We start from the raw sequence: 71,767 nt of genomic DNA on the forward strand, positions 1-71,767 counted from the left end.
TGTATGATCACCAAACAGTAAAAACAAACTGCATGACATGACATTTACACATTGTTGCTATCGTGAATGAGCTACAATGGGATTGGCCTGATGCCTGGTGTAGTAGAAATAATGCTCCGCTAGATGTCCCTCCAGACCTTTCTGTCTGTTGTGTTGGCCTGCCTGCCATTCACAGGCAAGATGAACAACCTGCAGGCTGATCACAGGCTCAGACTACTCACCCTGGATCACAGGACCCGGTCTGTTCCTGCCCTTAAATACTAAATATTTCTTTCAACAGGTGCAAAAGGACTGACATATATTATATTGGTAAATAGCAGATCAGCACATGCAGATGTGATTACGGGCATGTCTGCTTTCATTAGTGTCTGTGGAGAGAGATCTTTAAAACAGAACCATGTGTCACACTGCTTCATACTGTAAATGTGTCTCCAACATGTGCCTTTATTACATATACAGAACTTTCATCTTAAGCTGTCTCGGAGTATTATGCATCAAGGCCCTGCTGCCAGATGTACTTCAACTTTATTATTATCATGAAGGCTTACAGTCAGATCATTAAATCACAGAATGACCAATCAACAAACAATTGAATAGGCCCATGCTAAATATAAAAAGCCAAATGAAGCACAGAGCAAAGTAAATCAAAGTGCACTTGTTCATGCGGACCATGACATCCTGTCAGTGGATTCAAGAATATGAGAGAGTGAGGCCTCTTTATGGAGGGTCTAATCAGGACCTAGTGTGCTGAAGCAGCTTGCTGCACCAGCTGAGCTTTTGTTTGTCAGACTCAAACCAAGCTGCACATCACGTTTATGTTTTATAACAGAAATGTTTTGGACAATACATGACATAAACCATGCAAAATTAACAAGATTTAACTTTCCACAGCTTTGACTGAATTATGACTGAAATTGTGACTTTGGGAAATGAGGTGCATTATCAAGTGGATGTCTTGTCTGCTCATTGAGTTTACATTGCATGTGTTCTGAACTATTTGCAATAACAACAAGTGACATAAAAGCTGTTACATTTACACTGCACTCAAGACAAGAACATATATAGAGACAATACCTCAGGATTGTAGCAGGATCAATTCACTTTTGGCCGATCACCTACACCCACAGAGTCCTGATGAAGAGTGTTTGATGTGAAACTCTCTCATGAAAAACACGCAAAGATCTTTTGTTTTTTCATTCATTTATTGATTGCATTCTGAATATCCTCTCTGCGTTAATGTTAAATTCATTTTTCACACCATACCATCATGGTGATAGTAAGAGAGAGAGGAAGAGAGAAATCCATCACAAACACCACGCCATCCTCTAACTTTACTAGTACAGTAATGTTTGGACAAAACTTCAAAGAGCATAACAGCAAAGACTCAGCAGGAGATAATACTTCACAGCACCCGCAGTCCTTAGCACAGCCCCCCCCAAACCTGTCCAGTGTCACTGGTACCAAGACACTGGTACAAGGATTGGGAGTGACCAGACCAAGAAAGGCATGAAAGAGGGTAGCACACTAGAAGTATGAGATTACACTAAAACAAGTCATCAAGTCAGTTTCTGAATCCTAAAAATATCTTACTTGTTAAAACTAGTGAAAAAATAGCAAGTTACTTTCAAAATATTTTGGAACTCAGTAATAGGCAAAAGGACTGGTTAACATATTTGTTTTTAATGAAGAATTACATTAAACACAAGATAAATAAAAAAGGAAAACCAATGAGTATACATTTAGTTTATTCCTCTGTTGCGTTGTTGTTTTCATACTTACCTCCTCCAACACAAAGCCATTTCCTCTTTGCAGTGAAGCTCTCTCCAGCTCTCATTCATCTCTTTGGAGCTTTCTCTGCACTCATCGCCAGACTTCTGTCCTCAGCCCCCTCTTGTGCCTGTCTCCCTCCTCCTGCTCCCTCTTTCTATCCTTCTGTGCTGCCCCGTCCCCTCCTCACTCTCTCGCCCCCCAAAATCACTGTTCATCTGGAGCCAATAGGGAGCCAGGCGGCAGGGTGAGGCACTTCCTCTGTGACAGGAAACTAACAACAAACACCCAGAAACTACGGGGAGATAAAGAGATGCAGATGTTTAATTCTAGAGGTCAGGATAAGGTGAATACTTAACATCTGTTATGTTTATTGATCTTAAAAACGAGAACTCACTTTAATTAGCCATATTTACGTCACTGTACTGTATGATTAGTGTCAAGTCTCACTGATACATCATTTAGTTTGTCAGTCAGTGTGTGGAACTGGTTACTGATAAGCACTCACATCTCTTGTATTGAGGACCATGCTCCATTCTGTCCTCAGGTATTAGTTCATCTTACAGGTTAACAGATCACATATCAGGCAAAGGCTGACGAGCAAACTCCCTGCTGCCAACTCTGTATTAAAGGATGAGTTCACTTTTTTTTTGTCTGTTTTAAATCCATTTATACTTTACGCATGTAAAGTATAAATGGACTTAGTCAGCGTGACTTAAATGTTGCCATCCTGGAGATCAGAAATGTTGTCTCCCCCTCTGGCAGTGAGAGTAATAACACGGACAATGACGGGTGCCTTCATAAGAGCCCCCTCTGTCTTCAAGCTTTCCTGTGTGATTTTCTTTCGTCTTCACTCCAGAACCTTTTCGAAGAAAAGTTGTCTGAGTATTTTCCACCATAGCTTCTGCCATCCTCTCAGCTGCTGCACTGTCGCTAGTCTCTCATCCCTTCCTGTCCCGGTTACTCTGGCTGGTGGACGGAAAATGCATCACTTTTGATGTGCCAGCGCGGGAAAAGTTGCCGCAGACACCATAACTCAGACGTACTGCAAAATACTGTATGCTTCGTCATCATTGTGTGAACTAATGTGACAAGGGCTTGGATGTGATGGATGTACATTTGTATGGTAAAGTTCTGCATTGCAGCTTTAATAACAATATTCACCATGCGAATGGAACATGTTAGGAGAGGGGGCTGCGCAGCATGTGAGCACACTAGCTGATGTGTGCAGGCAGTATTCATGTTAAAGAGCAATGTACAAGAAAAGGTCAGAAATTTAGTTAAAAACATTAAAAAAGTGAATTCACAGAATCAACAGAAGATGAAGAGGTTACAGTGTTGACATTATATTAAAGATGACTATGTATTGTGCTGCAGAGATATCTGCTGAAATGAGCATGCTAACCAGCTAGCCCTAGCCGTCTTCTACTACTACTTGTTCCTCGAGAGGCGATAGTGAGTCACTGCAGCATCCGGTCTGTCCTCAGTCTAACATGAGGACAAAGTGGCAGAAATGAGAAAGACCCGTATTTCAGTTCTGTCCTTCACTGGGAGGAGGGCAGGAAGATGGACCTTCATTTAGCGGTTAGCTGTAGCAACTCAGATTCTCTGCAGCCAACGCATCCCCAGCGCCTGGGGTCTGATCCAGGGGGACCGACTTGACTTCCATTCGGATCAGCAAACTTTTTGTTGCTGCTGTTCACCTTATACCCAGCGCTCCACCGGCCCCCTGTGACCCGGTGCTGGGGATGCTGTTTCTACAGCTGACTGCTAATTGAAGGTCCATCCACCTGAGCTGCTGCACACCCCTCCAGGCAAATTAGTCTCCTGGCGCCACAGAGGACAAAATGAAAATACAAGTCGCTTTCACGTTTCTTCTTCTTTGGATTGTATTCAATAAACAAGTATCAAGATGTACACAGACCGTACAGGCCCCTGGTGTCACAAAGAAAGACTACAGGCTACATACACTCTCTAGGCAAACACCACATGTAAAGGTTATTAGATGGTGTTATTTTGACCAACTCTTTCAGCTGTTTGGTTGAGTGTTGCTATTCTTGCCCTGCTGCTACTTAATAGTTGGCTTCTCTATATGATTATATGCCCCCTATTTGTTTGGACCATGTGGCCAGAAATACACATTGCCCCTTTAAGCATAAACAACTGACAACTTGCATGGAACTAATATTACAGCAGGCTAACTAATGATCCATATAATCAAAAATATTTAAATATGCAAACAAAAACATAGGATACGCGTAGAACGATAAGGAGACTGTAATGAGGAGACTTCCTCAAATTGATCCATGAAAGAAAAATGACATATTTACATCAGGTTCTCTACTTCCCCCCCACCATTTGGTGCTTGACTGATACTTTTTCTATCTCGTTATGATGACGACGATGGCACCAGCCTGCACTTACTGCTTATCTCAATGAACCAAATCCTAATAATCATATAACAGTCATGACAGCGTCACAGAATTACGCATACATTCACATTTTCTTTTGCAGATTTTCTAAAAATGTGGAAAAATGTGTGCTATCCCTGATCTGTTCTTGATTAGTTGGTGCCAATAAAGCTGATTTGTGTTGAACGCAGAAAGAATGTGCAGCAGGCGTCAGGATGGGAAGTGATGGCGAGCTAGTGGGCTGGGTGCTGATGGAGCGATAGAGACCGGCTCATGTTCAAAGAGTGCAGATTGAGAGAATTGCTCCTGATAACTGCTGGGCGGGCTGTCTATGGGGGATAGTTGTTTATGGAGGCGGTCTAGCCCCACGTATTATCTGCTATAGCATCCTTTACCACCCTCACCACATCATTAACTCTGGACTTTATGAACTGTGCCACCATAGCAACCCAACAACCTGAATCTGACCTTGTATGGTCTGTACTGGAACTGCTGCTATGATAACTGCAGGGTCAACAGGGACTTCATATACTTTGTTTATCTGTGCAAGAAGATGGGGCTCTTTCCTGATTATGTTTGTCAAGAGTCTAGTTTTTCTGATAATTTGTTTGTTCTTATTCATTTTGTTGACAAAACACAAATTCATGCTTCTGAAATGTATTAATGTTGTTTGGTTCCTTTCCACTGTAGGAGACTGATGAACCAAGGCAAGCACTCACGTGCCTTGAACCAGTCTATCTTTTGTAAAAGTGTATGCAGGTCAACAGTCATTTCCACATGAATGATATCTACAAGCAGCAACATGCACTGTTAGGCCAGCAGCAGTTAGTTGGAGCTGTATATGCAGTGGGTGTAGTGGTCTGCTCACAGGAAATCCACAGTCACATAGGCAGGAAATGCTGCTGTTCAGACGCAGAAATAAACAGTACTTGTACGGGAAACACAGGCCCTGCTAACAGCACTGCTACTTTTCTCACCAGCAACCTGAAGGTTGATCATTTACTGATTGATGTCCCTGATGCACATACACAAAAGGGTCCAAACATAGATGTCACGCTCAACTTTGAGAAAAGGTTTTCAAATGACACATGGCAGCTTGAATATTTGTATTTAATATCATAAAAATAAAAAACAGCCAGCCATTCAAAATATGTTGTCTTAAGTCTGAATGGTTTGCTGTTACTTTGTGAGCACCACAACAGTACAGAACAGAGTATGTTATAGTGTCATACATTTAAGGACTTTTTGGAGGATCAAGAGTTTGAGGGTTAAAAATTGATAATTCAATTTTCCATTTCAAAAGGTAACTCTCCTATTATCATTACCCATTGAGTAATGGGTAGTGGTAATCCTTGAATTTAAATGTTGGGAACGTAGAGGAGCGTGTTTGGGTTATCAGCATCTAAGAAACTGAATTCTTGACATCAATAGAATTATTAATGTATGTAACAATTATTAATGATTATTAATAACAACGGGGCACCACCCTGCGAACAGGGACCAATAACCAAACGATAAAACTAAGTCTCATAATTAGTGGTCACTCATAATGTCAATAGTCTGCGTATGACTATACATTCTGTGACAGTGAAGGTTTTAAGTTCGAGCACAGGCTACTACATACAGGTTCATCAAATACATATGCACAAGTAATCACAGACGACTGCTCCTTAAAGTATAACAGAGTTTATTAAATCAAAATAATAAATGATCAGATCAAAACACCATCATACAATTGTATGTGTCTAATACCTAAAGTCAAATGAATAAAATGGGATAAGGTATATAGGTGTGGATGTATGTATGTAAGTATGTGTGTGTGTGAGGATCTATGTGTGTGAAACGAGGGGGTGTAACCTATTCCATCAGTGATGAAAAGAGGAGGAGGCCCATTTAGAACTACAAACCAAGATTGCGGACAATGGCGGCCGATGGCGGATGGCTGAGGGGTGGCTGCTGCGTGTGACCACGTGTGGCGGTGCAGCACGTGTGAGAGGCAATCGATTGTGAGGGGGTTTCCCCAGGCTCATAGGCCCTGACTATGTGTGTGCAGGTTAAGAGAGAGAGAGAGAGAAAAAGAGAGAGAGAGGAATCAACTCTGCTGCGATGTGGTTGGCGTGGTAGTGAGTGAGAACAGCTGGTCTTATCCTGCACAAGTCCGCTGCTGTCGTTTTGAACTGACGGCTGCTTATGCAGTGATAGCCACGATTCTCACCTCACTCACAGAGTCGATTTAATGAAGAGAGAATACCAAATGAAATAAAATAAATCCCCAAACAAAACAGACCTTTATCACTGCGGTGAGATGAGCGTATTGTTTTCTTATCACCCCGAAACTCGGTCGGCGAGACGAGGGTCCGGCCACCGTAGTTTCAGTCTTTAAAGTGATAATACACTCGCTGTCGAGTGTTGACTCAACAGCGCGGCTTTCGTAGCGGGCGCAGACTGGGGATAACTCGGTCCTCAGGAGTCGATACTCCCGGTGGCGTGGCTCTCTCTGGAGCAGACGCAGACTCGATCTGTCCTCTCTGCAGGGAGGACGATTTAACTTCGGCTAAGGCGACGTGGTCGGTTCGTCGCTCCCGGTAATCATCGGTTGAGGAAAGAGGGTTTGATGAGGGTCGCGGCTCCTTGTGAGCCTTCCGTTGCCAGCATGGTGCTGGAGGGAGAGGCTGGGGTCTTCTTGTGGCCAGGACGAGTCCGGCGCGAAGAGAGCGATTTTCGCCGTGAGCTCGCTTATAACCAGGTTGGCATAAACAGCGGGGGGCACGTTCTTGGCCAATGAAGGGTCAGCGTCAGGTTTTGCCCGGAGCTGGGGGTGTGGTCATCTTAGGTGGAGTTTCTGGCGTGAGGAGGTGAGGAGGGACAGCCGGTGAACACAGAGGGTGAGAGAGAGAACAGTACTGTGATTTTACTTTTATATTTTAATTAAACATTGTTAAAATACATTTTCAGATGTTTTATGATCAATTTAGCCTCTTCTGTATTTTCAGATTGTAGTGTTGATATTTATTTTTGAATTGTATTGTTGGCACTCCAAACACCTTACAATGCACCTTTTCTTTTGCTGGGGAGGGGCACGCCCCTGAATACCCCGAGTGAACTCAGCTTTTGGATGTAAGTATTTCCAAAACTTGACGTAAGACCATAAGTCAGGCGAAGGTTCCGAGTTCATTGTACAACAATGAAGAACATTTACAGTAATGTTTTCAAAAGTAATATAAATATGCAAATGCTACATAGATATTGTCAGTTGTTAGTGATTGATAGTTATTGAATCATCTGTTTTTAGTATTGCAATGTTGTCAGCACTTTGATGTTATTAATCTTCGTAGTTTACTGACTAAGATCACATGAGCTGGAAACTGGTCAGAGTTTAAAACCAATATGTCCAACTGACTGCGAGCTATTAATTTAACTTTTCTGTTTGCATGAGTCCCTGAAGAATATTGTCTCTTCTTTGTGTTACGACTATTTGAAAGCAACTTGCGACTGAACTCATTAAACATCTTTCTTACCATAATAGCAGACAGCTGGATGTGTACGCCAACACACGATGTCAGCCCAGAGCCCAACTGATGTCATCATAGTGCAGGCCTCGTTGTAGTGCTTATTGTCAGGCTCATCTAATCTCCAGCTACTGAACTCATTACTGAATTCTGCATTTCCCAGTGCCCACTTCCATCCCTCCATGTTATCATGAAGCCCTATCCATGCATAGTTTCCAACGCCCTGCAATACTGTGAGCATCCTGTCGTTGTCGCTTTGATTTTCTACGGTGGCGAGGTCAGTGAACTGCAGTAACTCTGAGCGTCGGTCCAGGTCTTCAACATCTCTACATAGTGGTGCTCTCTGATGACGCTTGTAGACCGAGCAGACAGCACTGATGGATAAAGGACTGTTTTTACTTTACACTCATTTATTCTGTAACCATGCAACAAAAAAAGAAATTGTTAATGTATAAAATGTTCACTTTTATATGGAGACCGTCAGAAAAAGAATTTGATTCATTTCTGTAAAAATGTTGATACAACCGTTTGAGCTGATGTTACATTGGCATGCATTATACTGTGACGTGTTCATGTTACTTCATCAACCCACTGTAAATGTGACTGACTGTCATTTCTCTGACCTGAGAGAGTGAGCACAAACATCAGTGTCTTCTTCATCCTGGAAATAGAAACATGTCAACTTTGTGCAGTTGTTTTTTTCACAGGATATGATACAGAAAATAGTTTTTTACTAAAAGTAAAAAATTCCGGAGATTCCTTCAAATGTACATAAAGAAAGCCAAAATGAGGCAATTTTTAAGCAACTGTGTTAATTCCTATAACTTATGGCATCATGGTACTCTTCATTTGTTGTGCTTTTAAATTCCCAATAAAAATCAAATCCATTCAAATGGGATTGGTGATGAGAAACATTTTGGAAATGCTAATTTTAAATCTAGGAATAATAGCTTAATTATTGGCATATAAGGTGAAACTTAAATGACCTCAAACTTGACAACTCGATCACTCATAGAGTACATATAACAGGTCTAAAAGCTGTTTTGTGAGGTAAGCCTATCAAACTCAAAGAAGAAGATAGAAAACATCAAAGAAAGGAAGAAGATCATCAAGCCTACCTCAGCAAGTTCCAGCTCTTGTTCCTCCACTTTGTTTCAGCACATCTCAAACCTTCAGTCAGTATTCACTTACTTTTATTCACTTTCTCTCCTCCGTCTCCAAGGTAATTATGCAAAGTAATCTCATTGATCCTGACTTTGGACTACAGGATGTAGAAACATACAAATCAAGGTGGAGAAATTGAGCGTATGACCTTAAACTCGGTCATGAAGAACTTTACGAGCCAACAGGCATGAAAGCAACTTGTATTCGTATAAAGAGTAGTTATATGATAACGTCAGTGTGGAGAATGTCTATCAAACCAGCTCCTGCATATCTTGATGAACTGGAGAGGCTGGAGCCTTTCCCAGCATGCACTGGTGGAGGAACACAGACAGATACCCGAACAATTCATGACAGAGCTTTTTGTTGATTGAGGAGTTCATACATTCGCTTTGATAATTAATAAAAACCTTCATTATGAACATTATTATTCATGTATTTTTGAAGCAATACTACAATGTTAACATGACAAGTGAAAGCTCTGCATTATTTGAGGAAAAGTATGAAGAGTTAAATGTACTAAAAGTCAAGAACAGGTGAAGTATCAAAATATGTAATTTTTAACAGATAAATGTTCCTCAAACTAGCATCTGTTTGAGCCTTTGGTACCATGGTTTAACATTTACTGGCAAAGTTGACTGGGAAATATATTTGGTTGCTATCAGTGGTTTAGGAAATACTAAAGTAATTATGTAAAACCCAAACTCTTCATCCCACTTGTCATTTATTAGCAGAGCTTGAACTCTATTTTCCATGCACTATCAGGTGGTGAAATGAAGCATCCGACCTACTGCTCCAGGGTCATTCACATCGTTAAAGGGACATATTATACAAATTTTCAGGTTCATTATTTACATTTTGTTGATCTACTTAGAGGGTGAAGGTGATGGTGAAGGTTTAACCATCATTACCGCTATAGAGCACACCTCCTCCGTGGTTGGGTTAGGTTTAGGCTATGGGTTTAGGTTTGGTATGTACAGTATATATAGTCCATATACAGTATAGTGGAAACACACATCGAGAGGGAAACAATCTTTGATACAAAGCAAGACACTGTACCCCTAACTGCTCCCCGGGCACCTGTCATTGGCAGCCCACTGCTCCCTATATACACAGGGATGGGTCAAATGCAGAGAATAATTTCCCCACTGTGGGACTAATAAAGGAATGTTTCTTCTTCTTCTAATGGGACATTAGGATAATTTAAACCAGAAGGCAACAGTAGTGCGATATGAAGGATGCCAGTTGCCATAAAATGCAAAAGAAGAAGAAAGAGGAGGAGGTACATAATAATGGAATGTGTGGAGTTTGTGATGAAGAGGAAACTGTGGATCATGTTTTAGTGTCATGGCAAAGAGAGAAATATTAAAAAGTCTTAGAGAGTTGGGGGAGGAGAATATAATTGATATATTAAAGAAAAGCTTTGGTGAAGAGTGTTGGAAGCCTCTTTTGGAGTATTTGGAGACAACAAGACCAGTGAATAGAATAGTGAGAAGAAGTATATTTATTTTATTTTGTTTGTTTTATTTTGTGTTTGTTTGTTTGGTTTTGATATTAGATAATTACTTTCCTTAGTCCACACTCCAGATTAGTGGGTGGCGGTAATGCACCTAAAAGTTGTTTTCCAACCGCCATTAAAAACAAAAGAAGAAGAAGAAGAAGAAGCAGAAGAGGAAGTGGAGTGAGCGGAAGCAGTAGAAGGCGACGACGAAGAAGAAGTGTCGCAAATTTACACAAGCATCACTGGTAACGTAATTGTTAATCTGTTCTCTAGCCACAACTCTTTTTTTGGTCTTTTTCTAATGCAACGTTTTCTGAACACAATCTGTGCATGTCTTTTGTATGTACACTTTTAGCAGCTAATGTTAGCATCGATGCTCCCTGCTACAATAACACCATATTTCTCTTTAAACGCCTACAGACCAGCAACATAAAGTACTAGAAGTACAATGACGCGCCATGGAAAGAACTGTACTGCTGGAGCTGTCTACACGTACCATGAGAAAAGGAAAGACACAGGTGAGAACCTGTCAAGCTAGCTTTCTTTAACTGTTTACTTACATTTAGCGTTAGCTCGTTTGCGCTCCTTTTATTTCCTGTTAGAACAGGCTTGCTTTGGCTACTTTAAATCAGCTCCTCCACATGTGTGTCTGGAGGACAGAACGATGTTTGGGTTTCTCATGTTTCAAGGCAGAAACTCATCTTCCTCAATGATACGTTGAGCCAGACACTGACAGTAGTTTAATTTATTGTGTGTCACACCGTTTTACGTCCGACAGATGTTCTCACTCGGTTCAGTCTTCTCTGTTTAAGATGCTGCTTCACTTGTCTAGTGAGGCTTTCAAGCGGTCCTATTCTACAGTGAAAGAAAAGCACCCATCGTTCACTTGACTAGATAGTTTCATGTTTTTCTTGAACTACCATAAATGATTTCTTTGTGGACATGTCCATTACATGCGACTGTGGCTCAGTGGTAGAGCAGGGAAAATATTAGTGTAGTATTTTTAGGTAAATAAATGTAAACAATGAGAAGTTGATAAAATTAGAAATGTATCTAATGTCACACATCCCACGAATGTATTTCACTGTGTGGAACACATAATGACATTGCAGGCAAACGAAGGCAATCAATTCATTCATTCATTGTTTGACAGCATTTCCTGTCTTATCTTCCATTACACCATGTTGTGTGTGCCTCTCCTCCTGCTCAGCGGCGTCTGGTTACGGGACTCAGAGCATTCGACTGGGCAAAGATGCGATCAAAGACTTTGACTGCTGCTGTCTGTCCCTGCAGCCCTGTCAGGATCCTGTGATGACGTATGTTAACATTCAAACACACAAATGAGCTGTATATCCCTGACATGTGACCACATATGTAAACAATGTTGTCTTGTTTCTGTTGCTGGGCTCAGTCCAGATGGATTCATGTATGAAAAACAGGCCATTCTTGAATACATTTTGCACCAGAAGACAGAAACTGCCAAAAAGATGAAGGTAAGCCCTGTACTTCTTGTCTATACCGTCTCATGACTTGACTTGTGTCCACACTATTGTTCAAGGTTGTTTTTGTTTTTGTGTGCCCACAGTGGGACACTTTAACAACAGAAAACTCTTCTTCACCCCCTTTCCAGTTTTTTCAAACTACAAAACTGCATCACAGACAGCAACTGGCAAAGACTGGGACGTCATTATTTCATGGTTGTCTGATGAATTGAACATAAATACAGCTGAGAGCTATGCTGACTGATCAGATGCTTGATCATAGAAAAAGTTAGCACATTGCTGCTCCTTAACTCTACTGGCTCACATCCCCCGACCGTCACTTGGAAGCTCATGTCTTTGTTTTACCAAAACTCCCTCTACCCCGCACGCACTGAAACAGCGTCATACTGGCAGACTGGAGGCCGTTTTGGAAAAGATCCAATTTTGGTTGCGAAAGCTTTCCTCAGCCACAGTTCTCTATTTTTGTTTGTTGTTGTTTTAATGCGTTGTTCTATACAGATAAATTCCCTTCATTTTTGCTGCTTCTTTCTGAAAAATTCTGTCTTATGTGTTTTCTTCTAATTCTTCAGGCGTATGAGAAGCAGAAGCAGGCGCAGAAGAGCAGCAGCCAACTTGAGTCCAAGTCAGAAGAAAGGGAGAGAGTGGAGCGGTTTAAGACCAGAGAGAACAGCATTGTGTCCAAACCCATCAACCCATTCACATCTGGTACGTGTGTGCGGCGTTTGTCCTCAAAATGCTGCATCTGTGTCTCTGAACTGAGACTATGTTCACAAATGTGGCCTGACTTGTTTTGCTCTCATGTGACACCGATCACATTTTATTCAGAGTAGGGTGGACACAGAAATCGAATTCGCAGAATGATCGATTTCTTTTGCATTACAAATGGGAAAATATCATTTTGTTATTGTGGTTATATAAATGTAATGAATGTTGCTAATACAGGTGTGTGCCTCCCTGAAAAAGCATACAAAAACTGTAAAAATAAAAACTACCATTCTTGAACAAAAAGTCAAACAGTTTTTGTCCACAGTGAAAACTGTGATTCTGAAAGGCTAAACCCCAACAAACACGGATCAAAGATGAATATTTCTGAGATGAAAGTTCTGGTAATTATTACATGACGGGTGGTGTTTCAAGATGCCAAACAGTAATGTTACACATCTTACTTTAGTTTATTTAACTTAGTTGACATAATCATTTCTCACATTTTATTTACTAAATTAAAAAAAAGTATGTTACACATTGTATATTAATAAGGTGTTTTTTGAATACACCTAATATTATAAAATTAATATTTTGAGCAGAAATCCAATGCACTTTTCATATGGAAACTGAGCATAACTAAGTAGTTTCACTGGACTTTACTGAGCAGGGAAAGGCAGCTCAAATGGCATACAACACATTGAAACACGTCTCTTTATTTTTCAACTTTCATAAATTTAAAATAAAAAAGGGAAAGTTAGCTCAAACTACATTATATGGGTTTGCTGAACATGTCAGTGGTCCTCTTCACAATGACACTGACTGTCTATGTCAAATATATTATTTTATGATGGAGTAAAATCAAACTTTTGGTGCAGATAAAAATAATCTGGCATTAATGCATGTGCACAGGAAACCGTATTTTTAGCCCTGACATGTCTTCATCTTCAAGGATTACTTATTGTCATTACAGGATTGCACAATGAAACAAAGTTGTACTTGCCTCATGTCGGATGCTCCCAGTCATAATTACAACAACGAATTAAGAGAGTAGAAACTGTCACCTCTTCCCTTCAGGACTGAAGAAAGGAGGTGAGAAGGGCAGGACAGACAGCAGCTCAGCAGAATCCTCCACTGCTGGTCCAGCTGCCTCTTCCAGCCAGAGCCTGCCCAGTTTCTGGATCCCCTCTCTGACACCAGTGTCCAAGCCCACCCTGCTCAAGAAACCAGTGAGTGTCTTCTTCTGCTATGTCAGGGCAACCATTGCTGGATGCTAAATCGTGGCTGGAAAAATAATACGTCTTTCAATGAGATTGAAGTCAGAGAAAACCCTGTAGCTGAGTGCTCTTATGTCTCTTTAGCAGGAAGTTGGTGAAAGTTTTGCCCCTTTATGTTGGTCAGATTTGAACATGTTGGTCTAATGTGTGAGTAATCACCCTGCTCACTTTGGTGTTAAAGTCACGGTGGTAATCGTTTTTGTATCGCCTTCAACACGACACACGAATGCTGTCACACTGCAGCAGCTCAGGGTAAAACATGCAGAGAGAGATGCTTGTATTGGGATGTTGCCACCTTCTCAGATCCCTGAAACCAATAGTGCTCCCTCTGATGTAACAGCAATGATGAACTGAGTTCATTGATTAAGCATGGTGTCTCTTTCTGTAAACGTCTGATGTATGGAAGGTTGGTGTTCTGATCTCATGTATGTCTGTAATTATTAAATTGCATTTCTTCAGGAGATTTAACAGAAACCTCTCTGGATGACAAATACCCATCATTTCAACAAACCAATCAAGCCAGCAGTGTTACATATTCCATGTCTTAAAAGCAGTGGCGGGCTGTGCATTTTATACCTGGGCCTTCAGTGCTGTCCTGCAGCTGAAACACCACCTAATAACCTCACGATGGCGCCACAGCTACGGTTATTTGTTTCTAGGGGTGTAACAATACACATATTCTCATTAAACCGTTCGGTACGAGGCTTACGAACAGAACAGTACGTTTGAATAATACTAGTGCATTTGGAAAATGCAGAAGCTTAAATTGTGGGAAATATAATGTTTTCGTGGACTTAGATTCAAACTATGACATCTCTGCTATACACGAGATGGATTACAAGGAACTATTCCCTCGGCCCCAGACGTTCTCTGAGCAGCATTAAGCCAACCTGTTTTTTTATGTTTACGAAGGAAAGAAGGTTTAAAAAAAAAAAGTGACCAAAATGAGTCATATGTCCAGAAACCACGACTGTTCACACTAAAGGAAATTTGATTGAAATATGTAGTGTGGGTGGACTGGTTGCCAGGTCCTCCTGTTGGCTTTAAATGTCATGATGTCCTCTGTTTGTTCTGTGTATCTGTCTGTTCCTTGTTGACACTACTTTAAAGGCAGAAGGCAGGCTGGCTGTGGAAACCAGTCTTCTGCAATCTCAGCTCTACACTGAAGTAGTGTTCTGTGGAATGAAATATCTCTCCTTTTCTCTCCCTCCCTGTCAGAGTAAGGCTGTGTTGTGTCCCATGTCAGGACGACCCATTAAGATGAATGAGCTGATCACAGTGCGCTTCACCCCTCTGGACTCCAGCCTGGATCGAGTGGCCCTGCTCACCCGCCAGGTCAGTTTAGTTCACATCTTAGCTCAAGCCCACGAGCACCCAGGAGCAGATACTCATTGTTCCTAACTTATTAGAAGAACTTCACCAAACATTACTGCATACACACTGCCAACTGTGAAACCCACTTGATGATGAGTTGTGTTAAACTTAAATCAAGTAATTTAACCTGAAAGCAGAGGTGGTCAAAGATCAAATCATTTGCACTTTAATCTGGTGGTCGTGTTCCTGAACTTTACTTGTACTGAAACCAATCGAGTGTCTGGTGATGTCGTAACACACACGTCTGTTGTCTGCAAAGAGAAGGACGGTGATTTGACAGCTGCCAACTCAAGTGTATTTCTCACTAAAATAAAAAGTGTGATATAGTGGATGAAAGTGTGTCTACAGTGATGTGGATATGGCCAGTGTGTGTCCTGATAAAAGGATAGCTCTGGTGTTTTAATACATTTTTGTTATTGTCAACAAATCCCAAAACAAACTGACTCTACAGTACAAAGTTAGATGGTATCACAGACATTGTTAGTGGGATCAAGTCACTATTGATTCGGGCTTGATTCTGTTTTCAATTCATCTTGGATAATTTAGATAAACTAAACAATTTGTTCTGCAAAAATAGTGGAAATTCTAAACTCATAAAACCAAATAGTTGTGGATACGGTGATGGGGAAACAGCAAATCCTATTTGAGAAAGTAGGCAGTGACCTCACGGTTCTATGTGATGTGAACAGATGTACGTTATTGGTATAATCCCGTCTTGTCTCTTTAGGACAGGTATGTATGTGCAGTAACCAGAGACATCCTCGGCAACAGTGTCCCCTGCGCTGTTCTGCGCCCCTCGTGAGTGTCCATACGTCTTCCTACATTCTGACGTCCACATGTTCAATGTTCTCTGGCAGCATCGCTGACTCTCTGTTCCGTGTTCAGAGGGACGGTGGTGACTCTGGAGTGTGTGGAGAAGCTGATCAAGAAGGACATGATTGATCCGGTGTCCGGAGACAAGCTGTCCGACAGAGACATCATACCAATGCAGAGGGTACGTGTGCACTTCTACGTGGGGGAGACTCCAGATCCTCTATGATTTTGAATCGCTCCATGAATTCCACTGGAGAGATTCTCGAGGTGCTTTCAGACAGCACGTTGTTGATGTTGACGTGATGGAGAGGGAATAGAGGGAGGGGTGCTGCTGTCCACTGAGGACATTACCCAGTGAGACATATCGGTAATGGCCTCTGAAAGCCCATTTACAGTAGCAGGTCCTTTAGTGCTGTATGCTGCTCACTAATAAGATCAGGATGTACTGTTTATGTCTTTGGTCTCCCAAAGTCCTCCAAAGTAGTCGGATATGACCTTGTGTTGTGTGTGCTGACAGGGTGGAACCGGCTTCGCTGCGTCTGGAGTTGACCTCCGGGCCAAAGAGGCTCGTCCAGTGATGCAAGTATGAGACGGAGGACAGAGTGTCGACAGCTTTCACCCATTTTAATGGCCCTGGTTGTTGGCTGGCATATACCCGTATGTTTCTTGTTTCTGTAGGTAACGTTTTTCCATCATAGCCTGTGAAATTCCTTTCCCTCCTGAATTTCATTTGCCCTTTTCAAAACATCGATTTTTCCTTCGATAGCTGTGTCCATATAAGATCAAATGATTCCATTCATAGGCAGAGCTGGTCTTCACCATTCAACCCGTCCCCTTTTCAGCAGAAACACTGCATAAATGATAACGCTCTACATGAGAGTAGAATCAAACGGATCATTGATTTATTGCTGTGTGCTCCAAAAGACATGTAAAGTCAAATTATATTTCACGTTCAGAGCCACAGCATTAGTTTCATAGGATGTGCAGCTGGTAATTCTAAAGCTTCTCAATGTTGCATCCTGATGACGAGATCCATGTAACCGCTTGAGTTTGTTAATGTTGTCTGTGATGGTCAGTTACTTCCTGTTCCAGGCATTAAACTGCACATTACTTCAGTCATTGTTTGTCTTTATTGATATATTTGAGACTTTTAAATCATTCGACACAATAATATCATTATTTTGACAAAAGTTAATATAATTTATGTCAGCTGTTCAGGATCAATTCAAGAGAGTTTCAAGTTGTTTTCATTAAACCATAAACATGGAAACCAATTTTTTTATTTATTGTTTGTAGTTTCACAGATAATATTCAGTATCCATATGCGGTCGTAGTGTCTGAACATGTACCGTAGCAGGTTTACAGTGCCTCTAGAATGCAGACTGCTCTTATTGGTCAGTTCATACTAGACTGCGCTGGAGACGGGATGTCCTCACTATCATTGTGAGCAAGATATATTCAACAAAACACAGTGAAAAAGGTTTTCCCTCCTGTGCTGTGGTTCATTTCTCACAGTTCATCATGTTCGTCCACCCTCATCCCTCCGTAGTCGGTGATGGTGCTGGTCATGATGTCGGCCATCTTGTTGAGCATCTCAGAAAAAGTCAGGTGGCCATCCTGACAAGCAGAGGACAGGGAGGGATAGAGATCTGGAAATGAATACATATTTTATCCTTTTATTCTACATTCAGCCATTGGCGAGAGATATAAAACCTGGAGGAGCAAACCAGACTAGTTCCAACCGTAGTGTATGGCTGAACCGTGTAGCAGAAATGGAATATAATATTCATAACTGTTTTCATTTGTATACAATTAGTTAAAACTAAGAATGTATTTGTGTTAGCGTAGAGTGAGCCCTTCATATTTACCCAGGGAGCAGGTCCTCGTCATGAAGTCATGTTTCTACAGTAGAACAGCAAGCCAAACGGACTCTAGAGAGACTTTCACGTTTCTACGTCACCTGAATGCACCGTATTTCTCTCCCCGCTTGTGAAACTGTCCTAACATGAGCCGCAGAGGGTAAAAAACACCAGCTGCCTGATATATTCTCAACCTGACATGCAACAGAAATTGCATAACTCATACGTTCATTCATATCCGACAGTCACTTATATTCATAATTGTCTAGTACTCATACATCTAGTGGGGTCCAGTAAACACTGTAAAGAAATAATATACAGAGCTGTAAATGGTGAACGAACTTGTTCACCAGACTTTAATCTGAAGATACTTGTCAGCTTCTCACCAGTCTGAAGCTACGATCAGCTGAAGTCCATCTATCACGTGTAGCCTCTTCATTTAGTTTCTATGAAAACCTCTAATTCTCATTGTGGAAACTCTCCAAACAAAGGAAAGCTCTTTCACCTGCTGCTTTCATGAGACACATTGCATCAATATTTCTTACCCATGAAATTCATCGAGGAAGCACACCACGATGAACCAGTTTAAAGCGAGACTGGATTACCAACCTGGTTTGTGCTGCTTTACTGACGATGTGTGAATATGCTCCATTAATCAGATCAGATACTGATACGGTGCTGAGGAGATGCAAGATTGTATCAACTGACCTGATAAGGGCCTTCAGGTGGGTCCTGCTTTAATAGGTCATCTGGCCATATAATGCATACATTCATGACCAACAACAAGACACTGAGCTCACATCACACCCTACACCTGCTGTGATGTTACAGTGCAGCACATAAACATATATAAATAAATCTATATAAAGGTAAAAACTTTCATAATTTTTACCCTGGTGTAAAATAGTTTGCTTTATTTTGAAGAAAGTACTCAAGTAGCCTAAAGCTAGTATGTTGGGAGTACATTTGATGACTGAAATACTGAGCAGATAGATGATTAATATCTGAGCGTCACCAACAATCACAGTTTGACTGCTGTTTGGTCTCTGACAGATAAAAGCTGGGTTGGGCCGGTCGATTGTAACTGAGGAAAAGTTAAGTCTGAAAACCAGTCAGAATAAGTGGGACAGGGAAAGACAACCTAAACGACTTGGCAAAAGCCTGGCTGAACCCCCCCCCCCCCCTACTTCTGTACATTCTTATAGTTATTTTGCTTTTTTTTTTACTTCCTTTACTGAATCACTTAGTTCTGTCTGCCACAATTGTGGTTGTAAATTGTTGTGTTGTTCGTGATGCTCTATAAAAAGTGGGACAGGTCAATGTAAGATGATTTTACTCATCCTCAAGAGTACTACTGACTGAAAATCATCGGTGGCTGAGAGAACAGCGTGGTCGTGAAAGAATAACTGTCTAACAGAAAGCATGCATTAGAATCTGGAGGTGTGGCGTCTGAAAAATGTCTTCACCGTTCAGGAAGGGGCCAAAGACTGTTGAAGCTATCAAACTGTATTATGGGAGCGTGCAATCCATGTTTCTGGAGCTTGACCTGTACCGGGGAGTAAACATTAAGGGGGCTCAGCCTCTGCTGAGCATAAGCCTGAGGTACTAAAGTAAATACATAATAATAATCATGGTCAGATCAGGAAAAGTATATTTAAGTGGTTTTCTCAGCTGTTAACTCAAACAGGTCATGTTGGACTTTCTCAGGAGCTGCTGGCTCTGAAAGGATTTCTTTTGACTGGACACTGGTGGAGCTGGAAGAGGAGTTGAAAATGTGTTGTGCTTTGGTAAAGGAATCCCTACCTGTTATGACACACAACCTGCTCAGTTAAGTCATTAAGTGGTAGTTTCCAATACCGTAAATATCATCATATGAAAAATGTACACAAAATTACAAACAATCAAGAACAAGGTCAAAGCAATACATGAGATTTGTAAAACAAAAACTGATCGTTACGTTTTAAATTAAATATAATTATTCTTCTGGACCACTGATAACATGGAGATGTATGAATATGATTCTGCTGAAAGTTGATAAATATCTGTACATCTGCTTTAACGCCTTCAGACTAAATGTCACATTGTAGGAAAATAGTCAGAAATATGCCAGTAACCAGAAAATCACCTCCTCATGTAGAGAGCTACACTGTTCTCATAATCACATTATAATATACACAAATAAATAACAAAAAAGCTGCATTTGTAGAAAAAAGAAGACTTTAATAGTCAAACCCCCTGAAGTCACGTCATACACTTCTTGAGAGCAACTGTTCACATGCTTTCTGGTAAATGTAACCATCTCAGGTAAACACTCAGTTTCCCAATGTGTGCTGGTCTTTAGAACACGATGTGTTGGGACTACGTTTGAACCTCTCAGGCGCATAGAAAAAGAAGTGTCAGCTGGATGCCAGTGAATGTTGGACATTATCCACAGTTTCTTTAGTTTGTCATTGTGGAGATGCAGTTTATCAGACAACAGGAATGTGTCGTCTCCGTAAAAACCCCATGAGGATATGTAAATGACGCAAAGAGAGAAGTTTAGCGTCTGTATTCACATACACAGTATGTGAGTGAATGCTGAATTTGAATGATTGTGTCTGTGTGCATGTGCATGCATGGCCAAAGGTACATAATTACCGTACACTCTTTACCCCAAAGTCAGAACCCCCACCCCAAAACCATGGTAACCATATTCTCCCAATGAGCTGCTGACAGCTCATCAAAGTTCATCGTGTCTCCTTGTTAAGTCCTCCCCGTAATTGGTGGCCTGGCTGCCCACAAACATGTTCCAGTTGGCCAGAATCTCCTTCTTGGTTACTTTCTGGTCCTGTTGTTTGATCACCAGATTCCATCCAGCATTGGTTTATTGGTTTATGATTGACAGAAAGAGAAGAGGTGATGACAAGCAGGAGTAAGAGAAACAAGACACAGACAGAAGCTGGTTAATAATTAACCCACAATTACCCAATTACATGCACAGTGTTAACTTTTATTCTTGACATTAATTACATTGCTGTGCAGCACATTGTGTAGTGCCCAGTGCATTATACATGATATTGTAGTATGTACAGTGTGTATTCTGTGAGGAGGCTGACGACGCGCAGCTAACAGAGCTAACAGAGCTAACAGAGCTAACAGAGCTAACAGAGCTAACAGTGCTAACAGAGCTAACAGAGCTAACAGAGCTAACAGAGCAAACAACAGCAACAGTGGTGAGAGAGCTAAAGGTGGAACTGGAGGGTGGGTGCTACGCTTCTGCAGTGCAGAGCGATAGCCACGAGTTAACCAGTGGGGAACGCTCACATGCACTAACATTCATTAAAAGCACGCTCAAAATGTCATCGCTTCATCATTTGATCCTATGAGACATTTGTGTGAAATTGTTATAGTTATCATGTCCGCTCTTGAGTTATGGCCTCAATATTGAACTTTACAAACTCAGCTGCAAACCTTTTAATGTAGAAGTTGGAAAGTACAATATTCATCCTCTTGTTGCCATGTCATCTGGGTTTGATTGTTCCCAGGAGAGAGCTCATACATTGAATATATTTTAACTATTAGATGTTGAAGCATCTTTGAATGCACCATCAAGGACAGTTTTCGCAATACTCCCGGCTTACAACTGCATTACCACACACTGACAATGTACTCTTGATAAATAAAGTACTGCCCAGTTATCTGCTGTGGCTTTAATGTCTTAATCCCTCCACCTAAAACATGCTGCTGTTGGAAAATGGTCAATATGGAAGTGTGCTTCAGAGTCTATGGTGGGCAAAGAGGGTGTATGGCAGAGGGTTTAATCAGTGGCAGGTCTACCTTGTCGGTGTCCGTCGCATGGATCAGGTGTTTGGCTTCATTGTCAGCATGGTCAACCTCTCCCGGCAGAACCCAGTGGGCCACCTCACCAGCATCCAGGTAGCCATCCTGTACAACACACAACTGCTTTACTGAGGAAGCAACTAGTGCGGGCACAGAGGATGCACACAGACATCTGAAGTAAAAATACACACAACACATGACAGCAGAAGAACGGTGAAGCTGGAACTTTCCACTTTATGTTTTTAGTTATATTTCCGGTCCACTAAATGTCCATACTCCATTACTTTAATCAGCTGGAGTAACTAGGTACTTTACAAACAAAACATGTGATTGATTAAATATTAGTTATAGATTAAACTATCCAACAGTATATAAAGTACTTAAAATGAGCTCCACTGCAACATTAAAATACTGCTCGTGTGTTAATGCTTCAGTTATAATATTCATTAAAACATTCTGAAAGGAACGAGTACTTAAACTACATTTTGCTGATAATTGTTTTGTACTTTTGCTTAACTCAAATCTAATCCTAAATGTAAGACATTTACTTGTAACAGAGTATTTGTACATAGTCATATTGAGAGTTTTACTACAAAGGCTGCGACTGCAGCTTTACTGTAGCTTTTACCTTGTTGGCATCTCTGAACTCGGAGAAATGCTTCTTCTCTGTATGGACCCAGTCCGGCTCGCCGTCCCCATCCTCTGATGTATACATGTCACCTGTGGAGGCGCAGCAGCACACGCGCGCACACACACACACACACACACACACACACACACACACACACACACACACACACACACACACATTTAGGACAGATGTCCTCCAGGTTTAGGAGAGGAGGGGGTGGTTGGTCTGAGAGAACACGAAACACCCACCAATGTACTCGGCTATGTCGACCTTGCCATCGCCGTTCTTATCGATGTCCTCCATGGTTTCCTACATGAGAAAATGATGTAGTGCTCATAGTGGTCCAGTCCTGATACTGCATTGAACAAGTCATTTTTCCAAAGGAATCTCACTGGTATACAAACAGAATCATAGCTGTCAGGCTACAGGCAGAAAACATACAACATTATGTGAATACATGAGTAATATTCACAGTAATCACATGTGCTGTGTAGAGCCGAGGTGCAGAGCCTCCCCGGGGCTCACAGGGTTGGGAAACGATATTGATGTGGAAATCTATGCAAACAGATACACAGCGGCTGCAAACGTGTATTTATGCTGGTAAAGCATGAAACATATCTCACAGCCACATTAATACCATGGTAAAAAAAACCACTTCATCATCTTATCGCCACAGTTCCTGCTGCTTAGAGTTGGTCTACCTGCACTACCACGTCTCTCATGTAATCGTACTCCTCCGGGTGAAGGAAGGCCGTGAACTCCACACGTGTGGCGATACCGTCGCCGTCTCGGTCAGCTGTCTTGAAGCGCCTCTCGTCCCGGGTAAGCATGGACTTATAGGTGGCCTTGTCTTCGACGTCATCAAACTCCTCGTCTGAAAAGCACACTTCATATTTCAGCCATACAGGCATTCTGTTGTTCTGTGAAGATCATGCTGTGAATGCTCCAGAACAGCTAACAAATGGAACTTGAGGTGGCATTGTAAAGGAAGAAAGAAGTAAAGAAGGAAAAGGGAGAGAGGAAGAGTCATCTTTTACACAGCATTACCCAGGTAGTATCCGTAGGTGGTGTTTTTGTACTCTTCCCAGCTTATCTTTCCGTCTTGGTTGTTGTCGTAGTCCTTCCAGTGTTTGTTCACATTCTCGGCGATATACCTCCTCTGTCGGTGTTTGATCCAGCTGTACAGCTCTGCATGGCTGATGTAGCCATCCGTATCCGTGTCAATGCGGTCCACAATCTTCCTGTCGGGAGAGATGGGGTCAGAGTTAAGGATACGGGTGACTGGAAGCATCTGCTCCCTCCATGCATTAGAAATAGAACCCCAAATACACACAACCCAGATAGTACAAAAACAAAGAAAAAGCTGATGAATATGTAAAAACACACAAGTACAAACCTTTGTGTTGCTGTTTACATTCCTCCTGATGCAAATGTAGAAACTAAAGAAATGCGCTACTGTCTGTGTTTTCATCTCACACCCTTGCAGTCTAGACGGGGGCTGGTTTGTATCTATTCAATCAAACATTACAGCAGTGGTTGCTGCAGACACACCTGGCAGACATCTACACTCGACGGGGACAGCCCATTACTCCGAAACCCCAATAGTCCAAAAGATGTCCCATTAGACAGAGAGCCCATTTGTCCAACAGCCTGTTTTCTCTCAACGGCCATTGCTCCGAAAAATACACACTGTTTCTGCAACAACCTGCAACATAAGCACATGGCTAAATATAATTAAATATTATGCAGAATGACGTCACTGTATCTTAAAGATTTGTTTTCCTACTGACGGCATGGCCCGCCACTCTGCCTCTTATTACTCGTTGGTTGGGGTGGTTAGGTTTAGGGTGAGACTATCAGGGAAAGTCAACCAGAGGCAGAGTAGGGCGGGTCATGCCTTTGAATAATAATTAACTATGAGATTCTGTTTGCTGGACCGAGAGTTTGTATTTTTGGAGCAATGTTTTTGGGATAACAGGACAATGGAATTTCACTCCAGTGAGACATTTTTCGGTCTATTGGAGTTTTGGAATAATTGGCAGTTGGAACACTTACAAAGTGTACTTTTATAGTTGTGTTGTCTTTTTCGTGTGTAGGATAAAGGCCTACGCCTGTATCTCATTGAGCAACACTTTGTTGTACAATAAATGAACCCTGAAGCTTGTGAGTGTTGCTGCAGTGGCCAGTGTAGAAAGAGCATGCTGAAGGGCAGTAAAACCTACGCTAGTTTGTCTTTGCTCTCCTCGGGAGTCAGCTGATCAAAGGTCTTGGCCTCCTCTTTGCCCAGGAAGGCGTCATGGTCATACTGGAAGCCGTGAGCATCGTCATGGGCGCGGCCACTCAGATCAGCCTGGTGAAGGATGCGCTTCTCCTGAGCAGGGATGGCTAAGGCAGCAGCAGCCAGGACGCAGAGTGAGGCTAAGGACCTCAACATCATCCTCATCATTGACTGGGGGGGGGGGCAAGAAATGTGATGTGTGAGTTTGAGAGAAGGGGGGGGGGAATGTCAGAAATTAAGAACATTTAACAAAAAATCGAGTTTAAAGACTTTCAAGCACAGTACACACGCTTATCAATAACATAAGCATAATACTTGAGGCATAACCTCTGTTTTCCATTCACATTGCTGATTGAAATGCTTGGAATAAATGTCTAGAGTCTACAGCGCCTCCCTGAGGTCACAGTCTCTACTGAGGGAATAAAGGCCCAGAGGTGACTGCTGACGGTATACAGTTCACTCTGACCCATCTGGGGTTAACCTGTTCTTCTGTTGGCCAAGCACCTTATCCTGAGCCTGGAGTTCAGGTGATCAAATAGGGAAGGTATTTAGCACGCTCTCATTGAAAGTTCTGTAAAGACTCTGAGGAGTCTACTGAGGAAAGGAAATGGTCCGTGCATTTCTTTGTAAAAGTTTAAAGTTTGGTAGACAGCAGTCACAACTGTACCAAGACATTACTTTCTACAACTGCAATGAAATCCTGCCTGGCAAAAATAGGATCATTTCCTTAGTCTTACCCATATTCAACTCAAAGGTGCTTATTTTGCATAAATCCACATAATGCAGTTTGTGGAAGAAGGCCGACTACGTCCACCTCATCAGCATAATAACCTACTAAAGATACTTTTAATTATCAAAGTACAATAGTACAGGAACGAGAACACGTCCTGGATCATTCTACTGACAGTGACTCTGTGGTCAGAAGGAGAATCTTTCAGTCCCCATCAATCCTAAAATAACTGGAAGTGTGTCATCACAAAGTTAAAAACGGAGACAAAATCTATAAACATTCTCTTCCATAAACGTTAACATTTTCAAACAATTCATAAACTGAAATGACTTGTAAATAGTGTTATTTTCCTCTAGCCCTGCAGTCTACATGAACCCATCATTAAACACACGTTCACAGTTTTTCCTTCATGTTGCTAGAAGTTCATCAACTGAGCTGTAAACTCGGTGTAACAGCGCAGCTACAAAAGCACAAATGACACTAGTCAGAGTTATTCTAATGTAATCTTTTAGAGGCAAGAAGGACGTTAACTCACCAGATTCTTGGCAGCTTCTCGCGACACCTCCCTTCTCAGTTTGAGCAGCAATTCCGTCCGCGTTGGCACTCTGTACCTTTAAATATCACCGTCAGGGAGGCGGGCCTTGTTGTTCAGATACCCAATGACCAACGCTCTGAAGGGGTTCTAACCAATAAGGAGTAGGACACATTCGTGAAATACTTTTGGATAAATTCTTATTGGCTGTTAACCGCCACGTTGTCACGCTAAAGCGAACGACTGCGGCTCACCTCGAAACTTAACGAGAGTAGCCGATTTCAACCGAGGAGATGGCAAAAGCTTCTCTTTAACACATCCATGATGAAGTCAAACAAATCGGAGTTGCAACGTTTTGATAGTTTGATTTATTGATACAACAAACTATCCAAACGTACACAGACCGATGAAACTGTCGTGGAAGTATCAGTGTAAATATAATGAATTCATTTTACAGATCACTTGAATTCTGCAAGAAACACTTACAGGCTCACAGCCTATTCGTTTTCTTCCCTTACGTCAAAACCTACTAAAATACTACATGTTAGAGGAGTATTACCTTTCCAAACTATTTCAGGCAATGGTTATGAGCAGTTTGGATGTATGGAGAATTCACAAATGTGTTAACTTTTTTATGTCAGAAATGTAAACATAACCATTAGGAATGCTGTGATAGCGGAATGGTGACAGCACATGACATATAACTGTAGCATCTCAAGCTCCATTCCATCCTTTAAATAGACGAATACATGTCGTTTACAGTCAAAAGCACAACTTTTCTTTTTGGCTGATATTTGGAGCTTGGGTAGGTAACATTAGAGAAAGGAGCAAGAATAGGCTGAATGAGCTTTCATGCCCAAGAAATAAAAACTCAACTAGGTTACTCAAAACTTCTTTTATTTCTTACATTAAATGGACAGAATGTTTTATAGACAACAGTTAGAGCCATCTAAAATAATTACATCAATAATCATCTATCTCATCTATCTCAGATCACAAGTGATAATAGTTCATGTCAAAAAGATTAAAGGTCGTCGTGGATTCATGGAACACTGACTGACAACAAGGAGACGGCACTGTTGTCATCATCACCATTGTATTGCTCACATGGACACCCTGCAGATCTTACTCCTTACATGTCCTGTCAAATCGATGTCTCACTAACCCTGTGAACTATGTGGAACAAATTTACATTCGGCTTACTGGATATAATTTCTGCAAAATGAATGTAAAAAATGTACATAATATTCATATATATTAATGACTGTAGTGAGTTAATAATCAGAAAGAAATGAATGATAACACCTTTTCTGAACTGCTACTACACACTTGTACCACTTGCCTAAAAGCTCCATGGAACATTCAGACACCGATGAAGGTTTTAAGTGTTCTAAAGAATCAGTAGAACAGCTTGGGCAGAGTTACAAAAAAGAATTCTACAAATATGAAGGAAACGTGCTGTGACGGTGTTTAAGCCTTTATGCGCGACATCTTTGTATTACTTATGATCTAATTGCTTCTCAATGGACTTGTGCTCAAAGTTCAAGTTCTGCAACTTAGCTACAGTTTGCTAACAGGCCAATCCTGTTTGAGTCTGTCTCATCCACTCAGTAGCAGAGTCTGGCACAATTCCCATTAAAAGAAAAAGACGCACATTTGTCAAACCAATCAGTTAATCTATATATTTGAAGTCTTTTCTCTTGAGAAATCAAAAAATACAGTTTGAAAACACGTCCAACTCATTTTAGATCTGACCTTTGTGTTGCTTGGTGACATTTGTTTTAAGTGTGGAATGGGCTCATTGTTGCGCCTTGGATGAGACGGTTCCGAACGGGATTACTAACTAAATTTTCAAAATATAATTTTGGCAATATATGAAGCTTTTGTTCAAGACTCAAGTCAATGTGTTCAGAACTTTAGATCAACTAAGGTTACCAATGGCTGCTCCCATTTGAGCCACTAAAAAAGAAAAGGAAACAATATTAGCACATTTAAGTGACATGCAGGCACTAAACAATCTATGACATTGTCGTGGTCCATTTAAGATTCACATTTTTTTCTGGGCTACAACATTTCAAAAGTCATTCCTATTAAGAGCAACACAGAGTCATCACAAGGGCGTAGGGGGAGGAGTAGCAGCTAGATTTGTTGACATGATGTACAATCTGGCATGACTTCATCCAGCGTCAAATCAGTCTACATGTAAGAGATGAGAATGATTCTGGAGTTTGGAGACATTTCCACAGATTCATTTTACAGAAACATGAACATTCTCAGTTACTGCAGCACTACCTAGTTACTGCACCTGGATGCTTTTATGGGTACACCGTTGTGGCAGCAACAGCATGAGAATATCATCATCATCTTTTCTGGCTAAGGGGATGAAGATTGGCGAATTGGATCTGAAACAGAGGATATATGAGATAGCTGTGTGAGTAATTGTGTGGATTGTGCTTATCATGACATGGGCTGTCTGGAGTTTCCTCCCTCCATTCTGGATTAACTCATGCAGTGTCAGTCAGGTTCCTTGAGGGTCACCATTTATTTGTGCTGGGCCAACACGTCATTGAAGATGTTGAGGAAGATGTCCACATGGTACTCCTTGAAAACCAGAGCTGGACGGAAACGGATCGATCGATCCCCACACCCTCCCAGGAGGACACCTGTCAATGACAAACACTGTTACAGGGTATCCACACAGCTCAATCAATGATCCGTCATCCACCTCCATAAGGTTGAACACAAAAGCCTATTCCTGTTCATTCAGTATCAATTAATATCAATATTAACAGTTTACATCATGTTGTATGATGTAAACTGTCTATTTGATGGAGTTATTAACAGTGAGATTAGAGCTGTCACTGTTCAACTCCCTAAAAATAACTCGAAAAGTTGTATGCCTGTCATGTTGCAGTTTACATCCATGTCTGTCCAAATGTCATCACTTCATCATTTTTATGCTTGTAGTAATTTTTGAGAAATTGTCATAATTACCATATACATTTTTGAGTTAAGGCCAAAAGTGTGTTTTGTGAGGTCACAGTGACCTTTGACCAACAAAGTCGAATCAGTTCATCCTTTCGTCCAAGTGGATGTTCGTGTCAAATTTGATGTTTTTAAAGCTGTTATCATCATGATGAGATGTGTGAGATGGAGGGTAGAAAACAGACCAGAATGATTGATGCAATAAATGTGTGGAAACAAATAGACCGGTGTGGCATATGATTCATTGTAAATATACAGTGTATACATACATTATACATATATATAGACATTATATATATGCATTTATATATTACAGTCGGGATGACAGGTGTGTTGAGCCCAGCTAAAATGGCGATGTTAGCAAGAATGACTTCATCCCAATTGCAAATTGAAATTGCAGCGTACTGCGCTTCTCAGGAGTTTAGACTCCCGAGTTCAATTTGCCAAGTTGGTACTCCAAGGAAGGTGAGTTCTAAGCAGAAGTACTCTGTCAATAAGAAATGGTGGTGTACTTCATACCTTTGTCTCTGGCCTTGAGCAGGATGCTGCTGCGTGTTGCATCATCACAGATATCAATGGCACAGAAGGTCCCCTGTCCTCGAGCTCGACTCAATAGGCCGGGGTACTGAGCCTGGGGACCAGACGCACGGAGGTCATGTTCACATACATGTACATGAAGGTCATGTATGTCACACACACACACCCGCATACACACACGTAGGTCATGTATGTCAAATCTGAATCTGCAACGTAACCAATAACATTTCTCTCTGTCAGGTAAATGTAGTAGAATTACACAGTATCATAAAAAGTTGAGTTGCATGTTTTTTAAGAGCTTGGGGCCTTTAAAGTTACAATGAGTTAGAATGGTAACATAATTCAATCATTTTAATATCTAAACATTAGGGGTGTAACGGTACGCGTATTCGTATTGAACCGTTCGGTACGAGGCTCACGGTTCGGTACGCATGACGAACCGAATACGTTTGAATAAAATCATTTTTTTTTTAACTTTATTTAACCAGGTAGTCCCATTGTGATTAAAAATCTCTTTTGCAAGATGTAAGTAACAATACAAGATATAAGCAAGATGTAAGTAACAATACTACATAACATTAAGGAGCAGTTTTTGTTTGTTATGCTTATGTGTTGCTAAGAAGACACATCAGAAGATGGGTCACTCAGGTATAGTTCCATCATTGTTCAAAGTCAAAGAATAACTTTATGATGTTAGTTGTAATGAATAAATATATTTTAAAATCAAGTACATTTCTCTGCATTTATAGTTTTCTACTGTACCGAAACGTACCGAACCGTGGCTCCACTGTATCGTACCCAACCCAACCGTGAGTTGTGTGAACTGTTACACCCCTACTAAATATGTGTGATGCAATACAGTATGTCATGGCAGGTGTTTTCAACGTTTTCACTGGCGTGATAAAACACAAGAATTTGCTCACTTTGAGATATGTGGCTAAGTAGGCTTAACAGTTGTGTGCGTGCGTGCGTGCGTGCGGTGAAGCAGATCAGACCTGTTCTCAGAGACAGAGCCACAGAAACAGAGGCAGGGCTATACTTCCAACAATAAAATCCATGTAAACTATATATTGTGATCCGCTAACCTCACTAGTTTGCCGCAAATAAAACAAAGTGCACCGTTACATGTGTGTGTGTGTGTTACACACACACACACACACACACACACACACACACACACTACCTGTAGCTCATAAAGGCCGTTTAGCAGGGCTTTTCCAGAGCGGGTCACCTCCTCCAGAAGGTTCTCTCTGCGAATCACATTGAGAACCTCAGCCAGGAGCAAGTTCCTTGTTGGGTCACCCATCCACGTGTTGAAGATGCGGTACGGCTGAAAAAAGACAACAGATACACAAGCAAACACCTGTAATCAAAAAACGATCTCCCAAACATCTTTTAATATCTAAAAGAGACAGTCCAATGGCAGTGAGTCAGCAGTCAATCAATGGCAGGTGTTTTGAGAAAGTCTGAGTCACTGCAACCATGAGAGGTCCTTGAGCATGCAGCCATAAATGAGCACCTAAAATATAATGCAGTTTGATGCAGTAGGATGCAAGATTAGCCGTTGTCAAGAAGAGTTGAGCCCACAGAGCTGCCTCGAAAACATGCATACACGATCAGGGGAAGGTCAGGATATAAAAAGCATATAATCAGAAATCAATAGTTAAAGTGTAATCTAAAGATAAAGTGTATGATCGTTACATAACAAATGTTTAATACATAGAGTGATTTAACAAATGTAAACCTGATAATAATAATATGTGTATCTGAGTATAGTGCAGTCTGAGTGTAGAAAGTACGGAGAAAGAGGAAGTAAGCAGGGTGTTGGCTTCAAGGGATGGGGAAATAATGATGGTTGAGAAGAAAAGACACAAAGCACAATAATGATGAAGGATGAGATCAATAATCATTTTATAAGCAAATGTGTACTAACCAAACCGATTTAACAAATGTAAAAACTGATTAACAAATGTTCTGTGTGACCGGAGCTGCGATGTAAGAAAAGTGTTTTGTCAGGATGAGTTGGCAAAAAGAGAAGTGCAACAGATGTTGAACACCCAGACAGGGAAGTTGGGGTGATTTCCTCATGCACACACACACAAAAGTTAGGTCATGTTCGAACCCAACGCCCTTTCCAGAGGGTGGGGGGGATGAGATCATGTATTGAACAGGAGGGGGCTGACAGCCCAAAAGTGTTATAAAAGAAGTGACTTGCAAACAGCAAGACGGGAATTCACGATGGGACGCCGACCGAGCCATCCATGGAGAAACACTGGACCTCGTTCGACAGCCGCGTCCGAGGACTTCGTCTCTGTTCACGGAAAGAAGACCGCCGTTCGTGGACAAAAATTGAAAGACGGAGAATCACCTCTCCCCCCTGCTCGCCTTTACCAACTGGACAACGGAGAAGACGCAGCAGCCCGAGAAAGACTTTGTACTGAGTTTTGAGGACTGTTGAACGGACTCTGCTGCAGAGCAGGAGGACCGAGGGTCTGGCCAGACCTTCGCTCCTAACAACTCCAAAAGAACCTTTTCATCGCACCATTGGACATCCAGCTCCAACCGAGCCGTCTCGGCATCTAAAACTAATGAGTATAATCGAAGAAGAAAATTAACGTAACGAATCAAGTGTAGTGACATTTTATATGAGCTGTAGCTTAACCCTTGCAAACTAACTAAATATAACCTGCAATAAATATCTAATCTGCATTTAAAGTAAATTTCTCAAGTGCATTCATTTGCTCAAGTAGTAAAAAGTTCCTCGTGGCAGTAAAAAGTTAAAGCCATTGTATGTCTAACAACTGAGTTCTGAAAGGTTATCCTAGAGACCGAATCCACTTAACAAGCCCTTACAGTTTTAGAAAGAATTAATCCTAGCCGTTAAAACCTAACCTGGCATTTACCAAGAGCACGGATCCATAAGAGGGAAGCTGCCATAACCGACGCGACTGGTAGGAGCGCCCGGGGTCAGGGTGGCCCCTCGACCGAGTGCACTCAGACCGGAGGAAGCAGGGTAGACGTCGGGAGTAACGGCAGTTAGAAGAGCCAGGCGAGTTCCCTCGCAAGAACACCAGCTCGACAATCTTTTAATAGAGAGCTGAGTCAGTAAGTAGCCCCGTATCGGGCCAGAAGTACCCCAGGATCTAACACCGTGCACAGACACAAAGATGCACACACGACTGATCTCATTATTTACTAGCTCAGATAACAAGTTAAAAACGAGTTTGCAGGTGTTATACTTATAAATATACAGCAAATGATTTTGGTGAACTTTTGGATGTGATCTAAGAAACTACAATGTTGATTGGAGAGCTGTGGCTATGGGTGGGTTGCTACTACAGTGACTCAGCCCATTCATGCTGCCTATATGATGAACCCTTTAGATTTTATCGCCACCTCTAGCAGCACCAACGTGATTAGACCCAATACTGGAGAAACTTCCAAGAATAGCTAGATCATCAGTATGTGGTTTGATCCATACTTTGGGGGTATTTTGGACATTCCAGGCTCCTAACAGGGCTTTTGACCTTTTGTCCTGATCAAATCTGAAACACATCACAGAAAACCTGTATATGATATATTAAATATGACCAATATAACAATGACGAACCTTATCAGCCTGTAATTCGTCTTTGTGGTAGTAGCCACCAGTGAGAAGCTTCTTGCTGAAGGACACAATGTCAGCAGGGTCATCCATGCCCCAGTGCTCATGAGCCCACAGCTTTCCTGTGTTCCCTCCACCAGTCTGGATTTCATCCACGTGGAAACCACAGCCATGCTGGGGAGGTAAAGGGTTAACAGAGTGAGCTACGGAGAAGTGAACAAGGTAAAGAGATCATGAAAGCAGTAAGGAAGGAAGGAAATTAGAAGTTTTTCACTCATTGACAGGAGAGTCAATGGGTAAGAAGCTCGAGTAGGAAGTCTCCATAAGGAGGAATACTGACGCAGGACCAGACTGCACTGATATTATCATGTCAGTTATGAGGTCCACAACCATGCATGGCAGAATCCCAGCAGCTAGACCAGTGTTGATGTACAATGGTGGACTTTGCTACAGTCCAAATATAACATGTCACAAGGAATCTAAAGACTTGTATCAAAAACACAAAGTTTGACCAAAACACAATATAAGATTGTTTGGTTCAAAGCAGCAACATTACAGTGGAACAAAGAAACATTTTTCAGTACTGTCCACTGGCTTCCTGTAGCTGCTCGCAACAGTTCAGGTTCAGTTTTAGGTCCAAGTCTCTGTTGTTTGTTCACTAGGATCTCCATAATGAATGTCAAGTCGTCTACCGTCACTCTGAGCCTCCTGGAACATGGAGGCATTGAGGCACTTATCCTCGGAAGTTAGATCTACAGTGGCTTGGCTTGTACAAGACACATGAATACATGTAATATAAATGGAATTTCTTTTGACAAGACTTTCTTCAGACAAACCCAGTTTCAGTGTTGAATGTGGGCTGGATCTATGGCTTAAAACCATGCCCTAGAAGAGAGTGCCTTTCTCTGAACACATTAGTTCGTGATTAGTAACCTTCCTCCAGGTCATGTGGCTCAAAGTGTTCCAGCTCTTTTGGGGCTCCCCTGCCTCCCTATATATGGTTGGCTCATCATGTGCTTTGGGGGATTTTCATTCCCTACGAAAATACTGTTTTTGTTTTACCTGGCATGCTGATCAACTTCTCTATGAAGTCAATTCATGAGTACTCATTGCACTGTATATAAGTGAATATACACTTTGTGGCAGAGAGCACTTACAGAGCTCAACAATCTCAATCTATGCTCACTCTGAATTCAGTCAGATCACATTATTCTATAATCACATGCAGTCCAATCTACGGTAGTATAAACTATTTCATTACTTCTCTATTTGGTGAGATGGTGTTATTTTGCCATCATGAGGCATAACTCAATAATAATTGGATCCATGTCATGTCAACAAAGTGGTGTCTGAGGGTAGTGAACCAGTATACTATAGCTGGGAAATATATCAATATTAAACTGACATTGTGATATGAAACTATGTCGTCTTAGATTTTGGACATCACAATATGACACTTTTCTTGGTTTTAAAGGCTTCATAATAGTGACTTGATGTCATCTTCTGACCTTACCAGACTGCTCCAGGAGTTTATTTGCCTTCACCTACTTAGTCATTGTATCCACATAACTATATTTTATGAAAGCACCAATAATCAACCCTACAATATGTTCACAATATCGATGTCGAGCTTTTTGTTTAAAATTGTCCTGATACAGTATTTGATTTCTTCATATCGTCCAGCACTACAGTATTTCTTCCCAGTTGATGCAATTGGCTCAACAAGCTAACGCCCTTTTAAAGGATCTGTTGCCATAGTGATCCCTTAGTGTTACCTTGCGTGCAATGTTGCGGAGGCTTTTGAAGAAGTTTGGGGAGGCGTGGTTATCTCCCCCTTCAGCCTGGATTGGTTCAATTACAATCCCAGCCACAGGCTTCCCCTTCTGTCTCCATTTTATGATCAGGTCCTCCACCTGGGGGGGGGGGGGGGGGAGAGAGAGAGAGAGAGGTTGCATTTTTCAATCAAAGCTTTAAATACCACGATAGATCATTACGGGCTATCTTTCTAGCACAACCATGGAAGTTAGGCTTTTGAATCAACAACTAAATACACACAAGTTGATTGATTGATCAAACACTTGCAAGTCCTGTCGGCACTTAACAAATGGCCAGATGAATTTCACACAGTTAAGCATAATTACACATGCTATTAGCTGCACTGAGGTACTGCACATACATTTAATGTAAGAAAGTCTGCAGGGAAGGTAACCCAATGCTTCAGCCACTGTCCAGTCAACAAAGAGAGATGTAATGTTTGTTTCTGCAATATATCATGATGGAACAAGTATTGCATCCTGCTCATATACACGCATACTGCGGGGACGCGTCATCACAAAGTGCCAGCACCATCACAGCAAACAGTAACAGCCTGCCAGTGGCGATATGAACGGATGATTGAATTTACATTATAACATGTATTGAAATTACTGCTGAACTGTGGACATTGAACATGTTCAATCATCCAGCTCACCCTCCTCTTCTTTTTGTTGCTGCTGGTGCGACTAGTGCCTTGACAGCATGAGTGATGTACTTTGAGCTGAACTGTATTCCTGTGGACATTTGTGTTCTTGAGCTGTTAAACGAACTGAATTTGGTTTGAATAGCTGCTTGGATAGGGAATGAGTTGAACTGAACACCTGTTGGATGCATGTGTATTTATTTGTCATTTTTTAAAGAGGAAGAATATTTTGAGTTTTTCATGGACTGATACAAACTACATAACCTTCAGTTTTAATTACGTTAATACATTTATCTAACAATTAGAAAGCAAATGGTGCTGGAGTATTTCTTTGTTCACAGGTTCGTAGGATAAAAGTCTACTTTATTAAGGTTGTATGAGTGCATTGACATATAATGTATTTAAGGCATAGCACCTGTGTGTTGGCTGACTGTGTGACTGGATGACTTTTTGTCAGGTTAATCCCAGAAAACAAAAACGAAATAATGGCCATCGCAGCTTGCTCCTCGACACACACAGCCTACCTCCTCCAGACAGCGAGCCTCGTCCTGTGCATTCTCTCTGGTAAATTCCTCCAGCGGGTACTGCAGTTTGGGAAACGGAGCGATCGGCCAATCAAATGATGGCACATCCAGCTTGTGGATTGCTTTAGAGTGTGTCGTTGCCAAGCAACCTTAACAAGGCAAAAACATTGTGTTAGCCATGAATCTATGATGTTGCAATAATAACTCAGCCACTGTAGTTCAATGGTTGTTCATCATGTAGTATTTCTGGTGTGCTTCAGGTTTATATCTTGTGTTGACGTGTTGAGTTGAACTGACAGTAGTTTACCAACAATAGAAAAGAAGTGACTGGAATGAAGAGAATGAAAACACTTTTCATTCGTGGAGAGAATTTCAGAGCAGCAGAATGTTGAGTATGACATGACTCTGGTCGTGGTTATACTCGGAGGCCCAGATCACAAGTCAGCGGCCTGTGACCAATGGTTTTCCTACTCCGGGACTAAGGCGATTTTCACTAACCAATTCAGATAATAATATTAAATGCTATGATACTGTTGGACCAAGCAAAGCCAGAATCGAAATGTTTATTCACGTAACTTGAACTGTGTTACCTGCAGAAAGCTTAACGTTTGGATTGTTTCAAAGCTCCCTCAGATACTGAGCCACACTCAAGATGATTTTTCAAAATGTAATTCTAACATCAACAACATTTCTAAAAAGTCAAAATAGAAGCGATCGATAACATACCCATGGTTCTTCCATGGAAAGCTCCCATGAAAGATAAAATACTGAGTTCTGGACAACCTGGGACCTGAGACAGAAAAACAGAGAAAGAAAGAAAGAAAGAAAGACAAAGAGGATGATGCACATATTTAGTATAATATATCTGGAAATGTCAAAATATTCTGATTTGTAGTGAACGTTCTTTCCCCCACCTGGTTTATCATGCAGGAGCTGAGATCTTCTTCAGACGGTGTGTTGTGGCCTCGCTCCTTGTTCTACAGCAAACACACACAGATGAAGCTACATTTACATTTGGTTGTTGAGATCATATCTAATATAGATATTTATCTTGAGAACAGAACAATAAACATATTTAAGAAATAAAATGGTGTACACTATGTAAATTTAAATGCCACTCATAATGAATTCATCAGGCTCAATCAGTGTTTAAAAGGGGCTCACAGAAAGCTCTGTTTATGGTGTAACCAGCCGATATCCAGAGAAAAGACAGTGGATCTCCGGGCCAAGACCTCCTGTTCTGTGCGAAGGTTCATATTTTTAAGCCGATTAGCAACTCGAGACTCAAGAATGGAGTTGGAGTTATTACAATGGTCATACACATACAAGTTAATAAATGAAATGTGATCTTTTAACACATCCTAAGCATTTTTTGGAGCAGTGAGCTGCTGTGAAGCAACCGGGGAGCAACCCGGGTTTCAGTGTCTTGCTCCCGGGTAGAAGCACTAATAATAGCAGAAATAGCAGTAGCAGTAGGAGTAGTACTCACTCACCCTGTACCAGATAAACATTGCTTTGTAAGCATTCTCATTGGAGCAAGAGCCACAGGACATTGTCTGAACACGAGCCATCCCACTGGGAGCCACCTGACAGGAGGGAAGACTTATTGTCGTATTGTTGTTTGTCTTTACAAGTCAAATATGCATAAAATGAAATACACTTTTATTACAACAATATTAACACCATTATCTCTCAACTGTTCAATATGTTGAAATTTGTGTGTATGTTACTAACTGAGAGAAGACTTTCAGCGAGTTTTTCTGGAAAGTTCTCCGGAGGCAGGATTCCCAGGGCGGGTCGGTTCACAAGAGTACTCTGAAAGACAGAAAGGAAGCACAGGCACCTTTCAGACAACACCGAACTAGCACAAGTAACACTTTATATGAAGGGACACTCAGCAATCCATTCACTTTGACTGCTCTCACCTACCCGACTACACTGTGACGTGGTTGCTCATTTAAAGTAGGGTAAATAACATGTAAGCTCCATTCATTGACCACAGCATTGCTGTGTGATTTACTTACATCACCTATTGTCCAGATAAAGTACAAATTCAATTATGAAATGATTTGACATCAGTGACTGCTTAATGTAGTACTCCACTCAACTGTATTTCCATTTTCTGAGCCACGAATCCATGCATTGTTCATGACGCCCCTAGATTAGTGCAGGATTCCACAAGCACCACAGCCCGTTATTTGGTAATATTTTGGGATAATCTTCTTTAGAGTTGAGCTTTACTCGGACAGTAGTGGAACAGTCAAAACCAGGAGCATCTTAATTCAAACTAGAAAATGCATTTCCTGCTGAAAATGCGTTGGAATGCTGAAATTTGAAATGAATTGCAAAAACATTGCTGAAAATAGATATCCAATTTTTTTTAAATTGCAAAAAGCTTAATGATTCAAAAAGTTTAAAGATTCCAACTATGAAAAGTCATATCACCCCTCTCCTGAAAGAGCTGAACATGTTGATATTCTAAGGAGAGGGGGAGAGGAGACATAATCATAAAGTTTGACACACATAAACAGAGGTTATTAAATGCCTGGCTTCATCACAAGCATTTCAGTTAGAATTCACTCTTTTGGGCTTTTATTTTGAAATGGGGGGTGTGTGTGTGTGTGTGTGTGTATGTGTATGTGTGGGGGGGGGGGTTTCTCTAAAAGTCTCTAAACCCTGAATGACTGAATGAGAGAGAGGGAGAGAGAGAGAGCAGAAAGAACTAGAAAAAGCATTTCCTTCTGAAAATGCGTTGGAATGCTGAAAACTGAAATTAATCGCAAAAACATTGCTGAAAATAGATATCCAATTCAAAAGAAAATTGCAAAAAGCTTAATTCAAAAAGTTTAAAGATTACAAATATGAAAAGTCATATCACACCTCTCCTGAAAGAGCTGAACATTTTGATATTTGAACAATATCTGTGGCTTAAACAAATTTCAGAAGTAGTGATATTTGTAGTAATAGTAGTAGAAGTTGTAGTTGAAGTAGAAGTATTATTAGTAGTAGAAGTATTAGTAGCATTAGAATAAGTAGTAGTCGTAGCAGTAGTGATATTTGTAATAGTAGTAGTAGAAGTCGTAGTTGTAGTAGAAGTATCATTAGTAGTAGAAGTATTAGTATTTAGAAGAAGTAGTAGCCTAGTATCAGTAGTAGTAGTAATAGCTGTAGTAGTGGTCGTAGTATTTAATATAACAGTAGTAGTCATAGTAGTAGTAAAAGTAATGGCAGTGTTGGGGTCTGGCGACACCTCCTGGCTGGCTGAGTCCCTCACATGCGTTGTCAAACACAAGAGCAGCCATGTTTCCCTTCCTCTCAACAAACGCCTGACCTGAGATCTGATCCGCTGTCCACTCAAGATGACCACACCCCCAGCTCCGGCCAAAACCTGACGCTGACCCTTCATTGGCCAAGAACGTGCCCCCCGCTGTTTATGCCGACCTGGTTATAAGCGAGCTCACGGCGAAAATCGCTCTCTTCGCGCCGGACTCGTCCTGGCCACAAGAAGACCCCAGCCTCTCCCTCCAGCACCACGCAGACTCATGAGGAGCCGCGGCCTCATCAAATCCTGTCAGGTCACATGTTACATTCGCTGGTCGAAAACAGACTGTGTTTTTATTTTGAGTTCTGGATCCGAGTGCGAGAACGGATAGCTCCTATCCCGTATCCCCACTCCTTTTTGTGCACACAGCCGGCAGAAAGACTAACCCTCTTTCCTCAACCGATGATTACCGGGAGCGACGAACCGACCATGTCGCCTTAGCCGAAGTTAAATCGTCCTCTCTGCAGAGAGGACAGATCGAGTCTGCGTCTGCTCCAGAGAGAGCCACGCCACCAGGAGCTGCCGACTCCTGAGGATCGAGTTACCCCACCCAGTCTGCGCCCGCTACGAAAGCCGCGCTGCAGAGTCAACACTCGAGGACTGACCGATTCCCACCACGGAAAACGGGCCCACCGAACGAAGCTCCTACAAGTAAGATTCATGGTATCTGGGCATAGCTTAGCTTAAGCGTAATATAGCCTATTCGTTGATGTGTTGTTATTCCCGTATCTTGTTGTGTTAAGTCACTGTCGTGTTATACCGTGTTATTGCGCAACCATCGCGGACCACGGAGTCCCGTTATATTGTGTATTTCCTGCTGTAACTGTTTGCATTAGATCCGTCGCTGCTACTGAATGTAGAGTTTGTGTTCTATCACTTTAAAGACTGAAACTACGGTGGCCGGACCCTCGTCTCGCCGACCGAGTTTCGGGGTGAAAAGAAAGCAATACCCTCATCTCACCGCAGTGATAAAGGTCTGTGTTGTTTGGGGATTTATTTTATTTCGTTTCGTATTCTCTCTTCCTTAAATCGACTCTGTGAGTGGGTGTAGGGCCGTGGCTATCACTGCATAAGCTGCCGTCAGTTCAGAACGACGACCGCAGACTTGTGCAGGATAAGACACTACGACACGAACCGCACGCAGAGTTGATTTCTCTCTCTCTCTCCTTTTCTCTCTCTCCCTCTTAACCCGCACACACATAGTTAGAGCCTATGAGCCTGGGGGAACCCCTCGCAATCGATTGTCCCTAACCACGTGCTGCACCGTCACACGTGTTCACACGCAGCCACCTCTCAGCCATTTTGTCCGCCATCTTGGTTTGTAGTTCCAGGTTGTAGTTCTAGATTGTCCCCTCCTCTTTTCATCACTGATGGAATAGGTTACACCCCCTCGTTTCACCCACATAGATTCTCTCACACACACACACACACACACACACACACACACACACACACACACACACACACACACATACTTACATACATACATCCACACCAACATACATATATCCTTATCCCATTTTATTCATTTGACTTTAGGTATTAGACACATCAAATTGTATGATAACGTTTGTTGGTTGCAATATTACTTGATTTGATCATTTATTATTTTGATTTAATAAACTCTGTTATACTTTAAAGAGCAGTCGTCTGTGATTACTTGTGCATATGTGTGTAATAAAACTGGATGTAGTAGCCTGTGCTCGAACTTAAACCTTCACTGTCACTGAATGTGCAATCGTACTTAGACTATTGACATTATGAGTGACCACTAATTATGAGACTTAGTTTTATCGTTTGGTTATTGGTCCCTGTTCGCAGGGTGGTGCCCCGTTGTTATTAATAATCATTAATAATTGTTACTTACATTAATAATTCTATTGATGTCAAGGATTCAGTTTCTTAGATGCTGATAACCCAAACACGCTCCTTAACAGCATTCCAACAATTACACAACTGTGGTTGTCTTACTGTAAAAGCTGGACCACCGTGCACTATAACAAATCAATACACAACAACACCAGTTCATACTCTCACTGTAGTGATGATACAAATGATCTTGAATGTGGAAGACCTACCAGATTGTTTGGATTGGACATCAGTTTGAGGAGAGCAGGGTGGTTGTAGCCTGAGGGAGGACAGAGTGAGAGTGGGCATGGGCGTAGGAAGCATTGAAAACGTGGATGGACACTCTAACTGGTCTCGGGGTCAGAGTAGATGTACACATTTATACTGGAAAGAAAAAGTATGGGTACATTTCGTATTTTCATCCAGATCACGTTTGAAGATGTTAAAAATATTGAATTAATAATGATTGAATTAATAAGTAATTTAATAATTTGAATAAGCAAATCATAAATATATATATTTTTATGTTATACATCTTTACACACATAACGCTGCTACCGAGAAGCACTCCACATCCAACATTTCAAGACAAATCTATATAACAGCCACCTGCTATCTCTCATGAAAGGCAATTGTCTTGAATTCATGGGTTAGAGTGAGTGTGAGCAAAGCCATCCAGTTAGCTGGATAACACACTGTTAGCTTGTTGCCACCGGCCCCTGATATACGCTTTTTGGGCTAAAAATGCATATTTGCTAACATTTCATATAACAAATTCAAATCCAACACATAGAACCAAAACAAATCATGAAATATGAAGATGACACAATCAATCACCAACAATGGCTAAAGTGGGTTGATGCTCAGTTCTGGCTTTTCTTTCATACATTTATCATGTAGCAATGAAAACATGGTATATGGAGTTTCATTGATTTGGCCACTTAAAAAGCAAGCAGAATGGATCTGTGATGAAGCACTGACACAGCGCTCTGAGGAGAGGAGCACGAGGATAAACGAAGCACTGACTTTCCACATGGTAAGTGGGCATCCTCACCTGGTGCCTGTGTTCAGCGTCAAGCGTTGCGATGTTAGGCTGTTCACCGGTGATGTGTTTATCAGAAAATGTATATTTGAATTTCTGGAAAGCTTGTCTGCACTCAGTGAAACAATGACTGATCCTGGATAGTGACAGTGGAACAGCCTGTGTCTATTGTTGGACGAGTGATCAAACCGGTTTGATCTGGATGTGTAATATATGGAGGCTTACGGATGAGTTTTACATTTGAAATGATGAGTGATAATGGAGATAACTAGATTGCAGGTTTGTTGGGTTTCATTACTGCAGTGTTTATGTTGACAGCTTGTTCTATTTGAGCAGTTAGTCTGCTGAAGAGTGGAGTAAATATGAACCAGAAACGTGTGTATTTTGGAACATTGTTTTGAGAAAAGACAGGATTCTGTCTCGATTTGGATAATGTTCTGATGAGTACAGGTTGGAAAATGTGTTTTCCCTCAGTAGAAAGTAATTAAGGACTTCGAAGGGAATTTATTAGTTATTTAAAATATTAATATCTGAGTCATATTAGAATATATTTTCATGCTGACTGACTTATTTCAAAGAGACTTATGAGACTAATTTCTGTTATACACAAGATTTAAAGTGGTACTTTTGTGTGATTCTTTGAAGAGAAACTCAGCTTTACAGATCTGTCGATAAAATCAACTAATCCATTGAGTGGATAATCATTCGTTCTGTCGAGAACAGTCAAAGATATTTATATATTGTCTTATATACAAGTCTTTCATTCTTTCTTCCAAAATCATTGAATTATTTGAATGTTTCAGAAGGTTACCAAGATGTGTGTTACCTGAGTTGGTGGTTTGATCCACTGACGATTCTAATCACTGTCTATTAGGATGTGTTATGCACTGTGCGGCTTTAGCGGGGGAGGGGATGTTTCATGGATGTTTCAGATTGTTATTGGATTGTCATTGATATGAATTGTTATGAAACCTTCTTCGGGATGTGTAATGGTAGGATTAGAAGTCATTGAAACATTTGTACTAATTGGAATATTAACTCCTTTGTTTAGCATATATCAGCGTGGAGATCTTTCCATGTGGTACTTGAATTATTTTTGCCTGAGTACCAATTTCAGGAACATTCCAAGAAATATAGTACATTTGAGTGATGACATGTTGAGTTACAGCTGTTAGTATGAAGAACAAAATATCAGTGCCAATGTCTGTCCTGTTTTCTGTGCACGTGGCAATAAAGCTTTGAATCTTGAATGTTACCAAAACGAATGTGGCTGCCTTACATAAGCTGTTCCACTTCCAACCAGCAGAGTGCGGTGAGGCACACTGAAGCGCTCCACTTGTTGGAGCTTTTTGCATGATCTCAGTCTCTACCTTGTATTCTCTCTCTCTACCTTGAATTTTTCCTCTGGGGTTGAATGCATTGTTTGGTATTAAGAGTGATGAACAGGTTAATAATCCTATGAGAGCAGGTCTGCAACTAGACATCAAGCGGGCAGATACTAGAGGTAGATATTAAAGTAGGCTAGCAGTATTTCCCATTATTTTCAGACTTGTTATGTCACTCAAAATCCTTCAATCCACTGACATCCAGCTCAGTTACAGACAAAGAAATATCACAATCAATGAACCATTCCTTGTCAACTGAACTAAAACACAGTTTGTCTTTCTGAGCTCAAATACACAGAGAAAACCTTGAAGACTGAAATCAAGCAAACACCGTCTCACAGCCATGAACCTTTTGTCCAACTGGTCGTTGTCATTAGTTTGTTTACTGAGCTTCAGACGGACACAGAGAGAAAACAGGAAACAAGGGCCGCTATGAATGCTGGAGGTCCAAGAACTGCGGGGACTTCATCACAATGACAAACAGGCACAAGACGTCCATTCTTTCTCAATATCTCCCTTTCCATTTGAATTCATGAATGTAAAATACTTCCACTTCATCTGTAAAAACGTCATGGCTCTGAGAGTACATCCTTCTCCCAGTACTCTTATCAATTAAAGGAAGGCTGGGGTAAAGACATGCTATTATCCTGTGGCTTTTAGACATCCTAGTCACAGTGAGGAGGGTAGAAACGGTGAGCATAACAAAAAAACATTACATTTAGTTTTTGAAGAAATACTGGCCTGGTATGTCTTAAATAAATCTACTTTTGTTATGTATTCTGAGAATGTCAGCAATTGTTACAAGCTCCGGTGGTCCGGCCCTTTCAACTACTGAATTAATTAAGTGTGTGAATTTTTGACTCCAACAGAAACCCCTCTGTCAGGGAGGCCCCGAGGCCTGGAGCTGAAACCACAAATAATGTTAAACAGACTGGAATACTGCAGCCCAACTGGAGTAGTGGTTAGTCTTTGAACAAAGGTCCATTTCAAAGAGAGCAGGAGAGCATTTTCTAAACCTTGACATTTGTCTTTCAAATATCTTATCATGAAGGATCTAGAATCTACTTTTGGCAGTGAAGGTATAGGAAGTTCCCTTTTCTACTGGTCAGTGTTTAAATTATAGACTTTCTGTAAAATATGCTGGTCAGTGAACCAAAAACAAAAGGGTAGACCCATGCTAACAAAACAGGAGTCGAGTAGAACCTGCAAAGCCCCCAGGTTGAATTAAGACAAAATCTCTTGCTAGTATTAACATGCCATCTGCATCTGATCTGGAGCAAGTTAAGTGCAGATGCAGAATCCATGCATTGCAATGAGACCAGCCAGACCACGCCTGGAGGTTTGTGATATGTGTGTGTGTGTGTGGGGGGGGGGGGGGGGGGGCACAGGGTGAAGCTGTGCTTGTCACTATAATCGGTGAAAGGGTCCGTCAGCACCAGCTAAAGCGAGAAGCTGCTGTCTGAATGTTTTGTACACTGCTGTTTGATGATTGCACTTTGCATTGTAGCTGAGGGAATCTCTGTGAACCTTGACTGACTATTTTCACTTACATAAGCAGTGAAACGCTGCACTATAGAACCGGCTGTGGTAAATGAGCGCGGCGCTGCACCAGGAGGTGGAGAGTTAAACACGAGAGTTCAGTGAAGAATGGTGCCGATTTTGACGCCTGGATTAGCCCAGATACTGATCCTTAGCATCCGCTCTGGACGTCTCTAAAATGTGCCTTCTTCCTCTGTGCAAATATTATAATCCACAAGTTTCAGAAATCGGTTTGTTGGGTATATTTAATGTACTGATGTGGCCAGGGGAAGCAGAACAGCAACTAGACCCAAGAATTCCCTAAACTCTGACTGATGTTTGAACGCAGAATGCGGTCAAGCACTGCCGCACCATCTGGAGTTTGGTTGCTTCTTGCCTTCATCATTGCTTGCCTTTAAGTAACACAAATACATGAGAGTAACTTCTTCAGATTTCTGCCAATAACAAACTAGAAGCACGAGTGCCCAGCTGGTAAACTACCAGCTCTCCAGCTACAGTTCTTTTTTTATTTTCCAATTCACAATATGTATCGATACCGGAAAGTAAAATGGCATATGTGGTGATAAAGGATTGTATCCATACATGGATCACTTGCTACTAACCGATTGGGATGGAGGAGATCTGAGTGTAGATATCTAGCATGCGGTTGCCGTCCACATCCACCAGGTAGTTCCCCCTGCTCTCATCATAGTTACAGAAAAAGTTGATTGCACCAACATTCTGTGAATAGACATGTTCTGTATTAAGCACATTATTCAGAAGAATTCAGTCCTCCTGTGTTAACTTGGCAGCAGACGCTCAAACACATACACCTGCCATACGACACACACAAATAATCATTCTGTGGGAATAAAAAGTCCAATATTCTGGTGAATGTTACCGAGAGATATTCTATTATTCTAACATGTGTTTCAGGATCATGGTTTGCTGAGTGAAAACAACTCCAGACCTGTCTCATAGCTGCTTCAGTTACACACATTTAGAAATAGAAAGCAGAGAGCAGACATGGCTCAGAATCATTTTCATATTCACCTACTGCTGCTGCTTTTAAAAGTCCTCTCCGAGTAGTGATTGATTGAATGTTTTTGATGATAAAAAATACAGCAATAGTGCAGCAATAGTTACAATCATTGAGGATTAAAACACCACTGTGGTCCTCCAACAAACATAACAAACACATACAACTATAACACCACTATAGTGTGTGTATATATATATACATATATATATATATACGGTACACACACACACACACACACACAAAACCCTCAACTCACCTGAATGTCTCCCAGCTGCTTCGTCAGCTCCTACAGAAAAAAAGTCAGTTTTACTGAGTAATACCTGAAGAAAGGATAGTGTGCTTTGTGTGCTTTGTGTGTGTGTGTGTGCTTTGTGTGTGTGTGTGTTGGTGTGTGTGTGCGTGCGTGCGTGCGTGCGTGCGTGCGTTACTTGTGATCGTGGTCCAGGAACTGAAGTTTTCATGGATGGTCCATCGTAGTCAAACTCCACCTGGGTCTTTGGTGCTGCCTTACTGACATATCGACACCCTGGTGGAGACAACAGAGAAACAATAATAACTGAGTGAGTGTGTTTACATGCTGCTACTACCCCGGTTATGATCATATTAAATCCAAAGTGTTAGAAACAGGTCTGATCCTTTGGGACTCCTCACCAGATCAAACAATCTATTCACAAATGTAACAGATCCCATGAAGCACTCGGGGCAGCTCTACATCCTCTCATGTTGGCCCGAGGACACAACGGATGCTGCAGTGACTCACTATCGCCTCTCCAGGTAATACAAGACAGGACGGCCGCGGCTAGCTAGTTAGCATGCTCTCTTCAGTAGATATTTATGTTATGTATTTGACAAAATGTCAACCTACACATTCTGTTGATACTGTAAGTTCACTTATTGAATGTTTTAAACTAAACTTCTGGCCCCATCCTACACATTTTAAATATGACCCACACAGATTGGCCCAGTCATGATTGACAGGAGAGATGACCTTTGAGACGATGACCTCAGAGGAGCCAGAACTTTGATCCGATTTCAGTACAGTCAAACATTTACACTGATTTCAAAAAACTGACTTATATAACCATATAGTTGCATTGATTGTTATCCCTGAGAACAGTGGAAGTAGTATGACTTCTTATCTGCTGGTAATATACAAGTATAAAACTATACAAAATGTCAAATACTCAAGCTCACTGAGAAATAAAGTTTGAAAACAGTTGCAATACAGTGAGGTGCAGATCTAGCAGGGCTGGAGGCATATGCACAATTAAAAAGAAGAAATGGTGTAATTTACTGATGATCTGCTTTCTCAAACACACTTTCAATTTAGACTTTAAGACCAATTCAGGGACATCACAAATGACACATAGGTGGTCTTAGCAGGCCTTTTCAGAGTAAATCATTTTTAAATGACATTAAAAAGTTTTAAAATGGCTGAATGAGCAAAACTGACAAGAAATTGAATTAGAATGGAAAACAAATCCCTGAAGCATTTAGCACACAGTTCTAGCACTAGCACTTCTAGGTAAATCTACAAGACAACATTATAGCAAAGTTCCATGACTGGACCTGGTGAAACCCTACTTACAGAATGGATTTTAAAAAATTTGATTTAAATTGAAGAGTGTTGGATTTACCTGGAGCACTGAGCCACAGGTTTTTCTGCAGGGAGAGAGCAAACTGACGGCTGATCAGGGAGGACGCCATGACAAAACTATCCAGAGGCAGGAAGACGTGGGAGGGAGAGGCAGAGAGCCCTCAGCGTCTAACTTCACCAGGACACCTATGAGAGCGAGAGGGAGAGAGAGAGAGAGAGGGAGAGAGAGAGAGAGAGGGTGAGAGGGTGAGAGAGTGCGTAAAAGAGCCGCTGAGCTGAGACTCTATGCACGTTGATTGTTTCATCTTAGTTGTCAAATTCTGTCAAACTAACACTACAGTGCAGTGAGTTAGTGGTGCAGCAGTTCATGAACCTCACGGTTCAGATCGTATCACAGATCTTTACTAGCTCTCCTCCTGTCAATTTAGACTGATTGGTTGTTTACAATGTAACATGATCAGAGACTAGAAAAGCATACATGATGTCCTGATCACATGTTTTACTGAATGTCGGTGGATTACAATGTCAGTAAAACTTTGTTTCACACTGATGGTTAAGATAAACTGTGTAATTAATCCACGGTTCATATGCGCGCTCCTGTGAGGGCGATCCGTACGGATCACGGATCAACAGTGGTCCGTTACACCACTACAGTGACTTATTATATAATTACTGCTTTTTGGCTTTAGGGGTATAATAATAATCAGAATAACTATATTTATACAAAAGCAGTTTCCAAAGGGCAGATAAAGCAAAGCAAAAGCAGGATACACGACAATATAACAATAGAAAGCGAAACAAAAAGCAAGATGAACTGAGGTCAAATTCAAACACAGGTAAAACAGTACAACAGACGAAACAATACAAATATATCAGTAAAATAAATACAGATGATCAAAAGAAAAGCTTTTGGCTTTCAACTAGAAGACTCTCAAGACAAATCGTATATATGTTCCATTTCAGGCTTTCTAAGCTGCAGCTGGTGTAACAGCCATATTACTAATATTAAATAATCAATAACTATTCCTGTTATCTCTTGATCGAGAAAAAATGTAAGGAACAAATGTGTGAAGTGAGTCAAAATAGGGGCTGTCTGCTCTCTCCCTTCCAAGCTCTTATGCAACACTGGCAGCAGAAACAGGATCATTCCAGATATCTGCTTTCACACAGCAAAGGAAGCCCTGACCCATGCACACACACATGCACAAACACACACACGCACACACACACACATACACACATGAACACATTTATGCACGCACAAGGGCACGGTGCCGGTTTCTTGGCAACACCTCGTGAACTGGATGAAACTGGTTTGGAGAGTAAGAGTTACACAAGACTGCATCTACATATGCCGGGGGGGGGGGGGGGGGGGTATATGAAGTTATGGAGGACGGCTGAAGGGACGCAGCGAGTTTAAACTGGGACGAGCTGGAATCGGAGCACAAAGGGAGGACAACAGCAATAGTGTCTAATGTAATACTTTCAGTGGTCGTAACCATAGATACCGCAGTCATGAGAAAGACTTTATACTGAAGAAGAGGATTTTACTCATTGAATATCAAAGTACCACTGAGGTTTCATTACATTCATCACTGAAGGTCTGATGTACAGGGACGATGGGAAGATGTGTCTCATCTGCTATTGAGACTGAATGCCGACTTATGCTAGAAATAAACTAGTTCATCTGTTTTATCTCAGCAACACAAAAGTGTATTCAGCAATTCGGAAGGGGGAGTGAAAAGAGAGGGGGAGGTGGACGCTATGATCTGTTTAATACGGAGATAAAGGGGCACACTTTCAGAGTGTTTCTTCAGGAAGGTTTTCAAAGTGTCGCACTCATTTGCACACGTGACAGAGATAGTGATGTAAAGAATGAAAAGAGAGAAGTTCAAACTCTGCATATTTTCTCATGTCCACACACCTTCTGAACATGAAGCAGATGTGAACATTGGATTGTCGGTTTCGGAGAGTTAAAAAAAAAACAGTCATCGTCCGATAATCATTGTCGATAGTTTGATCGGTTGTCTCTGCACGAGATACTTTCTCCACTAAAATGGCTTCAATGGAGTTGTGAGTTCCATCTCTGAAAACCCGTTGACAGCCTGCTCAGCATGGGACGGTTGTGCTGATATTTCACTTTGCTCTTCTGTATAAAAGGCATGAACACGGATCGTGGTATTCTGCTAAGTCCTGACTCCAAAGCTGTTCCACCTACAGACAAGCGGCTCAGTTGAAGCATTCTAGCAGCTGTGACTGAAACAGCCCGGGGTAACACAGACGTTTTAGGCTTTTAATGGAGGCTTCTCGTTAATGGAAGCAGGGAGACAATATGTGCAGTCTTCTAAGAAACCATTCACCACACTAACCAAAGCATAGGACAGACAGTGGACAGTGTTAATACACACAGATCTCAGATCTGAAGCTTTATTTAGCAGCTAAAAGAGTCAGATGTTTCCCTCTGCAGTTAATAAACAACACCACTAACACTATCAGGAGTGGAAAATTCACTAAAGAATTGAACCGGACAGACGGATGACCTGAAAACACAACGCCTTCGTCCACAGCTGTCGCCATACAATACAGACGTAAAATACAGAGATGGATTGTGAAACACAAACATCACTAGATGTCACATGCTACTAGATGGCCAACAGCACCTTTGGACAATTCTGCTGATCATCGGATCTCTTGCTGTAGATTCCATTTCCCATGATTCCCCTCAATAAAAACTAAAATAGTTAAACATCCTCATAATGCAGCGAAGAGGGAATACAAGTTTACTGACTCACATGAAATAAAGGAAACAATCAGAAGTATTTTAGAAAATGAAGACTTCATGAAACAAGCTGCGGCAAAACATCAGACAACTATATTTACCCAGAAGACCCCGTGACAGTAACCACCCAAACACATCTGTGTGTTGGAATGATGTTTAGAAATCATGAAGCTACATCTCCACTACGTCAGTGAAGGTGAAAACAAGAATACAACACATGTTGGTCATAGGTTGCTCAAATCTATCAGAGAATGAGATCTCGTTCAAGCCTCTACATTATTCTGGAAAACAAAAGCCTCAGGCGTCACACACACACACACACACACACACACAGTGATGAGAGCTGCCAGCGATTGACCAGCTTCCCGCCCCCTGAGCTAGAACAGTCTGTTCAGAAAGCGACATGACTTTATTGTGATGGAGCCTTTAAAACCAGGAAGAGACACATTACAATAGCACGACTACTTTTGTATACGTACTATTCCCTAATCATTTAAACTATGCCATAAAGACTTGCTGTTGGACCTAGAGCAGCTTAGGACTTTGTAAGGACAAAGCAGCCCACTGTATATGGATCTAAAGCATATACACTTGCTCTTTCATCATGAAAGAGCAAGTAAAAGTGATGAAGGTCAGGGAGCGAGCTGAACAACATCTTCTACGTTGACGATAATCATGGTGGTAATCATGGTGGTAGTAAGGAACAGGAAGCCATTGAACAAAGAAAACAACAACACCCAAATATGTCTTTCAAAGATCTGTCTGGTCTCGCCAGTGATTCAACATCTGGAGAGGGAAAATTAAAAAAAAATCACCTCCAACACTGCAAAATCTAACTCTACACCAAGGCCTTCAATTTGCTCGGCAATACCAAAGAGCAAGAAAACACCTTCTTCTTCTCCTGTCGACTGTTCATGAAGGCACTGGATCAGAAAATATATATTCATACATAATCACCTCTCCATTTTAAAGATGGCTTTGACAAGTACTACTGGATTAATTATCAACGGCCAGACAATTCATTCAGCTTCTCTATTGCCTTTCAACAATGCCCTAACATCAATGGCTGACAAAAAAGAGAAAAATAAAGAAGGCAACAACTACATAACATGTAACCATAATGCCAGCAATAAAGTCTGTTGAATCAGACATGGTTTACAGCTCCATGCTCTTTCAAAACTACTATTTGGAGGTGTTGCATGTATTTGGGGAAATCCTGAAAGATGAACCTCCTCTTGGTGTTTTGATATTCAGTCTCTGAACATGAGTATAGAATTTGAGTAGGAAAACCCATCAGTCTTCTTATAAAAGTCAAGGTCAAAATAAAGCCAAATGATGACAGAAACTGTCCTGTCTGCTTCCTTTCTGCTTCAAAGATTTAAAATTAAAAACGTACAATTTAATAAATGCACTTGAGCTCCTTCTGGCAGACTTGCCACCTGCCGCCAGTCGTACACACTAGCCAGCCTAGCTTGTGCAGCTAACGTCAGCTAACAGCGAACATCATGTATTCAGCAACATTCATGCAAATATGCTAAACTGGCTGAAATCGGGGAAACTGTCAGGTGGGACATCTGAAGCTATCGGTCGTAAAAGAGGAGAGGGACAGAGAGACAGAGAGAGAGAGAGGAATCGGAGGCGAGGGGAACGGAGAGGTGCGTTGGGGAGAGACCGGGAGAAGAAATCGAGCCAGAGTCAGAGGAAGATGAGACGGAGGAGACCGAAAAGGAGGAAGGGATAGCACAGACAAATCGGGAGCACATCGGCCCATCGCGGAGTCAAGGTGAAAAAAGAGGAAACGAGAGTGAGCATCAGACTGGGAAAAAAAGAGGAAATATGATGAAAAGTATGTGTGTCTGGGCTTCACTTGGATTGGCAACGCAGATTCCCCAAAGCCACAGTGCGTGGTGTGCAGTGAGGTTCTGGCTAACAGTCTGAAGCTCTTATTTACGTCGCCACCTGAACACCAAGCATGCCAGTGCAAGTCAAAAGCCCCTTACATATTTTATATTGAAATTGGAGGAGTTACAAAACAGCCAAAAACAACTGGAGTCTCATTCATGTGTTGGGTCTATAAATGACGCACTACGGGCTTCATATCTGGTTACAGAATAGCGAGAAAGGGGCTACCGCACACAATCGCCGAAGACGTGAGCTTGCCAGCTGCCAGAGAGATGGTGGAATGTATGATTGGGGAGAAAGAAGCAAAAAAGTTGGACATGATCCCGGTGTCCAACAACACTGTGTCGCGCCGCATCGATGCTTTGTCCGAAGACATCCTGGCTACATTAGTCGCTCATTAATTGTAAATTAAATTCAATAATACAAGCAAAAGCAAATAGAGGCTAAGACACAGGCCTCAAATATGTGGTCATGCAGGTTCCTGCATTAAAGTGCAGGTGTGCCGCACATATCACCTACCATATTACTCCCAGCACCTTGTGCACTCCCACACACTCTTGTGCTATTTGAAAGTTTACAGGACAAATGTACCTTAGTGACATATTTGGTGACATATTTTCTTTACGTTGCAACTGAGAGCAATAGGGTGCTGTATGAACCGCATGAGGACATTTGCCGAAGTTATATGTGGTATTTACTGAGCCTTTAGAGCAGGGCTCTCAAACTCATTTTCACTCCGGGCCACATCAGCATCATGGTCGCCCACAAAGGGCCGGTTGTAAATGTAACTACTCCTAACATATTGTTAAATAACTCTCTGCATTCACAGTTTAAAGTAGTCTTCAATGTACTCACATTACATTTCCATGTTAAATGTACAGTAACCAGTCAAAGAGCTGCTTCTATGACTGTGTGTTTAAGTATCTCATCATTTTGACTTTCTATTTCATAATTTTGACTTTCAATCTCATCATTTTGATTTTCTATCTCAGAATTATGACTTTCTATCATAGTTATGACTTGCTATCTCATAACTTCGACTTTCTATCTCATAATTTCGACTATGGGGATATATTTATCATCAAGTCTAACTTTAAAAGAAAAAAAAAAGAAAAAATTAAACTTTTTCTTTTTTTTTTGCTGGCGGATTCGCGGGCCACATAAAATGACCGGGAGTTTGAGACCCCTGCTTTACAGGTCATTTTGAGTTTAGAAATCATTCGTGCTTTTGTATTCCATTTTATTCTTAAAACCACTCGTGATTTGGTGGGAGTGTAAAGGACCTCTGAGAATGTATAGTGTATTTAAATAGATTGTTCCTTTTTTATGTCTTTTATTTTGGACGTTTTGTCACTGCAGTCGGTGCATTTCCTGTTGCGCTTGTATTCGGAAGGTATAAAAACCGGAAGTAAGAAGCCGTTAGAAAGCCGTTAGAAAAGTCACTAAAGGAACGGAAAAAGTGTTTTAACAAGGAAGATGGATACGGTTTTATTATTTTAGCACCTGGCCGATAGAGGCACAAGTTCTTACGGTGTGTTCAAGGTGTGTTCAATAAAGACTTATGGACCATCAGTTCAAGACTACAGACCATTATTCAGCCGGGATGCTACAACGTGTATATAGACAATGGGCTAATCAATGCTCTCACATTTCATCTTAACAAGTGTGTTCAAGCTAAGCATTTTTAAATGATAGGGATCATGATTGTTTTTCTATCCAATCAAATACATTTATAAGAAACTGAACTACTTTTGGACACTGATGCCAAAGAGTCACTCAATAGTGTGAGAGCAATAAACTCAGAGAGTAGTCTGTTAACCCGTTTAGCTGCTTTAGGAGCTGTTATCATATAGCAAGGACGAGGGGAGTGTCTTCATTAAAGAGCGTCTTGGTGAACTCGAGGGACCCTCGCCTGCACAAGTATTGAATGACAGGAGGTTAAGTAAGGACTCAGGTCTCATTCCTATCAGCTCACATGCTCACCAGTGTTTTGTTTTTCATCTATTCATCCATGCTGTTGGCTGAATGAGCGGAAACATAGATTTAATACAATAGAAGAAGAATACAATTTATACTATCTTTATCCCTTTAAGGGGGAAATTTTTCTCTTGACCCATCCCTGTATATAGGGAGCAGTGGGCTGCCAATGACAGGCGCCTGGGGAGCTGGGGGTTCAGTGTATTGCTCACGTACACTTCGACACGAGACACGCCCCAATCGAACCGTTGACCTTCCGGTTCCCAGACGACCTCTTAACCCAGTGCGCCACGGTCGCCCCAATATATATAATAGACTGATCTGAGATGAGAGGAATCTCCTCAACAACTGAAAATTTGCTCTTTTTTTCATTGTAAAATGACATCAATATAATGTCCATCCTGGGAGAGGAATCCCTCCTCAGTTGCTCTCCCTGAGGTTTTAAATTAGGAAGCAAAATAATCAGAACACTTGATTAAAAAGGACAGGCTGCCTCATAAAAGTAAGTTACAATCCTATTGAATGCAGGAGATCTACCTTTGCCTGTAGGTTTTAAAAGATGTTTGGTAAATCGATATTTAGGGTGATATACACACATGTGTACACTTGTATGTACACATGTGTACGTACATGTACACGTGTACGTGTACACATGATCAAGATGATGCCTCAGCCTCATTCTGAGCCAGTAAAAACCCTGTCGAGGATGATTTCCTGACGTTACTGACAGAACATGCATCTGGTTGTAGAAAAATCACAAAGCTTTCCATCAGAACAAAGTCAGGTTGTGTTTCCCTGTTTATCATAGAATTGTATTATGTTTCTCTTTTTTTAAGAACAAATGATGGAATGAAACTAGTTAGCTCCGTGAGCGTCTTCAGCATGGAGGTAAAGGGGCTGCTCCAAGCCCAGAACCTTGTAGGTGGAGGAGAGTCTGGCTCCATAAACATCACATTACTACAGTTTGACAGTGAGAATCACTCGCAGTGCTCTCATAAAGATTCATTCAAACACTCCACTGGTGTGTGTAGAGTCACAGTGATTCTCAACTGGTGGGTCGCGGCCCCGTTTTCAGTGGGTCGCGGGCCTTTGCCAAAATGTTGCGATTTTATTTTGAGGGGCATTTTTTATGCAGCGGAATTATTCCAGCATTTGCGGCACTTGTTCAGCAGTGCAGGAAACACACTGACCAATGCGGTGTGAATCGCATCACGTGATGCAGCTCAGCCAATCAAATATGGGTATTCTGACAAGTTTCCTGACTTGAGTGAGATGTACACACACCGTGACACACGGGGAGAGACGAGGATATAGAACGCAGAGCAGGACTGTTGTAGTGAGAGTTGTAATCGTCAAATCGTAGGACGATTACCAAAAGAGAGAAATGTCTAGAGAGACCAGTCATTCGACTCTGACTGGACAGACTCATACAAGTGAATTCTTCCCACACTACTTTCTCTTTTTAGAAGATGAAAAAAATATTATATTGTGGATTTTTCACTTCACCCTGAATGAACTGAATTTAAAGCTGCAGTGAAAATATTTTTTATAAAATTAATTTTGTGCCATCATTTATTTTTTAATCCAGCCTTTATTTTACTTTTACTTGAAATGAGAAGAACATTTATTCATGTATTTCTAAGTATTATTTATTCATCCAGTTAAATTTGAAAAATGAGAAAAATATTTGTAAAAATATAAGTGATGTGTGCTTTCTTTATTTGATTTGGCAGTTGTTTACTACACAGAGACATTACTACTACTAGACTTCTTGAATATAGATATACCCAAATATATAATTTGGGTCGTGGGTCGTGGCTTGTCATTAAGGGGTGATGGTGGGTCCCGCAGCCAGACCAGTTGAGAACCACTGCCTTAAACAGTCGGTGAGATTGAGACCTGGTGCTTCAAACCATTCTTTCAACATGACTTCTATTGCTGTATTTTAGCCCATCACTCACTCACTGATCTACAACTATTCAGTCTGACATGTAAATCTGCATGGTAACCATAGCAACCACTCGCCACTTCCTCTCTTCAACATCCAGCGCTAACACATGTCCGGCCTCACCCTTTGTTACTTAATCAAAATGAATTTGGGCATATGAAAAAACATCTGGATTGTCTTCAGGCCTCACACCACACCATTTAGGAACAAAACCGATTTAATTTTTCACTTTGAAGACGACTTGTCAAAGGTAACTGGACTTTACATAACAACATAATGGCATTTATATAACACTACATGTCAACATTCACCCATTGACCCCACAACGGTGTGAATAAATACATACAGCAATTCATTATTTTTGTCTTGTTAGGGGTATTTGTTATTCCTCAGTCACAGATATCATGATGTATCATAGATGACTTTATACAGAGTATTAGTCTACCCTAAAGTCGGAACCATGCCGGTAGGCAGTGCAGGTCTGTAGTAAAACAATGTGGAGGCTTCGTACACATCTGGAGAGTGAAATAAATAAATTCCCTACCTGCTGATGCCTGCAGTGAGACCTGGAGGAGTCCGGAACTGAGCTGCACGGGCCCTGGAACAAAAATAAGATCTACTCTTAAAACAGCATGTCTTTTATTGATACGGTATAACAAATAAACGTATTTATTTACTGTGGTTATTACTGTTGAGTTACAACTAAGGCTGCTCTTCTATAAGCGGAAGGTGAAATATACTGAGTGGTCAGTGTGAGGAGTACTGTCACTGATGTGGATCCAAAGGCAAATGCATTGAAATTATTCCATTTGTTTAGATGGATGTTGTTTGTGCATGTTTGAATCTGGTTCCGACTGGAGCCGGCGGCTCTCACACCAGATATCCTGTTCATCAGTCATGGATCCTATCAGGGAACTAATAGCACATCACTTTGTGATGTTGAGTCAACACCGATGCTGCTCCAAATGCTTCCCCGACATGGACGCTGTCGAACGCGGCGCATCCCGAAGCACGAGCACCCGCAGACGTGAAGGACTGAGCGTCAATACGACAGGACGAATGTTTGACAACTCTCTCTGCGGACACGGTCGTTCATGAGCCGGCATGCGATGAAGTACACTTACCAGGGATCCGGAGTCGGCAGCAGCGAGGGATGAGTGGTGGACGGCAGCACCGTGTGTGTGTGTGTGTGTGTGCGCGTGCGTGTGTGTGTGGGTGTGTGCGTGTGTGTGTGTGTGTCTCAGGCCGCTCTCTCTACAGGAGGAGGGGCTTATTCAGATTCGCTCTCTGGCCTTTTTTTCAACAAAACTTTATTTGTATTTCAACACAAAGCACAACACGTTTCACAGTTACACCTTTGCTCTTTGCATTCTGTGGCTTCTGTGTAATAAAAAGCAGCACTGAGCAGAATCAGACTGGTCTTTAATAAGAGATTCAAATCACATCCAAATCAGCAACATGAAAACTGAGCAAATAATTATTTGATAAATTGTAATTCAGACAATTAGAATCAAGACTGGGAAACTGCAGAGTGTGATGCAACTGATACAAGCGGACGTATAGTTTAATATCAAAGCTGATGAGTGAGTCAAGAAGGTTACCCGCTTATCAGAAGAGATTCAGTACAGACACGAACACATCATGCTGATTGGAACAATGTCCCATTGAACAGCTGGAGAGAGGACAGAGAGCTTCTTTGCACATGTTACAGGCCCCCATTGGTTCGCTGGTGGGAAACTTTTATTACAGCTCCAGATGTTCTGTAATTCAAACCAGCTCTGATCCAGATGGAAAGCTGCTGTCTGAGAGTAGAATCTACAGTCATGCTCGCGTCTAGTTTAGGGATCTTTAGAGTTTGAGATAGAACAGACAGACAGACAGACTCCTGCTCTGTAACAGTGCGGTACTCATTCTCCGAATCAGGGGTTCTCAAACTTGTTGAGGCCAGGGACCTCTAAGAGGAGAACATGATATGGACCCTCTCTTAATCATATTCGTAACACTGAATATGCATGTGCTCACTGCCAGTGGAACTATTTGTATTCTAAAACGTTCCAACCTAAATACTTAGAGCTGTTTCATATGATAAACAGAAACACATGTCAATGTAAATCATGATGATCCTTTATTAGTCCCACAGAGAGGGAAACTGATGTGTGAATATGACAATTCTTTGAGAGCTGGTTTGTTTTAAGTCTGTCGTCTCTTTTATGTGAATTTTTTATGTTGTTTTTGACTTTTTGCTGTTTAGTTTTTAAGTCTGTTATCTTAATAAATGTTATTAAATGTTAATACCACTGACCTTTGAACAGAGGGGGATTTTATTTGAATTGCATTTGGACTCAACTTGACAGTATTTCTACATTTCTTTTATGCCAGACTGGCATAATAAATCCAGACATTTAAACGTATCAGTCTAAAGCTGACTTGCATTAAGTGCGTCAAGTTAAAATGAATGAATTAATTGCTGTGTGTCACAAAACATCAGTGTTTCTATTGGGCAGAAGCAAACGTGGGTGGGAACAATGGACACAATATGCTCATGTTATTGGTGCAAATGGTCCCCAGCTTTTTAATGGTGCTGCACAATTTGATCATTTATAGTAAATTATTTTGCACACCCCCTGACCCTGACAGAGTGCCACAGGCCGCAATTTGACAATCACTGCTCTGAATAATGTATGAACACCAACAACCTGCAACTGATCTACAGGATTAGTACCAAGCTGCAGAGACCACTGCTGTCAACAGAGGCAGGTGTGGGACGGCCCCTCCAGCTGGAATGGAAACACTTTTGGCTCAGTCAGAGAGTGCATTTTTTAAATGTTACACCCAAGAAAGACTTGAATATATTTTTCAGCCACAAAAGTTAAAAAAAATGGAAACAGGCCTATACCAGCAATATAATGTGTAAGGCCACATGGAGGTGCAGGTGTGACAGTGTGGTGGAAGTTGTGTCCCCTCATGTTTGTGATGCAGGAAGGACAGAACAACCAAACAGGACTTTCTCTTCATTCTGGTAGAAAACTGAATTATTGAGACGGACACTTAGAGAGCAAAACTAAAAAAACTTTTGTTTCTAAAAAAAGAGCCCAAGTCTCCAAAACTGAAAAGATATTTTCTGCTTTGCACCCAATTTGCAATTCAACATGGCACTTTTTGCAACACACTGAACACAGTTCCCTGATACACAACACTCTTGTTTATCATTTCAGAACACTGAAATTAAAAATGCCACATCCATCAGTTGGCCAATACATGTGCCACCTGGCCAAGCAAATAACTGCTTGATTGTCGACACATCAATCAGGATGTAACGCCAAAAGGTGAGTAGGCTACCTGTTTTCAGCAACAATGGAAGCCAACATTGCAGCGAGAGGCTTGTTTGCAAATACGTGTAAAAGAAATGAAAAAAACTGTCATTCATGCTTTCTATTTCGTCTCCACAAATGTTTATGTACTACATTGCTGCTGTTGCCTTTAATTGAACCAGATTCAAGGATATTAATCAATTTCCTGCATTTCTGCATTTTACTGTATTTTATTTCTGACACAGCTTTTTAGTGTTTTAAATACTGTTTATAATGTTTCTTAATTGTTGTATATCTCATTTTTTGCCTTGCGTTTTGATGCTTTTAAACTCTGTTTTTAAAGGTGCTGTATAATTAAGTGTATTATTACTATTATTATTGTTATTATTATTATTATTGTGAACGACAGCCCCACCGTCTTTTTCTGGCGGAACGAAAGCCATGTTTGTACTTTTCCAGTCCGGACGACTTACTGGGTGCACTAGTTTCGACATCAGCGACCTATGACAGAGTGGGTGTGCGCGGTCCACCGATGTTCTCGAGACGGTAGGGCATGTTTTTATCTCCTAAAACCTCTGAAACGAGATGCGTGTTGAGACTATCCGCTGCTCAGTGACGGACTTCCTGCATGGAGGTTTTAGGCGTAATCCTCAGTTATCTATATGACATATATTATATTATGATATGATCTTCAGGGTCCAGCTGATCTGTTGCGCAGTTAAAAGGAAAGAATAGACCGTTCACAAGTATGTGGAAACACTGTATATCATGATATATAAAAGGCACCTGTGACGACCAATACAAATACAAAGTCTATATACAAGTCAAGTGCCTCTGTAAGATGTAAACTATTCAAATAGTGTAAAGAAATACAGAATTCATATGAACTGGATGATTATGTACAGTATGTATACAATACATTTCAATATACAGTATATACAGCGTGCATGGTTCATATCGACAGTGGTGATATTTAAAGAACGGTGCATCGTAAACTGGAAAAAAATATGGCAGCAAGTGGATGTGTGGATCATTTAATGCTTTCTGTGTGTAGTGTGTGCATCATTAACGTGCACATATCATGGAGTCATGGAGACCATGATGCATATTGGTCATCCATGACTCCACCCCTCTGAAGCTCACCAGATATTTGTTGGAATGCTGTTAAGCATTCCAACAACAACAAAATATAGATAACATAAGCACACATAATGTAGAAGAATGCATAGAACAAAAATGTTGCTGCGTTCATTTTGATACTTAAAAAAAACACATGTCCATTGTGTACAGTGGTGGTTCTAGAGCATTTCACATGGGGGTGGGGGGGGGGGGCAGGCTGGGGCCACATGTGATGTGAAAGAATGTTAAGCACAACTATTACATAGTTGGTTTGATCCCTGGTCCCTGTAGTCTATGTGTAAATGGACTGTACTTGTTTCTCTCTTTTCTAGTCTTCAGACCACTCAAAGCTCTTTAACTCTACATGTCATCATTCACCCATTCACATCCATTCATAACTGATGACAGTAGCTACCATGTAATGTGCCACCTGTCCACCAGGACTATCTAACATTCATACTCATTCACAGCCTCTGTGAAGTGTCTTGCCCAAGGACACATCGACATGGACTAGCGGAGCTGGGGATCAAACCGCCGATCCTCTGATTAAAGGATCACCTTGTATGGCATATTATACAACAATATGGCAGCCTCTGCCACCAGTGTGTGAGTGGGTGTGTGAGTAAAGCACTTGAGTGGTAGAAGAGTACAAATATAACAATAAACACAATACTACTCATTCAGTGCTAACGTACATTTGATCATTTCCATGAATGTTACAATTGTCCCTCTCTGGGGATCAACCAGTTGTACTTCTCATTCATAAATCAGCCTGCAGGAATTGAGTTGATTGTGTGTCCGTACTTTGTGTGTCCAGTCTCTCCAGGAGGAGCTCTGCCCTTCCATACCATGAATGATCAGCCATGAACCAGATCACTTTTCATCATGATACTGTGCTGTCAGATGTTCACATGCTGCTGCCCAATGCACGCCGCCTTATGACCCGCCTCAACTCTGTTGGACAGCCAGGTGTGTATAATGTACAGTGTTGTCTAATGCACATGTTGTAGACCGATAAGTCAAATCATGTGGCAGTCAAGAAAGGGTTAACAGCCCGCTGTTAGCACTGAGTTTGTTAGAAAGACGATTCAGTCATGAACCTTCATCAGGCAAGTTACAATATGAAACATCTCTCTCCATACTAAAGGCCATTGCGTCATCTCATTTTCAGATGTTTAAGTTTCCCAGTTAAACTTTCATCGATATCATGTCCAGAATTTCATCTTATCATTTATCATATCATATCACTTATAGTTTTGGATATGATGATTTGTCAAATCGTTGATCAAAATACATTTTCATTTAGTCATATTTTAGAGAAAGAAACGTCTAGATTCTCTGTCTCAGCTTCTCCAATGTGACGATTTTGTTCTTTTTTCTGTTTAACATCATTGCAAACTGAATATCTTTGACTTTTAGCATACGTTTCGTATGTGACGCAAGTTAAGTACTTTGTGTTACCTACTTGTGTTACTTAAAAGAAGTTAATGATGATGATGATTTTTGGTTTCGCAAAGGACATGAACAGCGGGATGAAAGTCTTTGTTTGTTCGATCCATCCATCCACCTCTTCCTCCTCTCACATTGACTTTGTTGCTCTTTAAATATCGACTCGGACTTGATATCAGCAGATCTCAAAGTGCTTGGATCAGGATTGAGTCACAAAAACAACTTAACTTAAACAAACAATATTTCCTGAATGAGATTCCACCCCCCTTCTTCCACACTGGGTGGATAATTGAAGAGCCTGAAGATTTAGTTTGTTAATAAGATTGACAGAGGTCGGTCAATTTGCGAACGTAATCAAATGTCTCTCCCCGTTCCACTAACACAAGGGATGCACTGATCAGACTTTTCCAGCCCTGCTATATGTTACCTGTGCTCTGGGTTTCAGCCGACATAGAATAGGAAAAAAATGTTTTTTTTAAACTTTATTTAAGCAGGTAGTCCCATTGAGATTAAAAATCTCTTTTGCAAGATGTAAGTAACAATACAAGATGTAAGAAAGATGTAAGTAACAATACTACATAACATTAAGGAGCAGTTTTAGTTTTTTATGCTTATGTGTTGCTAAGAAGACACCCCAGAAGATGGGTCACTCAGGTATAGTTCCATCATTGTTCAAAGTCAAAGAATAACTTTATGATGTTAGTTGTAATGAATAAATATATTTTAAAATCAAGTACATTTCTCTGCATTTATAGTTTTCTACTGTACCGAAACGTACCGAACCGTGGCTCCACTGTATTGTTGTGAACCGTTACACCCCTAACATATATATATATATATACTTAATTGTTATTTATCAGCCCTTTGTCACTATGGGAACGATATCCGATATCGGTGCATCTGAACTTCAGACAGCTGGCTGGTGACCCTCTCACAGCAGTGTGACCACGGGGCCCTGCCAGTCTTGAATTCTTAGGATTTGACTTAATCCCGTCTGTAAATAAGGTGGTGACTTCAGATGGGAAGATAATGACTGCTGTCGTGAGCAAAAGTATAGCAAACTCACGAACAGACCTCCAGTTGTTTCCTTTCAGGTTCTGCTCGACAGTGTGCAGGTTTTCTTATCAGTTTACAGTATTTGGGGCATATGCACCGGTCACCCTTCAGATATACGTCATATAAATATACGACATATGTATCTTTGATTAAAGACCAAGAATGATAAAAATCCATTTGTGTTGTCCTGGTATATATCAAATGTTCGATGTCACTGTTCCACTTCATGTGTTCATTTCGTCCTCTCACTTTCTACCGTTGTCGTGTTCATCCGTCCAGTCTTCCTCTCTAAATTCAGGATCCTGTCAGACAGTGAAAAGCATGACAACAGTGAGCCAGGGAAAGGTTTAAAGGAGACGGAGCAAAACAATGAACCAAGGGAAGATGGGGATAAAGACACTCAAGTCACACAAGGAAAAGATGGAGAGGAAGGCGGGGCAGGAAATGTGGAACCATTTCTGGATGTGGACGGAGACCTTGACATCAAGCACCGGTACGTTTAGTCAACAGTTAAAACATGGCTGTTCTGTTAGTGTGAGTGCACTGTCATGGTCTCAAACCAGACCAGAACCAGTAGTTCACTCCTTTATACTTTTTGTCCAGGTCATTTTCATTAGTTTGGTTTTTATTCTGTTGAACCACAATTCAAAAGCATTCATTTCATTAGTTATTTTTCAGTACATTTATTTATTGTTACTTTTGTCAGTTTCAAGTTATTTCAGTGACCATCGTGGGTTTTTCTTCCTTTAATGGAAGGGTACCAACAGTTTTGTCCACGTGTGTATCTTGCTGTCTTCTATAGATGCATTTCATACTATTCTTATGACTCCATAGACAGAGGAAGAACCCCAACGAGGAGAGTGGCCGAGATCTGGTCTGTCCCATCATTCTCAAACAGTCTAACTCTGCACTGGAAGAAGAAGACGACGAGTATACAGATGATAAAGACATTATAAAGATTGGTAAGAAGAACCTCCATTTTATTTATGTTTTTACAATTTCAGATGATGATGATCATCATGGTTATCATGAATGTCACGCAAAAGCAAATCTGTGTTTGACTCTAACATATCATATATCATATATATATATATATATATATATATATATATATATATCATATATCAACCGCAACCCTTGGTCAGCTGATTGGAGCGATGAGGTGCTCAGATGCAGGATACCAGGGACAGGCGTGATGTGTTCCATGATGTAACGTTACACTTGCTGTTAGAACACGGTGTCTCTCTCTCTGTGGCCCAGTTCTCTGCCATCATTATGGTTGTTGTTGAATTATTCCTCGATCAGTTTGACCTGACGTTTCATTTTGAATTAATCAAAGTGACGCATGACTCCCATCATGCGGGGCATTCAGTGGGTGTGAGGCAGACATCCACATTTTCATATTTGAATATCTTTTTTTAGAATATTGGTTGACATTCCTTGTTGGAGTCATGTCCATGTTACAGCACACACCAAAAGTGAATCACGAGGCTCCCATTCATCAATGGGAAGCAAACCTGCGTGGGAATGAGAGAAGCTAGGGAGAGTTTAATATTCTTTGAATGAACGTGATGCTCATGAGCCGATAACCAATCAGAAGCCTGCTCCATATGTACATCTCCAGGTCGGTTACACAGCTAAACACAGAAAGTGACTACGGCAGTTTCATGTTTACTGAATGGTTTGATCCTTTTCCCCCAATACACCAGTAATTACAGGAAACGTCATGCTTGGAGGAAATGATTGGTGTCCCTCATACTAGCATGCTAAAGCAGCAAACACTATTTGTTTGGCTTTTGCCACATTACACAGAAGTTTAGTTTAGCCAATCAAATCATAACAGGACACACAATAGCCTACCCACACCGTGTAGGCGTAGGCCTACCGTTACATTCATTAGTAAAGGGTTAATACACGTCTTCACTGCACTTGGTGGGTTTGGGATGTGAAGTGGGGTTCCCAGTTCTGGATGACTGGAGCTGCCTGTGATTTACGCTTTTCATTTAAAACACTGGGAATGTGATCATTAAATAAATATAGTGTATATATAGTGCACGATATAATAACTAAGGAGTGTTTAATGTACGAATCCAATCCATTTACAGAGCACACTATGGCCACGACCCTGGAGGACGTTGGCAAACAGGTCAGTAAAATCGAGTGAACTCTGTTGTCTGTTGCCCCTCCCCCTCACCGAGTCCCCAAACAACAGGTGGCTTTGAGAGGCGACTGTTTAACCCAGTGCTCTCAAACTCATCTTCACTCCGGGCCACATCAGCATCACGGTCGCCGACAAAGGGCCGGTTGTAAATGTAAGACTGTGTAAATGTAACTACTCCTAACATATTGGTAAATAACTGTCTCTGCATTTGATTATTGCTTATTCAAGTTTAAAAATATTGTACATGCAGTTATATCAATGTAAACATATATTTAAGCACATTTCTGTTATTATAACTTAAATCCTTTTAATTTAGGGTTAAGAAACCCACATGACTCTATCAAAGATCAAACTATTAAAGAAAATATCAAAGACAAATATCAAAACACAAGTTATTACAATAACGTTGTTCAATGCTTAAAATCCTTTCAAGGGTGCGTTAGCACAATCCCACATGAAGTATTTCATGTGTTTTAAAGCCACGTTTAAAGTAGTCTTCAATGTACTCACAATACATTTCCATGTCAAATGTACAGGAACCAGCCAAAGAGCTGCTTCTATGTTTAAGTATCTCATCATTATGACTTTCTATCTCATAATTTCGACTATGGGGATATTTTTATTATCAAGTCCAACTTAAAAAAAAAAAATAATTAATTTTTTTTTTTAACTTTTTTTTTTTTGCTGGTGGATTCGCGGGCCACATAAAATGACGTGGCGGGCCGGATTCGGCCCGCGGGCCGGGAGTTTGAGACCCCTGGTTTAACCTGTCGTCGAATATGAAGCTATGATGCATATTCTTGAAAAATGCCATCATATGTGCCTGAAACCTTTTCAAAGGCCACAGTCAGTTACATTTCGATGCTTATGTGACGTTCTAAATGCAAAACATCCAGCGGTTTATTTTCTGAGGATTTGTGTTTGGGTTAAAGGAACACTGCGTAGCATTTAGAGGTATCTGTTAACAGAAATGGAATATGATATTAAGTATGTTTTCTATAGTGTATCATCACCTGAAAATAAGAATAATTGTGTTTCCATTACCTTTTAAATGAGTCGTTTATATCTACAAACGGAGCGGCTCGCCCTGTTTCTACAGTAGCCTAGAAAGGACAAATCGAACACTGACTCTAGACAGGGACATTTGCCTTACTTCTCCTTGGCACATGGGAGATGTTTTAGTTGGTTGCAATCTCACCACTAGATGGTGCCAAACGTACACACTGCTCCTTTCAGGCAACATGTAACATAGGGTGTGGTGAAGACTTTAAAATGAGCTGTGAGTTTCATTCAAATGTGGCACTGATGAAGGTACCACCTGCCCATCAGGACTCTATCTCACATTCATACATATGCATACACCGTAGGCACAGCTACGGGAGCAACTTGGGATTCAGTGTCTTGCCCAAGGACACATCGACATGCGACTAGCGGGGATCGAACCGCCGATCCTCTGATTGAAGGACGACCCACCGAGCCACAGTCGCACAAATTAACCTTGTAACTCAGTCAATCGTGTCAAACTAAATGAACAGAGCCAGTTCAGACTGCGCTACTCAAACCAACCACCACGTGGACATGACACATTCCTCTCCCTGCAACATATACTGTTTATAACACACTCTTTTAATCATGGTGATGCTTAAGCCATCAGTGCTCTGCTCCCTCTTTTGCTGCCACTCTGCTCTGAGGAGGTTTGGGAAGGATCCTGTTAGGTTTATGTGTACTGGATGCGCTTTCCCTGCATCTACATCACCAGAAAGACCATGAGTAACCTTCTACAATGATTTATGCTGTCCTGCCAACTGAATTTGTTGCTGTTTTATATATACTTTTATTGCAATAAGATCATGAATCACAACAGCCACAAAATGTCCATTATAGGGAACAAGAACATCCAGTTATTTACCTACTATCGCAACAATAGCAACTGCTGTCGCTCAGAAGGTAGAGCCACTTGTCCCCTAATGGAGCATGCACCACTACATCCATCATCGTGTATGTGTAGATCTAAATCACGATCTAAAACAACTTCATGCTGAAGTGTGTTGTGTAAGTGGTGGTTATATTTTGAAGGCATTAAAGCAGCGTGTCTTTTTGCTCACATCAGGTGTGGCTCGGGGCGTTCCTCTTGGCTGACTTCATCCTCTCTAAACCGCACATGTTCAGAGGAGCTACAGTCCTAGAGCTGGGAGCGGGAACAGGCTTAACCAGCATCGTCATGGCAACCGTAGCCAAAACACTGTACTGCACAGGTATAATGGCATCAAGCAGTTATCCGACTGAAAACTGACAGCACCATACTGTATCAGCTATAAGTTTCTTTGAATATAACATGTAACATTCTGTGGATACAACTGAATCAACTTGAGCATTGATGGTCTTAGTCAAAGGTCCACTTCTGAAGCTGGCTCAGGTGTCATCAGGTTCTATGTGCTGGGGTTATTTGTTAACATGCTGATCTCTACATCCACAATGAAGAAATTCCACATTTTTCATATTCATATTTAAAATCAAGTCAGGTGAGTCAGGCCTGTGAGTCTGCTCCCCACTTGGTCAATGCTCCCAGCATCAGAGATGGACGCATCCTTTAGCGACTGCATGCGGCGCACCTGGCTCCAATGGACACTATGCACGTAACGAGCATATATTAACTCGGTCCCAATAAGTTGAAAACGAGCGCTAGAGCGGTACCTAGTGTGTCGATCTCCAGTCCCGAGGGGCTCTGACCAAGCAGCGATATGAGACGAGTTGGGAGTGAGAATGAGTTGCTCTGCATCATATGCCAATCAGCCTTTCTCCGACTTATTCCATCATAAATAACAATCAATCTTAATGTAAGTGTTTCATTGCTGAAAAACCTGATTTTGTTTCACAGATGTGGGAGAAGACCTTCTCAGCATGTGCAAGAAGAATGTGACATTAAATCAACACATAATAGAGCCTGCAGGTGAGATAACAGCATGGTCACTGCTGCTGTACATCTAACATATACAACTACATCCTGTTCTTTTCATCCAGCAGTGAAGTTTCCCCAAACTAACGAATTATATGAATATTTCTGTTCGAGAATAAAAGCTAAACATATAGAGTAATTAAAGGCACTTCTTGTTTGTCTGTATACTTGTGCACCGTCAGAATTATCTATCTTGTAAATGATGCCGTTGATGAGAAAATCCACTAGAAGAGAAGAAGGAGCGAGTGCCCCTCAAACATAATTAATTAGAGATGTTTCAGCTTTTAATAAAGTACTATTGCAGCCTGTGAGAAAACCCGAAAATGTCCCAGAGGAGCTGCTCATTGTTACTAATCACAGTGTGTTTGGCTGGGCAGCTTCCCAACGTGTAACTGAAAGAGTCCTGAAAGAAGAGCAACACTCTTTATAGTAAAGCTTTGGAAACAATAAACCAGAGCTAGTTATAAGCTCTCATAATGCTTTAATTATGTATTATTGTCCCTTTTATCATGCATTACAATGCATCATAATTAAATGCATTATAATGCATTCAATCACATAATGTATGATAACAATGATTATATTTCATTATAAAATATTATAATGTATTGCAGCTATGGGAGTTATAATACACTACAATCCTTGAGTGACGAGCAATTCTTGTTCTTATTTTCATATAGTTTGATGTGAATATTGTTATGAAGCATGAGCAATATTTATGGATGTTTACAACTATAATTTGACAGTGTTATCAGCAGATTTCTCTGCATAAGTATGTTTATAATACACATGGAGACAGAGAAAGGGCTCCCACATGTATGTATTCCATTTGCTATTTATTTAATTCACAGTAGTGAAAGATACATTTACCTGCATAATAGTGATTATTTATGTGTTTATAATGAATGTATTATTCATCAGGTGGTGAAGTGAGAGTGAGACAGTTGGATTGGCTCCAGTATGACCTTTGTACAGGTAACACACACTCTTCTTTTTCAAACCAATCTTCTAACCTAGAATCACATCATTGATCAAGCATTCACCAATAAGACGGCTCAGTGCTGCAGGTGTTTGTGAATTTGCAGCCACAATCTGGATTACTGTGTGTTGGCCACACAAAAACACAAACGGCATTTATGACCAAGGCATTCCCAAAAAGTGCAAGAGCTTTTTTTTTTACAGCAGTTCAGGAATGGTTGTGACAATTTGTTGAATTTATTAATGAAGCCCATGACCTCATCACCTCATCCACCCAGCTGCTATGTGCAGGAGGTTGCCTGGATTTCTTATTGTATAGAAGCCTTGCAGCTGACCTCTCATCGGCTTCAAACGTTGGTTTGCTGTTGGCTGCCACCATATTGTGTTCCAGATTCAAGCCCACTCTCAAACCTGAACATGCCATCTATATGCTGTGCAGTGGGATGTGATGACAAGAAAGGAGACCTGAATACTTTATTCTACAGACTATTACTGTCTGTGTCTATGTCACCTAAAGACGCAAACAGACATCAGAAATGATTTGCAGCAATTTAAAGGACAGAGTGGACACCAGCCGAAAGCACTCGTCTGTGCAGTTCACATTTTGTCTCGGGTTGGAATATAATGTAGCGAGCTAACTTTAGCTAACCTAATTGTTAGCCTGCTAAATCAGACAAAAACCAAGCAACTAAATGTGCACACAGCAAAAACACAGTTCCAACTTGTACATTCATTCATGGCTCAGGACGTATTAAATAAATGAAGTCATGCTCTTTTATGGACCCTGACCATTAGCATTACAAACGTTTTCCCTGATTCCAATCACAATTCTTTTCATTTTTTTGTGTCTATCACTTATGTTTTTTGGATGTTGACACAATTACTCCAACTTTCCTACAAATGACCACAACAGTAAGATATACTGGCAATGAGAAACCATGGAATAACACCAACCCTATCCTTCCTAACCCTAAAGAAATATATAGAGCCGGACTATTCTTATCCAAATGTAAACTAATAATGTAAAGACCTTTTGTTTACTAATACTTTTCATTGTCCTTTGATATTCATGTATTTTATTCATAAAGTTCAAACCCATAATATTTCAATCTTTTAATGCTGATTCCAGAGTGATACTTGCTGTATATACACATAGCAGCAGAAGATATGCAACGTTGAGTAAATATGTGTCTGGTCAGTAGGCTAAACAAGTATAGCCTACTGACTTTTACACCTTATTTATACAAAAACAAACACCATCTGATCACCGAAAACGTCTTCTTTCCATTTGTCTAATCTTTGTAGATGCTGATGTGGAATTTAGTTGGACAGAGAAGGAAGTTGCAGATTTGTACGACAACACCAAGATCATCATTGCTGCTGATGGTAGGTTATTGAGCTGATCAAAGTAAAGATATGCAGCACAACTCTTCTCCAGTACACAATACTTCATTCTAAAGAACCATGCAAATGAAGGACGCAACAGTTAAGTAGCCTTTGACTCACGCAGCCTTTGACTCACGCTGCCTTTGGCTCACGCTGCCTTTGGCTCACGCTGCCTTTGACTCACGCTGCCTTTGGCTCACGCTGCCTTTGACTCACGCTGCCTTTGACTCACGCTGCCTTTGACTCACGCTGCCTTTGGCTCACGCTGCCTTTGGCTCACGCAGCCTTTGACTCACGCTGCCTTTGACTCACGCAGCCTTTGACTCACGCTGCCTTTGGCTCACGCTGCCTTTGGCTCACGCAGCCTTTGGCTCACGCAGCCTTTGACTCACGCTGCCTTTGGCTCACGCTGCCTTTGGCTCACGCTGCCTTTGGCTCACGCAGCCTTTGGCTCACGCAGCCTTTGACTCACGCTGCCTTTGGCTCACGCTGCCTTTGGCTCACGCAGCCTTTGACTCACGCTGCCTTTGACTCACGCAGCCTTTGACTCACGCTGCCTTTGACTCACGCTGCCTTTGGCTCACGCTGCCTTTGACTCACGCAGCCTTTGGCTCACGCTGCCTTTGGCTCACGCTGCCTTTGGCTCACGCAGCCTTTGACTCACGCTGCCTTTGGCTCACGCTGCCTTTGGCTCACGCAGCCTTTGACTCACGCTGCCTTTGACTCACGCAGCCTTTGACTCACGCTGCCTTTGACTCACGCTGCCTTTGGCTCACGCAGCCTTTGGCTCACGCAGCCTTTGACTCACGCAGCCTTTGGCTCACGCTGCCTTTGGCTCACGCTGCCTTTGGCTCACGCTGCCTTTGGCTCACGCAGCCTTTGGCTCACGCAGCCTTTGACTCACGCTGCCTTTGGCTCACGCTGCCTTTGACTCACGCTGCCTTTGGCTCACGCTGCCTTTGGCTCACGCTGCCTTTGGCTCACGCTGCCTTTGGCTCACGCAGCCTTTGGCTCACG

The 71,767-nt window shown here is 41.3% G+C and overlaps 4 protein-coding genes across 11 annotated transcripts in view; 2 read left to right on the top strand and 2 right to left on the bottom strand.

Moving 5' to 3' along the window:
• Positions 1 to 10,518: 10,518 nt before the first annotated feature.
• Positions 10,519 to 17,132, top strand: nosip (nitric oxide synthase interacting protein). 2 transcript variants are annotated; one of them, XM_079281467.1, is made up of 10 exons: positions 10,519 to 10,594; positions 10,770 to 10,867; positions 11,560 to 11,665; positions 11,761 to 11,842; positions 12,421 to 12,556; positions 13,631 to 13,782; positions 15,049 to 15,165; positions 15,932 to 16,002; positions 16,090 to 16,198; positions 16,535 to 17,132. In XM_079281467.1, the coding sequence occupies exons 2-10, from the start codon at positions 10,798 to 10,800 to the stop codon at positions 16,604 to 16,606; spliced, it is 915 nt and encodes a 304-aa protein (XP_079137593.1). In that variant the 5' UTR covers positions 10,519 to 10,594; positions 10,770 to 10,797; the 3' UTR covers positions 16,607 to 17,132. The 2 variants fall into 2 exon arrangements, with proteins under 2 accessions (XP_079137593.1, XP_079137594.1); XM_079281468.1 differs by having other exon boundaries at positions 10,557 to 10,599.
• A 2,943-nt stretch (positions 17,133 to 20,075) lies between these two features.
• Positions 20,076 to 25,921, bottom strand: rcn3 (reticulocalbin 3, EF-hand calcium binding domain). Its single transcript, XM_079281793.1, has 8 exons — positions 25,870 to 25,921; positions 24,549 to 24,775; positions 23,374 to 23,567; positions 23,028 to 23,200; positions 22,575 to 22,635; positions 22,324 to 22,415; positions 21,693 to 21,800; positions 20,076 to 20,703 (listed from the first exon to the last, which is right to left on the bottom strand). Exons 2-8 carry the CDS (start codon positions 24,770 to 24,772, stop codon positions 20,596 to 20,598), a joined length of 960 nt encoding a protein of 319 aa, XP_079137919.1. The 5' UTR covers positions 24,773 to 24,775; positions 25,870 to 25,921; the 3' UTR covers positions 20,076 to 20,595.
• Positions 25,922 to 26,745: 824 nt separating this feature from the next.
• Positions 26,746 to 57,561, bottom strand: abat (4-aminobutyrate aminotransferase). Of its 3 annotated transcripts, XM_079281792.1 has the most exons (18): positions 57,459 to 57,561; positions 56,879 to 56,932; positions 47,769 to 47,914; positions 46,560 to 46,657; positions 46,388 to 46,417; positions 45,713 to 45,830; positions 41,375 to 41,424; positions 37,709 to 37,789; positions 37,468 to 37,560; positions 36,889 to 36,951; positions 36,701 to 36,764; positions 35,975 to 36,123; positions 34,768 to 34,905; positions 32,999 to 33,166; positions 30,572 to 30,718; positions 29,371 to 29,482; positions 28,405 to 28,529; positions 26,746 to 28,268 (listed from the first exon to the last, which is right to left on the bottom strand). In XM_079281792.1, the coding sequence occupies exons 3-17, from the start codon at positions 47,836 to 47,838 to the stop codon at positions 28,408 to 28,410; spliced, it is 1,503 nt and encodes a 500-aa protein (XP_079137918.1). In that variant the 5' UTR covers positions 47,839 to 47,914; positions 56,879 to 56,932; positions 57,459 to 57,561; the 3' UTR covers positions 26,746 to 28,268; positions 28,405 to 28,407. The 3 variants fall into 3 exon arrangements, with proteins under 3 accessions (XP_079137918.1, XP_079137916.1, XP_079137917.1); XM_079281790.1 differs by having other exon boundaries at positions 26,746 to 28,529; XM_079281791.1 differs by lacking the exon at positions 57,459 to 57,561 and adding an exon at positions 57,098 to 57,135 and having other exon boundaries at positions 26,746 to 28,529.
• Positions 57,562 to 60,137: 2,576 nt separating this feature from the next.
• The window catches only part of mettl22 (methyltransferase 22, Kin17 lysine), an 18,196-nt gene continuing 6,566 nt past the window's right edge, over positions 60,138 to 71,767 (top strand). For 2 of the 5 annotated variants that reach the window (XM_079282110.1, XM_079282114.1), the window contains exons 1-9: positions 60,138 to 60,191; positions 61,582 to 61,733; positions 63,549 to 63,762; positions 64,104 to 64,231; positions 65,375 to 65,415; positions 67,541 to 67,685; positions 68,309 to 68,380; positions 69,308 to 69,361; positions 70,670 to 70,750. In XM_079282110.1, the coding sequence (XP_079138236.1) occupies positions 61,628 to 61,733; positions 63,549 to 63,762; positions 64,104 to 64,231; positions 65,375 to 65,415; positions 67,541 to 67,685; positions 68,309 to 68,380; positions 69,308 to 69,361; positions 70,670 to 70,750 (841 nt within the window). In that variant the 5' untranslated portion in view covers positions 60,138 to 60,191; positions 61,582 to 61,627. Of the gene's footprint in view, positions 60,192 to 61,234; positions 61,383 to 61,581; positions 61,734 to 63,548; positions 63,763 to 64,103; positions 64,232 to 65,374; positions 65,416 to 67,540; positions 67,686 to 68,308; positions 68,381 to 69,307; positions 69,362 to 70,669; positions 70,751 to 71,767 lie in introns of those variants that run through there. The other 3 variants (XM_079282111.1, XM_079282112.1, XM_079282113.1) reach the window with 3 other exon arrangements.

This window comes from Melanostigma gelatinosum (genome assembly GCF_949748355.1).
Source record: "Melanostigma gelatinosum genome assembly, chromosome: 13".
Taxonomy (NCBI): domain Eukaryota; kingdom Metazoa; phylum Chordata; class Actinopteri; order Perciformes; family Zoarcidae; genus Melanostigma; species Melanostigma gelatinosum.

Coding starts and splice junctions, on each gene's coding strand:
- nosip (XM_079281467.1), top strand. CDS start 10,798: ATGACGCGCCATGGAAAGAACTGTACTGCTGGAGCTGTCTACACGTAC. Junction 12,557..13,630: donor CATCAACCCATTCACATCTG/GTACGTGTGTGC, acceptor TCTTCCCTTCAG/GACTGAAGAAAGGAGGTGAG. Junction 16,199..16,534: donor ACATCATACCAATGCAGAGG/GTACGTGTGCAC, acceptor GTGTGCTGACAG/GGTGGAACCGGCTTCGCTGC.
- rcn3 (XM_079281793.1), bottom strand. CDS start 24,772: ATGATGAGGATGATGTTGAGGTCCTTAGCCTCACTCTGCGTCCTGGCT. Junction 23,568..24,548: donor GAGAGCAAAGACAAACTAGC/GTAGGTTTTACT, acceptor CTCTCCCGACAG/GAAGATTGTGGACCGCATTG. Junction 22,636..23,027: donor TGAGAGACGTGGTAGTGCAG/GTAGACCAACTC, acceptor TTTCTCATGTAG/GAAACCATGGAGGACATCGA.
- abat (XM_079281792.1), bottom strand. CDS start 47,838: ATGGCGTCCTCCCTGATCAGCCGTCAGTTTGCTCTCTCCCTGCAGAAA. Junction 45,831..46,387: donor AGCAGCTGGGAGACATTCAG/GTGAGTTGAGGG, acceptor GTCTATTCACAG/AATGTTGGTGCAATCAACTT. Junction 33,167..34,767: donor TCCGCAACATTGCACGCAAG/GTAACACTAAGG, acceptor TTACCTCCCCAG/CATGGCTGTGGTTTCCACGT.